Below are 72,089 nucleotides of genomic sequence, written 5' to 3' on the forward strand. Positions count from 1 at the left end.
TCACTTCGCAAGTATATCTGTCCAAATAAATCACTTAAGTGCAAGAATATCTGTAGGATAAATTTCCATATGTGGAATAGTGCTATCTTCTTAATGTACAGTTTTTCCTTCTATGAATGTTCTATACTTTACTGAACCAGTTTCTTATTGATAGATATTTGGATTGTTTTCAATATTGTGCTAATATGAAAAATTATGCAATTAATTTCCTTGTATATACACAAGTGAAATTTCATTTGGGTGCATACATATCCGCAAGGTAACTTCCCAGATGTATGATTGCTGGGTCAAAGTCACTGTATAACCTGATATGTATTGCCTAACTTCTCTCACTGCCCTTCATATAGACTTTACTGATCTTACTCTCACCAGTAATATTTAGGAGGTTTATTTTGTCTATCTCTCACCAAATCAATGTGCTATCAAAGCGTTCCAACTTTTTAATCTTATAGGTGAAAAGTGTTATCTAATTGTACTTTTAGTTTGCATTTTTCATAGTATGAATGAAGTTGGGTATATTTTCAAATATTTAAGAATCACTTATATCTTCTTGCCTTTGCCGATTTTTCTATTATATTGTTAGCTTTTTTATTGATTTATAAGAATCCTTCATATATTGAGGATATTGATCTTGTGTAACAAATATTTAATCTCCAAAATCTCTCATTATTTATTGTTGGTAGATGCAATACTTCCTTGGAACTTTCTACTATTAGGTGTACTTATTTTAAATTATTCTTCTGTTTGTTCTCTTACTCCAAGAATGTGGGCTAATCTTTAAAAATTCCTGTTTATCTGTTTTCTGTGTTTACTCTAAGCCAGACTCAGTGATTATGGAGGAAAGATAGAATGTACTGTCAGGTAATATTTTATGTCTTGGGTATAGAATCTCCACGTCCTTCCTGGGGGGAGAGAAGTAAATGTCTCGGGCAATACTCTGCCCCTCTGGCCCCAGAGCCCCCCCCCCCCATTAGCCTGTGGGCCAGTTCAGCTGCTGCCTACCTTAGCATACATAGATAAGAGAAGAGGCAGGGACTGCCCTGTCACAACAGTGGGGCTGCCAATTACACATTCTGATGTGTGTCTGGGGACCCTTCCTTCTCCTTGTAACCACTGACTCTGAGCTTGAGCTTCCCCAGAATTGTTTCTACCTAGGGATAAGTACAGACGTACTTCTTTTTAGTATGTTTTGCTTTATCGTGCTTCGCAAACACTGCATTTTTTATAAATTGAAAGTTTGTGGCAACCCTGCATCGAGCAAATATATTGGCACTGTTTTTCCAAGAGTCTGTACTCACTTCGTGTCTGTGTCACTTTTCATAATTCTTGCAATATTTCAGATGTTTTCATTATCATATCTAGTATGTGGATCTGTTATCAGTGATATCTGATGTTACTACTGTAGTTGTTTTGGAGTGCCACGAACCATGCTTGTATAAGACGGTGAACTTAATAGGTAAATATTGTATGCATTCTGACAGCTCCACCGACTAATGGTTCTCCCATCTCTCCCTTTTCTTGGCCCTCCCAATTCCCTGAGATACAACAAAATTGAAATTAGGCCAATGTCCTCTATGTCTTCATGTGAAGGAAGAGTTGCACATCTCTCACTTTAAATCAAAAACTGTGAGGTAGACATGTCAAAAGCTGAGAGAGGTTGAAAGCTAGGCCACCAGCAAAAGATGATGATTCACTGAAGGCTCAGATAATCATGAGCTTTTTTTTTTTTTTTAAGCAATAAGGTCTTTTTAAATTAAGGTATGTACTTTTTTTAGACTTAGTGCTATTGCACACTTAATAGACTATAATACAATGTAAACGTAAGTTTTAAATGCACTGAGAAGCCAAAAAAATGTGTGTAACTGACTTTTCTATGATATTTGTTTTATTGCAACAGTCTGGAACTAAACCCGCAATATCTCCAACGTATGGCTCTACTCTTTTGTGCATGTTTTGGGCCATATTTTCTACAGATTATTTCTCCCATAATTTCATCCTATATAGTCATTTTGTTTGGCGGGTTGGTTTTCTGTTGTTGTTGTTTGTTTTAATACTGAGGAATCCTCAAGATTTGTGTCTGCTATTATCACTTTCTTGATCATAAAAATAAGTAAGCATACTTACTGACGTTTCAGTTTGAAATACTGTTTCTCTCATTTTGTGGCTTCTTTTTTTTTTTTGGCAACAAGAGAAATGTGTGCTCAGGATACAACCTTAATAAAACCTCCCCAAATTGTCTTGAAAACCCAAAAGGTGGGAACACTACCTACCTTTCCAACTGGACGGCTTTGCTCGTTCTAGGCTTCTTGAGGTCAGAGTTGATAATATCTACAAACTTGGGACTTACTTAACATGGCGTCTGGCTCATAAGAGAAATTCAATAAATGTTTATTGCATGATGAAAGGAAGGAAAGAAGGAAGGAAGAAAAGAAGAAAGGAATTTTAAGAATTATTTCTATTAGAGTCAACTCAACATGTTTTTATTGAGTATATTACTACATGCCAGGCCCCTCTAGGCACAAGTGTTATAAATCTGAATAAAACACTTTTCTTGCCCTCCTAAAGCATGTGTGTATAAGCAGGGGAGATTAGAAGCATACTTCCTAAAGTCTAAGGTTAATATCCTCAGAAAAAAAAACTGATATAAATATATTGTAACTAAATCAGGCTCTAGAGGAGAACAGAGAAGGTAATTACTTGGTAATTTGGACAGATAGAGAAGCTTATTTCTAGGTGACTAAAACTAGAGGTGGAGGAGGGAGAGAACAGAGGTCTAAACCATATGTTTTATTATAGGCACAGGAAAGGTTTTGCAGATGTATCGCCAATCTTTCCATATACTCTCAGTCATAAAAAGGAGCAATAACTGCATATTTTTAAAAGAGCTTAAAAGTAAAGTTTCTTGGAAATACAGATGACAGATAAACTATAGCAGGCAAGAATTATTTCAAATATTAAAATAATCTTCTGAACTTTGTTAATTTTAAAGTAAATTTTACTGTGAAACACATTAGGCTCGTGCTTTTAGGAAAATGGTTTAAAATTAGCAAGCAAGAGGTTTGCTTTTCTGGTGGGTGCTCCATTCTGAAAAACTTAATAGCTCACTTCTGTTCTCCACCATGCATAAATTCTCTAGCGTGAGCAGTTCTCACTGGTGTAGCCTGACACAAGAGCAGGGGCAGGATGCCTGCAACCAGGATACTGGGAAGCGATGGGAGGGGTGGATGATAAAAGGAAAGCAGACAGCAGGGAGGCCAAGAGAAGAGAGATTCTTGTGCACCCATCTGAGGTTGATCTGATGATCCAAAAGGTGACAATGCACTGAACTCTAAAAGTATGTTTTCCAACATCCTCCAAATGTTGCCTTCTCATACTCTATGGCATGTGAGATTGGGTTCTTTCTGATAAATAAGCCTACCTGCATGCACAGACAGATCCTGTAAAGCACAGCAGTGGGGCGGCATACAGAGCCGTCCGGCACATGGCCATCTTTTTGCAGGATGGCGTGAGATGAGAACAGAGAGGAACTGTAGGCAGGGAGTGGTCTAGAAAACCAGCAGTGGGGACAAACACCCTGAAGAGTGTCATTAAGTTGCTTGGCTTCTTTCTGCTTCAGCTTCCTCATCTACAAAATGGGGGTAATAATGGTAATTAGCTCTTACGATTGTGGAGAGGATTAAACAAAATCACATACTTAAAACTCTCAGCATGGTTCTTGGCACACAATGAATATTTGATAGTGTACTCTTTTTGTTATGATTAATTTCTTCACACCACCTAGCTGCAATACCTTAAACAGGCCATTCTTAAAGCCGCAATCTGATGATCCCCAAAGGTTCTGAAACCCTCTCAGGGGGTCCATGAGGTCAAAACAATTTTTATATAGATATTATTTTCAAAATAATAATATTTTCATAATGATAAAAAATATGACTTGCCTTTTTATTCTCATTCTGGCATGAAGGCACAGTGAAGTTTTCCAGAGGCTGCATGGTATATAATGCCACAGGAGATTGAATACAGGGGCAGATATGAGAATCTAGCTTCTTTCTGTGAAGTCAGACATTAAAGAGATTTGCAAAAATGTAGAACAATGTAACCCTTCTGACTAAATGTTTTTGTTTTAGAAAAGTATAGTTACTTTTTTACAAAAATATGTTACACGCACTGCTAGGGAAGCTGAGGCAGGAAAACCGCTTGAACCCAGAAGGTGGAGGTTGCAGTGAGCTGAGATTGTGGCACTGCACTCCAGCCTGGGCGACAGAGCAAGATACTTTCTCAAAAAATATAAAATGAAATAAAATAAAAAATTTTACATGCAATTAGTTTATTATTTTTAATGAATTAGTAAACAAACATTTTATAAATTTCTTAGTTTAAATTTCTAATACAGTAAATATAAATATGTGGAACCTACATAAATAAAACCTCTTTGGAATCCTTAACAATTTTTACTGGTGTAAAAGGGTCCTGAGACCAAAAATTTTCAGAACTTCTACCTTAAATCACACAGGTAATCATTAGTATAATTCCTTTTTTCTCTATTTTTATTGATTTTGAAACTTTATTATTTACAAAGGCGATGGGAAGATTTAGAGTATAAAAATAAGTGAAAAGAAAGATTAAACATCCTATAATCAAACCACTCAGTGACAGTCATTATCAATATGTTGGCCTGTATACTTCTGGTGTTTAATTCATGAATATATCATGCACATATAATTAAAATGGAATAACATGGTACATAATGTTTTGGGACTTTTTTATTCAAAATATATCATAAAATCAACCTATGTCATTAGCTGTTCTCCTACAATATCCTTTATAATGACTGTATTATTTATTTAATTAAGCTCCTATTTTGGGCCATTTATGTTGCTCATTTTTTTTATGTTATACAGAATGTTACAGTGAACATCCTTTATATGCATACTTAAAAATTTCTTAGCATAAATTCCTAGAAATAGAATTTTTGCATCAAGGATACGCTTTTTTTTTTTTTTTTTTTTTTTTTTTTTTTTTTTGAGACGGAGTCTTGCTCTGTCGCCAGGCTGGAGTGCAGTGGCGCCATCTCCTCTCACTGCAAGCTCCGCCTCCCGGGTTCAAGCGATTTTCCTGCCTCAGCCTCCAGAGTAGCTGGACTACAGGTGCACGCCACCATGCCCTGCAAATTTTGGTATTTTTAGTAGAGACAGGGTTTCACTATGTTGGCCAGGATGGTCTCGATCTCTTGAACTCGTGATCTGCCCACCTCGGCCTCCCAAAGTGCTGGGATTACAAGCGTGAGCCACCAGAGTCTCACTCTGTTGCCCAGGCTGGAGTGCAATGGCGCAATCTCGGCTCACTGCAACCTCCGCCTCCTGGGTTCAAGGATTCTCGTGTCTCAGCCTCCTGAGTAACTGGGATTACAAGCACGCACCACCACGCCCTGCTAATTTTTTGTATTATTTTTAGTAGAGACGGGTTTTCACCATGTTGGCCAGGCTGGTCTCCAATACCCGACCTCAGGTGATTCGCCCTCCTCGGCCTCCCAGAGTGTCGGGATTACAGGCGTGAGCCACCGTGCCTGGCCAGGATATCCATATTTTAAGGTTCCTAATATCTGTTGCCAAATCACTCTTCAGAAATGTTGTACAAGCATATATATAGGCAGTTTATAATTGACATCCTTGCATTATTTCATACCTTTGCCAATCTGACAAATTTAAAATATCTCATTTTTATGATTTATATTTCTTTGATTACTAGCATGTTTGATTATTTTTTCATATTTATCCTGGCTTTTTATAGTTTACTTTCTGTAACATACTTATTAGAATAATGCATTTTTATCGAATTGATGTAAGTTCTAAAAGTTGCTCACTTCTCTCAAGTATTATATACTGGGTCACACACTGGCTTATAAAACACCAGTGATTACATAGCTATAAAATTTTTAATATCTTTATAAATATAAGTGAAATCCTGTTGGGTAAATTCAGTTGCTGCAAACCCTTCTCACTGTGTTTTATCTCTACGAAAATTTGAATTTCAAAGAAACAGGTAACCATCATTTATATGATCTAAAAATTAGGAGTATGTAATGGAACTGTATAAAATTACAAAATGCTTTTTAAAAGTAAGTAAAATTATTTTTTATTTTTAAAAATTATTTTTCAATATTTGAAAATACTCAACAGCAAATAAAAATAAATATTTTCAGTTAAATGTCTTTTGGTCACAAATAATTTCCCAAGCCTAGCATGATACTATCTAAATCAGGCAAAACTCCCAGGAATGTTAACTAATGAGAAAAGGAACCACGCCTGGGTGGCACATGAAAGAGAAAGACAACTAAGGATAGGATAGTGCAGGGATAGATAGGGTTAGATAGGGCCACCTGGGGCCCTGGCAAACAGTGGAATTTACAAGTGCTGGATGGGTGTGGGCTGAAACAAAAAAGTGTCAGGCAGTGGGTGAGTCTAAAGTTGGGCTGCCTACAGCCTTATAGTCCCAGCATGCATGCCCTCTTCTCTCTCTTCCACCCCTTCCTATCCACTATCTGAGGCCAAAGTAAGAGAGACAGGACTCATGGAGAAGAAGCTGGAAAGAGCTGAGCAGAGCAATAGCCCCCAGATTAGCAGGCTGGGGCTCAGTCCCGTGAAAGGTTCCAATGGGAAGAAAAATCCATGCTGATTGTATAGCTCAGTCCACGCAACAGAGGCAAAAGACTTCTATGGAGCTTGGCTCATGCCTCATACCAAGTCAACAACAGCAAGCTCCGAAGATCCTCCCTGTCCTTGTCAAGAAAAGCTAAACAAATAGGTTAGACCAAGGCTGTAGCTGCAAAGAGCTGAGGAAGGAACAGACCAACTGAATACCAGCTGCTTCTAACTGTAATACCATTAATCTTACTCTGTCCCTGAAACTTCAGGCAGAATCCTGCACACAGTGGGGCCTGCAAATATTTGGTCAGTATTCTTAAGAATTTTTGTTAACTTTTCAAAACAATGATTTTGTTTACTAAATATAGTGGGGAAAATAAAAGCTTTACTCCCACTTATGTCACTGATCATTTTATCTAAAGTGGGGCCTGCAAATATTTGATCAGTATTCATAAGAATTTTTGGTAACTCTTCAAAACAAGAATTTTTTTTTTAAACCAAAAATAGTGGGGAAAAGGAAAGCTTTACTCCCATTTATGTCAATGGTCATTTCATCTGCTTAAAGTTTCCTACTGGGAATCCTGGTAAATATTTAAGCCATTCCGATCTACCTTGCCAGTTGGTACTTAGGGAGAATTAAGCAGCGGATTACAAGAATGGTTTCTTCAGAAGCTTTGAAGTCTACTGTTTTAGGCTTTACAATCACAGGAATGTCTCATCCACTTCCCCTTCTCCTTTCTTTTTTAATCTTTTGTTTTTTTAAAAAAAAACTAGCTATAAACACACCAACCTATGTTGCTATAATGATTTTCTTAGTGAACACTGTAGTTAAGGTTACATGCAGACTTTTATTATAATCCCTCATCTTCACTAGTTCCCAAGTTTTTGAACACATTCCTTTAACCTAAAACTTTCCAGTCTTTGTTCCTCTTTCAGATAAGCTTTAAACTCAGTCTGTTCAGCTACTTCTGAGAAGGGAGCAAACAAGAGTGTAATGTTTTGCCCGTGGGTATTGGAAAGCCTAATTTACAAAACTTGATGTATTCAGCAGGGCGACTCATTACTTGGGAAAGATGTCAACATCCAGGGAATTATCAAAGAATCAAAAGAACAGGAGAGAACAGTCAAATGATGTGTAAAAGGCCAACCAATTTGACTCCTACTCAGATATCACAATTCAAAATACCTGAAAACCAGCCTATTGATAAGTGGATATTCCATATATCAGAATTTTCTACTCTAAGAATGAATATCATTAACTTGAGTTCTTTTAATGCGCTTGAGAGTAGTTTTTGTGCAGAGCTACTACTTATTCAGTGGTTTACTTTGGTTTAAAAATTAATCTTCAATTCACTATGCTTACAAAATCAAAACTTCCTTAACATTTTAAATTTACCACATAAAACTTATAAGCTTAATATATTTTAGCAAACATTTTAAGGGCCTTAAATTAATATTTTGTCCTATCTACAGAATTGATTAAATACCTTAAAATATTCTTAATTGTATTTACTAATTCAATATATCTAATTTTCCTTTAATTATAGCTTTTTGATTCAATAAACCTTTCCAAAATGTTTAAATAAATCATATAAATATGATAAATAAATTTAACTTAAAAATCTCAAATCTAAGCCAATTACTTAATTCCACATTTAAAAGTTGAATCATAAATCTGACATTTACTCTAAGAAGCCAAATTTTCTTAAACAAACTATAAATGCTTAAATTAATAACCAGCACAGATTTTTTTATGCAAAAATGTCAATACTATGGGTTTGGATTTTATAAACACTGTGTATTTAATTCTGTATTGAGGGGAGTTAAAAGCTGTTTACCCACAAATAAGTAATTATGTCATTCCAAGGAAATTTTAGGATTACTTCTCAGTTCTTCAAAACCCTTGTCTGCTTCCATCATGCTAATAATTCTTTTCTGAGTTATTTTCTTCATTTCTTCCTTTTTTTCTGAGTTATAGTACCTGCCTGCTGCTACCCAAAATCCACAATCACCATTAATATCTTAATGCAAAGCAATTTAGCCATTCTGGCTAAATTTCACCTAATTGGACATAAGAACATCTTCTTTTTCATCTCAAAACTTCTACCAACTTTTGTAATGTAATAAGCCTTAAAAAAAATCTGGTGGTCTTTGAGACATCCGGTGCCTTAACTAATGCTCCTGCTCTAGAATGTGGAAGCAGAGTAAGATATTTCATTCTAAATAGCATTTATCTTCCTTCCAGGTTAATTAAGTGTTAAGCCTCCTAAGAACAAAGATTATAATTTTTACTCTTTACAGACAGGGTCTCGCTGTGTTTTCCAGGCTGGAGTGCGGTAGCTACTCACAGGTACAATCATAGCATGCTGCAGCCCTGAACTCCGGGCCTCAAGTGATTCTCCCACCTCAGACTCCTGCGTAGCTGGGATTACAGGCACATGCTACCACACCTGACTTTACTCTCTTTTCAACTCCACACATACAATGTTCTTCTAACAGTGTTTCTGTTGATTCGTGGGGGCCCAGAAATCATGCTGGTGTCCTACATAGTGGTATCTTTTGAGAGGAAGTGCAGAAAATTAAAGACAAGTACAAAGTTTTTGCTACTCATTCCATTGAGAAGTGGAGTCTATTTACCCTCCCCTTGCACCTGGGCTGACCTTAGTCACTTATTTGACCAACAGAGTAGAGTAGAGGGAAAGTTAGGCCAGCTTCAAGGCTAGGCTTTAAGAGGATTGGTAGCTTCTGCCTTGCTCCCTTGGAGCCCTGTGACATTGTGATATAATAAGACATACATATTTGGTCTCTGACCCCAGTCACTCTGGCACAATCTTCTAAACCCTTGTACTTTCCTGAGTAATTGAGGGGCTAAGGGAAGCACTTGTTCTAATATTTGGTCTTTGACCCCAGTTCTTGACACAGAGCTTATAATCTCTTGGAATTTTGTGGGTGCTAGGAGCATTTTTTTTTGTGGTGCCTCTTGGTGGGCTCCTGAATGTGTGCTAACCCATGGTTAATGGGTACTAACCCATGATTAGAAGCTTGAACTTTCAGCGCCACACCTCATTATCTAGGATGGGGAGAGGGGCTGAAGATTGAGTTAACAGTCACTTATGCCTACATGATGTAGCTTCCATAAAAATCCCAGGACTTTAGCACTCAGAGAGCTTCCAGGAGGCTGAACATATGGAGGTCCTGGGAGGAAGGTGCACTCAGAGAGTGCATGGAAGTTCCTCATCCGTCTCTAATACCTTGCCTTGTGCATTTCTTTCATCTGCCTGTTCATCTGTATCTTTTGGTGTATTCTTTATAACAAATCAGTAAATGTAAGTAAACCACTTTCCTGAATTCTGTGAGTCACTCTAGCAAATGTTCAAACCCAAGAAGGGGGTTTGTGGAAAACTCCAGTTTGCAACCATGGCAGACAGAAGTTGTGGGTAACCTGTGAACCTACTACTTATGATTGGCATCTGAAGTAGGGGGCAGTCTTGTGAAACCTAATGTTATCTCCAGGTAGATAGTTTCAAAATTGAGTTGAGTCCTAGGACACTCAGTTGGTGTCCACTGGAAAATCGCTTGGTTTAGGAAAACTCCCACATTTTGGTGACCAGAAATATTCTGTGTAGATAGTATAACAGGAGAAAACAGTTGGGAGTTTTCCTATTCTATACCACCACAAACAAAAAGCCTGACTTCCCTGAGGCTGCTATAAACTGAGGAAGCTCAAGGCATGTGAAGAGGTGACACATGGGTGCTCTGCCCAACAGTCACCCTCACTACTAGACATTTGAATGAATCATCTTGTACGTACAGCTCAGTCAATACATCAGAGGACTCTAGTTGATCTCTGACTGTAACTACACAAAAGACCCCAAGCAAGAACCGTCCAGCTGAGCACAGTCAACCCACAGATATATGAGAGATAATAATTTAATGTTTTTGTGAGCCATTACACTGTGGAGTGGTTTTACTAGGAAGCAATACATAATCGGCATAATAGATAATCATGACTATGGTTTGGGGGTTTTAAAAATTTATTTTTAATTGATACATAATAATTGTACACATTTATGGAGTACATGTAATAATTCAATATATGTATACAATGTTTAGTGATCAAATCAGAATAATTAAGATATGCATTACTTCAAACATTTACCATTTCTTTGTGTTGAGAACGTTCAAATTTCTCTCTTCTAGCTATTTTGAAATATACAACAAAGTGTTGTTAACTATGGTCACCCCACTATGCTATATATAGAACACTAGAACTTATTTCTCCCATCTAACTGTAATTTTGTACCTCTTAACAAACTTCTCCTTATTCCCCCTCCCTTCCCAGCCTCTAGTAACTATTATTCCAGTCTCTACATCTATAAGATCAATTTTTTTTTAGCTCCCACATATAAGTGAGCACATGTGGTATTTTTCTTTCTGTATCTGGCTTTTTTCACTTAACATAATATCCTCCAGGTTCATCTAGGTTGCTACAACTGCAGATGACAGAATTTCATTCTTTTTTATGGCTAAATCATATTCCATTGCATATATATATGTATACCACCTTTTCTTTATCAGTTTATTTGTTGATAGACACATTGATTCCATATCTTAGCTGGGATATAGTACTGCAATAAACTTAGGAGTGTAGCTATCTCTTCTATCTCTTCAATATACTGATTTCCTATGATTTGGATATATATAGCCAGTAGTGGGATTACTGAATTATATGGTACTTCTATTTTTAGTTATTTTTGAGGAATTTCCTCACTGTTTTTGTAATGGCTGTACTAATTTACATTCCATCAATCAGTGTATAAGAGTTTCCCTTTCTTTTCATCCTCACCAGCATTTGTTATTTTCTGTCTTTTTGATAATAGCCATTTTAACTAGAATGAGATAATGGATTATTGTGGTTTTGATATGCATTTCTCTGATGATCGGTGATGTCAAGCATTTTTTCTTGTACCTGTTGGCCACTTGCATGTCTCCTTTTGATAAATGTCTATTCGGATTACATGCAAATTTTTAATAGGATTATTTGGATTTTTTGCTGTTGGGTTCTTTGCTGTTGGTTGTTAAGTTTCTTACATAGTTTAAATATTAATCCTTTGTCAGATGGATAGTTTGCAAATATTTTCTCCTATTCTGTATATTGGCTTTTCACCCTGTTGTTTCCTTTGCTGTGCAGAAGCTTTTTAGCTTGATGTAATCTTATTTGTCTATTTTTGCTTTTGTGGGCTTTATGGTCTTACTCAAAAAATATTTGCCCAGACCTATGTTCTGAAGCATTTCCCCAATGTTCTCTTCTAACAGTTCCATAGTTTCAGGCCTTACATGTAGGTCTTTAATCAATTCTAGTCTAATTTTGCATATGGTGAAAGACAGGGGTCTAGTTTTGTGCTACAGTAGCATATGGATATCCAGTTTTCCCAGCATTATTTATTGAAGAGACCATCCTTTCCACAGTGAGTGATTCTGGCACCTTTGTCAAAAATCAGTTGGCTGTCAATGCATAGATTTATTTCTGGATCCTCTATTCTGTTCCACTGGTGTATGTGTCTGTTTTTATTCTAGTACTATGCAATTTTGGTTACTATAATTTCATAACATATTTTGAAGTCAGGTAGTTTGCTATCTCCAGCTTTGTTCTTTTTGCTCAGAATAGCTTTGGCTATTCAGGGTCTTTTGTGGTTCCTTACAAATTTTAGAATTGTTTTCTGTAAAGAATGTCATTGGAATTTTGATAGGGATTGCATTGAATCTGTACAGTAAAGGCATTTTAACAATATTAATTGTTCTGACCCATAAACATGAAATATCTTTCCATTTTTTGTATGTCCTCTTTAATTTTTAATAAGTTTTATAGTTTTTATTGTAGAGATCTTTCATCTCTTCAGTTAAATTTATTCCTAGAAATTTTGTTTGTTTGGTAGCTATTGTAAATGGAATTGCTTTACTGATTTCTTTTTCAGATTGTTTGCCATTGCTGTATCGAAACGCTGTTGATTTTTGCATCCTGATTTTGTGTCTTGAAACTTTACTGAATTCGTTTATTAGTTGTAAGAGTTTTTGATGAATTTTTAGGCTTTTCTAAATATTAAATTATGGCATTTGCAAACAAGACAGTTTGACTTCCTCCTTTCCAATTTGGATGTCCTTTATTTCTTGCTCGTGCCTAACTGCTCTGGCTAGGACTTCTAGCACCATGTTGAATAAAAGTGGTAAAAGTGGGCATTCTTGTCTTGTTCCAGATCTTAGAGAAAAGGCTTTTTTCCCATTCAGTATGATGTTATCTGTGGATTTATTATATATGGTATGCATTGTCTTGAGATATGTTCCTTCCATAACTAATTTGAGAATTTTCATTGTGACACAATAATGAATTTTATCAAATTCTTTTTTTGCATCTGTTGAGATTATCGTATAGCTTTTGTCCTTCATTCTGTTGAAGTGATGTATCACATCTATTGATTTGCGTAGGTTAAACCAGCCTTGCATCCTTGGGGTAAAACCCCCTTGATCATCATGTGTAATCCTTTTCAAGTGCTGTTGGATTTGGTTTGCTAGTATTCTGTTAAGGATTTTTGCATCTGTGTTCACCAGAGACATTGGCCTATAGGTTTTTGTTGTTGTGGTTTGTTTTTTTGTGGTGGTTGTGTCCTTGCCTAGTTTTTAACATTGGCCTCCCATAATAAGTTTTGAAGAATTCCCTCTCCTTCAACGTTTTGGAATAACTTGAGAAGAATTGGAATTAGTTTTCTAAAAGTTTGGTAGAATTCAGCAGTGAAGCCGTTTAGTCCTGGACTTCTCTTTGTTAAGAGATGTTTTATTACTGATTCAATCTTGTTACTTGTTATTGATCTGTTCAATTTTTCTATTTCTTCATGATTCTAACTTGGTAGGTTGTATGTGTCCAGAAAGTGATTCATTTTTTCTAGGTTTTCCAACTTGTTGCCATATAGTTGTTTGTACTAGTCTCTAATTATCCTTAATATTTCTGTGGCATCAGTTGTAATGTCTCTTTTTTCATCTCTGATTTTATTCATATGACTCTTCTCTATTATTCTCACTTTCTAACTAAAGGTTTGTTGATTTTGCTTATCTTTTCAAAAAACAACTGTTTAGTTCACTGATCTTTTGTATTTTTATCTCAATTTCATTTACTTCTGCTCGATCTTTATGTTCCTTTTCTTCTAATAATTTTTCATTTGGTTTGTTTTTGCTTTTCCATTCTCAAGGAAATGGAAATCATTAGGTTGTTTATTTGAAATATTTCTATTTTTTATGTATTTGTTTATTGCTATAAACTTCCCTCTTAGTACTACTTTTGCTGTATCCCATAGGTTTTTGTATGTTGTTTCCATTTTCATTTGTTTCAAAAAATTTTTAAATTTCTTTATTAATTTTTTGATGGACCCATTGGTCATTTCCAAGCATGTTGTTTAATTTCCATGTATTTGTATAGTTTCCAAAATTCCTTTTGTTATTGATGTTTAGTTTTGCTCTATTGTGATCAGAAAATATAATTGTTATTATTTGCATTTTTTTTTAATTTTCTAAGCCTTATTTTGTGGCATAACAATGTTCCATGTGCTGATGAGAAAATGCATATTCTGCAGCTGTTGGATGAGACATTCTGTAAATGTCGGGGCCATTTGGTCTGGAGTGTAGTTTCACTCTAATGTTATATTTTTATTTTCTGTCTGAATGATATGTTGTTTGCTGTAAGTGAGGTGGCGAAACTCCCTACTATTATTGTATTGCCAGTCTATCTCTTCCTTTAGATCTATTAATATTTGCTCTAAATATTTAGGTGTTCAGTGTTGGATGCATAGATATTTACAATTGTTATATCACCTTGCTGAATTGATCCCTTTACCATTATATAATGACCATCTTTATCTCTTTTTACAATTTTTGACTTAAAATTCATTTTATGTAAGTATAGCTACTCTTGCTTTTTTGGAGGGGTTTTATTTGCATAGAATATATTTTTCTATCTCTGCACTTTCTTTTATTTTTTGCACAAAGCTAATGTTTATTCCACCTATGTGTCATATTCCTGGATCCTTCACCAATGTTACATGAGGAAAAGAACAAAAGCAAAACAAATGAAAAACTGAAATCAGAATCACTAATGTTATCAAGTAGAAAAACAAATAAATTATAATCTAGTAGCCATCAGCAAGAGTATAGCAAAGACAATGCTGTAAAAAGAAACAAAGAAAATTGCTAGAAAACTATATGCATCATAATCTTTCAAACCAGCAAAATATGTGCCTGCATACAATAGAACATCAACTGTATTTTTTGTGTGTGTAAAGTATAAAAATGCCAAGTTGTTTTCTGAATATTGTGGATAGGTAAAATGTATATGTAATTAATGGTAATTCTACTGAACTATTACAGAGTGGGCCAGGAACACATTTATGGATTCTGGGGATGAGTACTGTAATTCTTTGTTTGGGATAGTGGACACGCTAGCCAAAAAAAAGAACACCAAAGTACAAGACAAAGGCGAATGAGACTTCTCTTATATCTTAGCAACATTTAGATGGAAATCAAATTTAAATGCAGTCCACTCTGCTTTTGGAAGAGGCTTTGGTTCAGCTCCCAAATCTCGACTGCTTGATGCAGTCTCCTACGAGAATACTCAGAAGGTGTCTACTTAAACAACAAACCTATTTTTAGTGGTGGAGCCATTCTTAGTAGCTATGTCTGCGTGGGACTGATATCCAATCACTATCTTTGGAGGAAGTCCTAACCTTTTCTTGTATACCCTCCCCATATGTGTAACAGCTTCTCTGTTTTCACATTCAGTAGTCCATATTGCTATCTTATCAACTTTAGCTCTAACATTAATAACAGCACCACATACATCATTGCTGTAGTCATCAAAAGATTCTGCAATAAGGCGCAGCAGTGTCTCTAGCCAAAAGCAATCGAGGTCACTTCATCTCTGCTATTTGTTCAATGTAATTAGCCATCGTCCTCCCAGTTTGTTTTTCTCATCTTCCCACATAGGCTCAATACCACCCTTAAAAAGTCAGTAGTCACAGCCAGGCATTAAGTTACTAGACAACTGGATATGGTTGTACAGAGCCCAAAAGTCTTCAAACAGTATCAGACTTAGAGATCAGCCACAGGTTTGCTTGCCAAGTTTTGGCTTTTACCATTTTTAAAAAACCAGAGGGCCCATCTGTTCTGTAAAGGATGTTTAATATAGTGTTCTGGGTTAGCAACCTCCTGAATAGATTCTGTTTTCTCCTCTTCTGTAGTCACAGGATTAGAAGTAGGGGTGGTTTCCTGTTTGACAGTCGCCATTTTTGATGGATTTCTCTCTTCATTTTCAATCTATGTGTGTCCTTACAGGTAAGGTAGAGCCTCCTGTAGGCAGTATATATTTGGGTGTTTTTTTGTTGTTGTTGTTGTTTTTTAATCCATTCAATTACTCTACGCTTTTTTTTTTTTTTTTTTTTTTTTTGAGACGGAGCCACACTCTGTCGCCCAGGCTGGAATGCAGTGGCACCATCTCAGCTCACTGCAACCTCCACCTCCAGGGTTCAAGCAATTCTGCTGCCTCAGCCTCCCAAGTAGCTGAGACTACAGGCGTCCACCACCACACCCAGCTAATTTTTGTATTTTTAGTAGAGATGGGGTTTCACCATGTTGGCCAGGCTTGTCTCAAACTCCTGGCCTCAAGTGATATGCCTGCCTTGGCCTCCCAAAGGGCTGGGATTACAGGCGTTAGCCACCACACCCAGCCTCCATTCAATTACTCTACACTTTTAACTGGAGGATTTAATCCATTTACATTCAAGGTTATTATTGATAGGTATGAACTTATTCTTCTCAATTTGTTAATTGTTTCCTAGTTGTTTGTAAATCTTTTGTTCACTTCTCTCTCTCTTGCTTTCTTCCTTGTGGTTTGATGGCTTTCTATAGTGGTATCCTTTGGTTCTTTTCTTTTTATCTTTTGTGTATCTATTATACGCTTTTGCTTTGTGGTTTCCCTGAGGCTTACATAAAACCTCTTATAACAGATTTATTTATGCTTAGAACAGCTTGATTGTTATTGTATACACGAACTCGTCACTTCTACTTCCCTTCTTCTCACGTTTTATGTTTTTGATTTCACACTGTACATCTTTTTATAATATATTCCATAGGTAATTATCATAGCCTTTTAAAAATAATGTTGTTTTTTGACCTTTATAGTACAGATATAATCAATTTACCCACCACCATTATAGTATTAAACTGTTTTGTATTTGACAACATACTTACTTTTACCAGTGAGTTTTATGCTTTCATATGACTTTATGATACTAATTAGCATCCTTGTCCTTCAGCTTAAAGAACTTCCTTTAGCATTTTTTTGTAATGCAGATCTGGTGTAATAAATTCTCTCAGATTTTGTCTGAGAAAATTTTTATCACTCTTTTGTTTTTGAAAGACAAGATTGCCTGAATATAGTATTCTTAACTGGCAGTCTTTTTCTTTTAGGATTTTGAATATGTTATTCCATTCCATTCTGGTTTGCAAGGTTTGTGCTGAGAAGTCCACTGATAGATTTATAGGGGTTCCTCTATATGTCACAATTTGCTTTTATTCTTGCTGCTTTCAACACTCTCTCTTTGGCTTTAACTGTTGACAGTTTGACTGTGATATGTCATGGTGTAGATCTCTTTGTGTTTATCTTATTTAGTATCCTTACAGGGTTTTTAAAGCTATCTTTCTAATTTATTTTTTAGACTTAGGAAGTTTTCTGCCATTATTTCTTTGAATATGTTTTCCATTCCTTTCTCTCTTTCTTCTACTGCTGGCACACTGCTGCATAAGTTGTTCTTCTTGATGGTGTTTGATAAGTCTCTTTAAGCTGTCCTCACTCTTTTTCATGTTTTTCTTTTTGCTCCTCAGATTGGATGATGTCCAGTAATCTGTTTTCAAGTTCACCAATCCTTTCTTCTGCTTAACCTAGTCTACTACTACCATCGAACACCTCCATTGAATTTCTCAGTTCAGTTATAGCATTCTTCAGATCTTTAATTTCTGTTTAGCACTTTTTTATACTTTCTCTTTGTTGAAGATCTTTGTTTGTTCTTGCATTGCTGTCTTGATCTCTGTGAGCATCTTTATGATCATTATTTTGAATTTCCTGTCAGGTAAATCACAAAACTCCACTACATTTGGGTCAGTTTTTTGAAAATTTATCTTGTTCTATTGTTTGGAATATATTCCCCTATTTCTTCATTTTACTTAATTCTCTGTGTTGGTTTCTGTACATTAGATAAGACACCTACCTCTCCATCTTGTTAGACTAAGCTTGTATGGAGAAGGTTTTCACCAGTTAATCCAGCCAGAGATTTTAAGATGCCTCTCTAATCCTTGTGTTTGTCCAGATTGCTATCTCTGTTTTTGATGGTCCTTGATATGGTTTAGCTGTGTCCCCACCCAAATTTCATCTTGAATTCCCATGTGTTTGGGGAGGGAACTGGTGGGAGGTAATTGAATCACTGGGGCAGTCCTTTCCCATGCTGTTCTCATCATAGTGAATAAGTCTCACAAGATCTGATGGTTATATAAAAATGGGAGTTTCCCTACACAAGCTCTCTCTCTTGTCTGCTGCCATGTGAGATGTGCCTTTCACTTTCTGGCATGATTGTGAGGTCTCCCCAGCCACATGGAGCTGTAAGTCCAATAGATTTCTTTCTTTTGTAAATTGTCCAATTTCAGGTGTATCTTTATCAGCAGTATGAAAATGGACGAATACAGTAAAATGTTACCGGGATTGGGGCACAGCTGAAAAGATACCTGAAAATGTGGAAGCAATTTGGAACAGGCAGAGGTTGGAACAGTTTAGAGGGCTCAGAAGAAGATAGGACAATGTGGGAAAGTTTGGAACTCCCAAGAGACTTGTTGATTGGCTTTGACCAAAATGCTGATAATAATATGGACAATGAAATCCAGGCTGAGTTGGTCTCAGATGGAGATGAGGAACTTGTTGGGAACTGGAGCAAAGGTGACTCTTGTTATGTTTTAGCAAAGAGACTGGCAGCATTTTGCCCCTGCCCTAGAGATTTGTGGAACTTTGAACTTGAGAGAGATGATTTAGGGTATCTGGCAGAAGAAATTTCTAAGTAGCAAAGCATTCAAGATGTGACTTGATGCTGTTAAAAGTGTTCTGTTTTAAAAGGGAAACAGGGCATAAAAATTTGGAAAATTTGTAGCCTGACGATGCCATAGAAAAGAAAATCCCATTTTCTGAGGAGAAATTCAAGCTGGCTGCAGAAATTTGCATAAGTAATGAGGAACTGAATGTTAATCACGAAGACAATGGGGAAAATTTCTCCAAGGCATGTCAGAGGTCTTCATGGAAGCCCCTCCCATCACAGGCCCAGAGACCTAGGAGGAAAAAGTGGTTTCTTGAGCTAGGCCCAGGGTCCCCATGCTGTGTGCAGCCTAGGGACTTGGTGCCTTGCATCCCAGCTGCTCCACTCATGGCTGAAAGAGGCCAACATAGAGCTTGGGCCATGGCTTCAGAGGGTGCAAGCCCCAATCCCTGGAAGCTTCTACATGGTGTTGAGCCTGCAAGTGTACAGAAGTTAAGAATTGGGGCTTGGGAACCTCTGCTTTGGTTTCAGAATATGTATGGAAATGCCTGGATGCCCAGGCAGAAGTTTGCTGCAGGGGCAGAGCTCTCATGGAGAAACTCTGCTAGGGCAGTGCAGAAGGGAAGCCCTACACAGAGTCCCTCCTGAGGCACTGCCTAGAGGAGCTGTGAGATGAGGACCACGTTCTCCAGACCCCAGCTTGCACCATGTACCTGGAAAAGCCACAGACACTCAATGCCAGCCTATTAAGGCAATTGGGAGAGAGGTGCAAAGCCACAGGGGCAGAGTGCCCAAGACCATGGGAACCCATCTCTTGCATCAGCATGACCTGGATGTAAGACATGGAGTCAAAGGATATTATTTTGGAACTTTAAGATTTGACTGGCCTGCTGGATTTTGGACTTTCATGGGGCCTGTAGCCATTTTGCTTTGGCCAGTTTCTCCCATTTGGAATGGCTGTATTTGCCTGATGCCTGTACCTATACCCCCATTGTATCTAGGAAGTAACTAACTTGCTTTTGATTCTACAGGCTCATAGGTAGCAGGGACTTGCCTTGTCTCAGATGAGACTTTGGACTGTGGACTTTTGAGTTAATGCTGAAATGAGTTAAGACTTTGGAGAACTGTTAGGAAGGCATGATTGGTTTTGAAATGTGAGGACATGAGATTTGGGAGGGGTCAGGGGTGGAATGATATGGTTTGGCTGTGTCCCCACCCAAATCTCATCTTGAATTTCCACATGTTGTGGGAAGGATCCAGTGGGAGGTAATTGAATCATTGGGGCAGGTCTTTCCTGTGCTGTTCTCATGATAGTGAATAAGTCTCACAAGATCTGGTGGTTATATAAAAATGAGAATTTCCTGGAACAAGCCCTCTTCTCTTGTCTGCCACCATGCGAGATATGCCTTTTACCTTCCACCATGATTGTGAGACCTCCCCAGCCACATGAAACTGTAAGCCCAATAAACCTCTTTTTTTTTGTAAATTGCCCAGTTCAGGGTATGCCTTTATCAGCAATGTGAAAATGGACTAATACAGTCCCCTAAAACTTAGGATGTACCATGTCTTGTCAGTATCCCAAGACCAGTTTGAGGGATGCCAGACTCTTTAGATGTAGCTGGAAAGCTTGGGGGAGTGGGTGTGAGTTCCAAATCTTTCTGTCTCACAGTGAGGCTGGGTTCAGGTGTCTATATCCCAATCTCTCTGGACTAGTCCAGGAGAAGATCTGTGGCAAATGCCTGGATCCATGTTCAGGCTGCACCTTCTGATCCTGGAGAGATAGCTTCTGGGAGTAGGCCCGTTATACATCCACCTGTTTGTTTCCTATGGCCTTGGGTTACTCCAAATAGCAAAGTCCTCTGAACTTCCATAGGAAGGTTGTTAAGGAAACAGTCCCTTGGGTAGGAGCTATGGAAGTTGTGACACTTGGTGCATGGCCAAACTCCTCCCAGAAAGACTGGATAGGCCTGAATTTATCTCTGTGGCAAGCCAGGGAGATAAGTGCCAAGCTCTGGCTTCAGCTAATGGAGGGCTACTGTTTGCTTGCCTCACAGGCTCCCTGATGCAAGTTTATTAGAGGCCAAGCTGTCAAGTAGCCACTGAGTGTGGGTGTGGTAAGCCTCTTATGAAGAGAAGGGGAGAACTCCATGTGCCCGCTTCTTTCCTGCACTGCCCCAAGGAGTTATAACCCCTGGAAGTATTTGGATGCCCATTTAAAATCACCTCTTTGTTCTGGGATCAGGGAAGACTCACATATGTTTATTTCCTTCTGTTCCCAGAGCTACTAGGTTTAGGATGGAGCCCTTCAAGAGGAAGCTTTAACAATTTGGTGCTCTCAGTGTGTGTCCTAAACCCCTTCTGGTGGAGAAACAGGGAGTTGCATTTTTTTAGGCCCCTTCTCTGCACCACTCCAGAGGGTTGAAGTCCCTGATGGTGCTTGAATGCATGTTTAAAGACACTACTTCTTTCTTGCTATCCAGGGAGATGTGTGTATGCTAGTCCCCTCTGCTCCAAAAGCCATGAGATTAATGATACAGTCTTTTAGGTGGATGTGGTAAAAGTTGGGGTGCTTAGTATGGGTGCAAACTCCTTCCAGACTGGTGTCTGGAATTGGTTGTCTCTTTAATTCTACAATGCAAGTTAGCTTGAAGCCAGGCCACTTGCCTGCTTGGCAGCCACTGAAAGTGTTTTATGGTGAGAGTAGGCAATAGAGGGCTGTGGTTTTTTTAAAAGCCTCTTCTGTGCACTGATACTAGGGGATGAAATACCTGGAGGTGAATGAAAATCCGTATAAGACCACCACTTTATTTCCCATAGCCTGGGGGGACACGTGTGTGTCTAATCCCCGCTGTGTATAAAACAACAGGGAAGCATGAGGTCAAGGCCCTCTGTGTGAGGTCCAGACACTCTTCTCCATGGGGACAATCTGGGTGTTGGAGACTCCTTTTCCAATTTTATGGCATAGTGCCCAGGGTGAGGTCTATGCCCAAGTGCGCCTGGGCGTCTCCTACCTGTTTTATGTTGTTTTCTTAGTTGCTCAGTGGGTAGGAGTCTCTCAATTGGTCTCTGACTTTCTCTCAGAGGGAATGGATCCGTGGATAGATGTTTACTCAGTGCTTCTGTGGGTGGAGGGAGACTCAGAAGCTTCTACTTGCCATGCTGGTGGTGTCACTCTCTTGACTACAGTTTTAAACCTGAACTTTTGGCTTTACTTGAGCCAAAGCCAGTGCTCAGTTGTTGAAATATGCAACAGTCTTATAGTACATTCAGGAAAACATTTGTTTTCACATGGCCTCTGGCATGTTTCATACCTTTATTCATAGCACCCTGGTAGCTGAGGTCTCTTTCTCTCCTTTTCTTTCTTTTCTTTCTGTCATTTTAAAATCATTTTCTTTTGTTTTTATATCTTTCTTTCTTTCTTTCTTTTTTCTTTATACTTTTTTATGTTTTCCCCTCCTTTCTGTTCTCCCCTTTCTTCTGTGTCTCCTCCTTCTGTCATTTGTTAGTATTTTCTTTTATGGAGACAATTCTAAGAAACATATTTTTAAAGTCAGCAACATTAGCTCTAGTATTAACACTATAGCTAGCATGAATTGAGAACATGCTAAATGCCAGAATTATCTCATTTATCCTTATTGTAACCCAATGAAAGAGGTGTAATTAATATTTTCATGTTAAAGGAGAAAACTGAAGCTTGAATTATCATCTGGAATCCTTAAGTTAATCATTCCACAGAGCCATGATGGCATCTTGGATCCCCTGGTATAAGAAACGCCTTAGTCTCTTTACCCAACTGGATTTGAAAGTTCTCAGTATTCTCTTTCCCATAGTGTATATTTACTTTTTTTTCTTTTTTTCTTTTTTTTGAGATGAAATTTTGTTCCTGTTGCCCAGGCTGGAGTGCAATGGCTTGATCTCGGCTCACTGCAACCTCCACCTCCGGAGTTCAAGCGATTCTCCTGCCTCAGCCTCCTGAGTAGCTGGGATTACAGGCATGTGCCACCACGCCTGGCTAATTTGTATTTTTAGTAGAGACAGGGTTTCTCCATGTTGGTCAGGCTGGTCTCGAACTCTCATCCTCAGGTGATCCGCCCACCTCAGCCTCCCAAAATGCTGGGATTACAAGTGTGAGCCACCATGCCTGGTGTATATTTACTCTTTTAAAGGAATTGGCTTAAGACCATCTCATGCTGAGTCCAATGGGCTCAAGTATTTACCCTGTTACCACAGGGTAAATACTTTTAAAAGGCCTTTCATTGGTTCTCTGACCTATTAAGTAAGAGTTATTATGGTAAAAAGCACCAAGTGGAAGCTCCCATAATTTCACCCCATACCTTAGCTAAGATAGCAAACTAGATGCAACCATATGATCCAGCAATCACGTTTCTTGGTATTATCCAATGGAACTGAAAACTCATGCCCACACAGAAACCTGTATATGAATGTTTATAGCAGCCTTATTTATAATTGCCAAAACTTGGAAGCAATAAAGACATCCTTCAATAGGTAAATGGATAAATAAACTGTGGTACATCCAGACAATGCAATATTATTTAGTGCTAATTAGATACATGCATAGCACAGGTAGAAGAGAAGGCCTATAAAGATTCAGGTGTCTGACATATCAACAAACATTTTTTCCTTTTATTTTATTATAAACATTTCAAACGTACAGAAAAGTTGAGATAGCTTTACAGTGAACTTCTGAGTATTCACCATCTAGATTTTTATCGAGAATTTAAAAATTTTTTAATTTATTTCAATAGGTTTTTGGGGAACAGGTAGTGTTTGGTTACATGAATAAGTTCCCCAGTGTTGATTTCTGAGATTTTGGTGCACCCATCACCCGAGCAGTGTTCACTGTGCCCAATGTGTAGTCTTTTATCCCTAGCAACCCCCCACCCTTTCCCCTGAGTCCCCGAAGTCCAGTGTATTATTCTTATCCCTTTGCATCCTCATAGCTTAGCTCCCACATATGAATGAGAACATATGATGTTTGGTTTTTCATTCCTGAGTCCTAACTCAGGACTTAGAATAAGTCACCAATTGGTGACTTAGAATAATAGTCACCAATTCCATCCAGGTTGCTGCAAATGTCATTATTTCATTCCTTTTTATCGCTGAGTAGTATTCCATGGTATGTTTGTATAGATATATATACACACACATACATAGATATACCACATTTCCTTTATCCACTTGTTGATTGGTGGGCATTTGGGCCGGTTACATACTTTTGCAATCGCAAATTGTGCTGCTGTAAACGCGCATGTGCAAGTATCTTTTTCGCACAATGGCTTCTTTTCCTCTGGGTAGATACCCAATAGTGGGATTGCTGGATCATATGGTAGTTCTACTTTTAACTCTTTAAGGAATCTCCACAATGTTTTCCATAGTGGTTGTACTAGTTTACATTCCCACCAACAGTGCAAAAGTGTTCTCTTTCCACCGCATCCAGGCCAACATCTATTTTTTTTTTATTTTTGATTATGACCATTCTTGAAGGAGTGAGTTGGTATCACATTGCAGTTTTGATTTGCATTTCCCTGATAATTAGTCGTATTGAGCATTTTTCCATTTGCTTGTTGGCCATTTGTATATCTTCTTTTGAGAATTGTTTACTCATGTCCTTAGCCCTCTTTTTGATGGGATTGTTTGTTTGTTTGTTGCTAATTTGTTTGAGTTTGTTGTAGATTCTTGATATTAGTCCTTTGTCAGATGTATAGATTGTGAAGATTTTCTCCCACTCCGTGGGTTGCCAATTAACTCTGCTGATTATTTCTTTTGCTGTGCAGAAGCTTTTTAGTTTAATTAAGTCCCATCTATTTATCTTTGTTTTTGTTACTTTTGCTTTTGTGTTCTTGGTCATAAAATCTTTGCCTAAGCCAGTGTCTAGAAGGGTTTTTCCAATGTTATCTTCTAGAATCTTTATGGTTTCAGGTCTTAGATTTCAGTCTTTTATCCATCTTGGTTGATTTTTGTATAAGGTGAGAGATGAGAATCCAGTTTCATTCTTCTACATGTGTCTAGCCAATTCTCCCAGCACCATTGGTTAAATAGGGTGTCCTTTTCCTACTTTATGTTTTTGTCCGCTTTGTTGAAGATCAGTTGGCTGTAAGTATGTGGGTTTATTTCTGGGCTCTCTATTCTGTTCCATTGGTCTATGTGCCTATTTTTATACCAGGATCATGCTGTTTTGGAGACTATGACCGTAAAGTATAGTTCGAAGTCGGATAATGTGATGCCTCCAGATTTGTTCTTTTTGCTTAGTCTTGCTTTTGCCACCTAGATTTTATAATTAACATCTTACCACACTTGCTTTATCATATTTGATGAACTGTTTAGGAGTCCAAGAATCTGGGGCATGTCTAAGATAACATCTCTGAAATAAAAAATAAGTTGATTCATCTCACATTCCCCACCACTAAGAAAAAGACAGAGTGTTTAGTCATCTCTTTTGGATTTCAGAGACAGCATATACTGCTCTGAGGAGTACTACTGTTTATTTGTTGGGTAACTTGGAAGGCTCACAGTTTCAATGGCATTCAGAGCAAAAAGAAGGCTCAACATCAAATCCAGGCAGCACTGCAAACTGCCTTACTCTTCAAACTATATAATCAGCAGTACGGCACTACCCATATCCATGGTGAATATATTGATCCATAGTAAACACGGGTGTAGGGTCTCTGGAAAACGCCAATACAAAACCAGAGCAGAAAGGTCCTTTGTATTTTGGAGCAAGACCGCATCTTCTGTAGCATGAACTACATTCGTTTTTTGCAAAGCAGCCCCTGGCTGCTACTGAGCCTTTACAGAGACTGTCTGACTGAATGGCTATGTAAGTTTTGCTGCCCATAATGAACTGGCCTTTTAGATCTACCAAATCATAATGACAGACAAATACAGCAGCAATCCATCCCAGTATAGAAGCGATTAAAAATCAGGACCAAGCAGAGCCAGAGAATACAAAAATGCTACATGAGCAGGACTTCCGATACTCACACCACCTAACTCTATGTCATCAATATCTGAACATCAACTCACAACTAAAATCTTGTTGAGGGCATGGGAAGTATTTATACAGTCAGCTGATGGAAGAAAAAAAAAATCTCGGTCTCAGTTCACAGCTGGGTTGTATACACTATGTCAGTACAAACTGAAAATGGACTTCTGTTGCACCATAGCCCCACTTAGGGATGGATCTAAATGTCGGTTGTGAGGGACAGTCCTTCCAGTGGACAGAGCTGAGAGCAGTAAATTTGATTATTTACTTTTTATGTAAGAAGAAGTAGCTTAAGAAGGACATACATGGACTCCTGAGTATTGGCAAACAGCTTGGTTGGTTGGTCAGGGCCTGAAAGGAACCAATTTGGAAGATCAGAGAGGAAAAAATTGTCTAGAGAAGCAAGTGACAGACCCATTGAAGTGGGCACAGATCTCATGCTACTGCCCACCAGAGAATATCAAAGTCAGAGGAGACACCAAACAACCAGGATGACTCATGCTGTGGATGTCAGACAGCCACTGTCCTTGACCACCCAATGTGCTTATCCATTAGGTCCAATAATGAAATACCAACGGTAACAGGAATAGAGGCTGTGCATGGAAGAACCCAACAGTCTGGGCTCCCACTTATTAAGGCTGCTGTTGAATACACAATGTGCCAAACTGTTAACAACCTGGCATGAATCCTTTGATAAAGCAGCGAAACCTAAGATCAGCCAAACACTCGGTAGCAGGTTGATTACATCAAATCCCTTCCACTCTGGAGGGAGCAATGATTCATCCTTACTGGAGTCGATACTTACTCCCATATGGCTTTGATATTCCTGTCTGTCATGTCTGACAGCACCACCATTCAAAGGCATATAATGTGCCTTGTTGATTATATGGATTCCCATATATTATCACTAAAAATCAAGGGTTCCATTTTACAGAGAAAAGTTTGCAACAATCAATTCATGACCAAATGATTAATTATTTCTACTATATAGTGCATCACCTGAAAAAAATTCACCTACTTATAATGATGGAATTGCTTGTTAAAGGTTCACCTAAGGTGCTAACTCAGGGCAAAGACCTCTGTGAAGTTGGGACGTTGTCCACCAAGAACAAATATATTAATTAAACAAATAGTGATGTTATGCCCCCAGTAACTAAAATAAACAGGTCTATGTAGTTGTTTGACCCTCTCACCATCATTCCCAGTGGATTCTCAGTGGTCTACTTACAGAATGTGTGCTTCTTGTCCCTGTACCTTTAGGTTTTATAGGATTCAGAGGTCCTGATACCCAGAGGAGTACTGCTTTCACTGAAAGGAAATGATAAGAATCTCAATGAGGCGGAAACTATGATTACCGCCTGCCTCTACTTTGGGTTCCTCATGCCAGTGACCTAACAAGCAAAGAAAGGAGTTACTATAGTTTCGGGAGGTAAGCAAATGTGATTATCTTGAGGAGTAGGGTTTCTTACCATACAATGAGAACAGACAGAATCTGGAATACGGGGATTCACTGGGGGTCTCTGGGTACTTCTATGCAAAGTGATACTGGTCAATAGCCAATTTTAGCAATCACAGCCCAGTAAGGACAAGGAAGCTAAGAGCTCAGATCCCTCAAGGATGGAGATGGCATGCCACCAAGCAGGCAGTCTAGAGGAACTGAAGTGCTGGGCAAGGGTGAGGGAAATCTAGAATGGGTGTTGGAGAAGCTAGATGATGAATACCAATTATAACCTCAGATTCAGTTGCAGCAGTGGAGATTGCAGCTTATTACACTAATACTTTGTATTAAGCTCCTTTTTGGAGTGATTGCAGCTGCCAACACTTTGAAGACTCAGTGACAAATTGGTCTTAACATATGCAGAGAATGGATTGAATCAGATGCCTCTCACGTTCTGCCTCACTTCCTCTCAGTCTTATTTCAGTTGCCATTTGCAGTTGTAGCTGTGGTGAACAATTACTTGGTAAAAGGGGTAAAGAGTTCCAATACTGACCACATATTTCCTCAGGCATATCATTGGCCTGCTGTGGCATTTTTCAGGTACTGAAGAAGTGGGATACCCACAGGAGTTTACTGGGCATGGATGCATGCATAGCTCAAGTGCAGGGGAGATCACCACCCAAGGCAACCCTCAATGGGTGATGTGAGCCAATGACAATTGCTTCTACCTATTGATTCCTTGGGTCACTTCCTGAAAAAACTACCTGAATGCAAGCTCTTTTCTCAATCTCTGCTTTCCAGGGTAAACCAGGGTAAGAAAGAAGCCAATGAAAGTCCACACAGCTCTTGCAAATAAGATATAAAATGCTGCAGAGCTGAGCACCATGGCTCACGCCTGTAATCCCAACACTTTGGGAGGCTGAGGTAGGAGGATCACCTGAGCCCAGGAGTCAAGTTCAACATAGTGGAACCCCATCTCTACACAAAACAAAATTTAAAAATTATCCAGGCATGGTGGTGCATGCTTATAGTCCCAGCTATGCGGGAGGCTGAGGCAGGAAGATGGCTTGAACCCAGGAGGTTGAAGTTGCAGTGAGCTGTGATTGTGCCACTACTGCACTCCAGCCTGGGTGACACAGTGAGACCCTGCCTCAAAAATAAATAAATAAATAAATAAATAAAATAATAAAATGCTGCAGAAAACAATAAAAACTTTCACTCTGCAAACGTGCTGGTTTCAAGGGTAACAGAAAATATAATTTTTGACTCATTCTAGCCAATTCCTCTATTATCATAAGCCAAAAGTTAGGATAAATACATTCCCTTACAAATTCCTCCTCACCAAAAGTTATTAAAGAGAAATTACTATAGGAAAGAGAGTATATTTTGTATTTGTTTTCTATTGCTGCTGCAACAAATTATCAGAAACTTGGTGGCTTAAAACATAAATTTATTATCTTACAGTTCTATAGGTTAGAAGTTCAGCACAGGTCTCACTGGGCCAAAATCAAGGTGTCAGCAGAGGTGAATTCCCTTCTGTAGACTCTGGGGGACAATCTGTCTTCTTGACTTTTCCAGTTTCTGATGGCTTCCTGCTTTTCTTGGCTTATGATGCCTTCCTCCATCCTCAAAACCAGCAATGGGAGATCAACTTCTTTTCACATCATATCACTCTGACCCCTCTTCAGTCTTCTTCTTCTACTTTTAAAGACTTTTGCAAGTATACCAGGTCTGCCCAGATAATCCAGTATAATCTCTCTATCATAAAATCACCAAATTAGCAACCTTAATTTTAGCTACAATCTTAGCTTCCCTTTGCCATGTAATGTAACATACTCATAGGCTCCAAGGATTAAGACACGGACATATTTGGAGTAGGGTGGAGAGCATTATTCTGCCTATCACAATATTAAAGAAAGAGAAAGTTTATAAATTTCCTTTTAGGTCTACTGTCATATTTACTTTAGACCCAAACTCTCATTCAATTTAATCCAACTTCAATTTCTTGGCTGTACTTTTATTGACTTACAACATTTGATTACATCAAGTCCGTGAGTCTATTTTCATTTTGTAGGTGAACAGAATGGGATATGAAAAGCAAAAGCCAGAAATTACCCCCCCAAAAAATGGGGGAGGGAAGGAAGGAGGGAAGGGGGGGGAGGGAGGAAGGAAGGAAGGAAGGGAGGAAGGAAGGAAGGAAGGAAGGAAGGAAGGAAGGAAGGAAGGAAGGAAAAAACTTAGATTTTATTTTTAGGTAAGAAAAATATGCTTAGCTACTCAAGCTTAAGGTCATCGGGTTGGAGAAGGCTGTCCCAGGAGGAAGTACTCATCTGCTTGAAATTAATCTCTTTTAAACTCAAAGTTCTGATGAGAGATCCTGTTTGTCACAACTAGTCAAAACTCTAGTCAAGTAGTAACTTTTACTAGCATTATTTGTTAAAAATAATAATAATGAGAGAACTCATTATTTAAAAATCATAATGTAAATTACTTGCATCTTGTCTTTCCAGCTCAAATTTTCTTGATCATGATATTATGGACAATATTAAAGAGTAGATGGTAGACTATAACATCTCCTAGAAAAACAAAAGGGCATGAACTGATAAAATGTATCTTATAGGCATCTTCAGTAATTACCATTCATTGTTCTCATGTGAATTGTTCATATTTTGTAGCCTCCCAAATCTGATCTGTTAGATTAAATGTGATGAAACGCTTCAGTTGACAACATGTAATATTTTATTTTACTATTGATCTCAATCCATGTGATTAAGAGTAATTTTGTAAGACATATTTCTTTTGTACTAGTAAATCCAACAAAAGTGATAAAGAAATGGCAGGGAGGCGACATCCTGAATATGCATTTGGCACTTCAAAACAAATGGATTGTTAAAAAGTTATTTGAGATTAGTTGAGCATGAGTAGGTATTTATTGCTTTCTTTTTGGCCAGAAACTTGTTAGTGAAATAAGGCTAATGGTAGAAATATTTCCTCTTGTAAAGCATAATCATCTCTTCTTGAGAAGACTGGTTTTAAAATATCCTAGTGCTTTTAGATATTGTACCTTTTTGGTTATGCCAAATATTAGTTCCCTTTGGAAAGCCGGTAATATGAAAAATGATGTCACTCATCATTAGTACAGAGGATTAAGGAGAAAACTGGAACAAGAAAGATGTTTCAGAAAGGGAAATCAGTGTCTGAGTCTGTGTTGTACTATGCCATTCCCCACCTAATTAAGTGATTTACTTCCTTTTGAAACTATGAATTTCCACTCCAGAAAGCATCTATTTATAAAGAACCCTTTTCTCTGCCTCACTCTCAAATTATTTCTTTTTTTTCTTTTTAGTTGTCCTTATTTCTATCAGCAAAAAAAAATCTATTGATAATCAAATATTAAGACCAAAAAAGAAGTTGGCCATATTTACAACTAATCATACTTGTAAAGGGAAACTGATGGAGACTACCTGAAATGAAAAGTATTTAAAATCAGAAAATTTGGGTTTTTTTGTGATTTGGAGGATCAGGAAGGAAACTATTGGGGAACTATATGCATGCATTATACAAATGATCTTTGGAACCTATATTTACTATTCCATTCTTAAAGAACATTTATCCTTATAAACATTATTAAATAAATTTAAAAAGCAAGCAGATCCATTTCTTATTTACTTAAGGGTCAAGTTCTTGAAAAGTAAAAGGAAATTAAATTATAATTAATTTTGTCCAGATGAAATAAATGTAAAACAGGTAACATATTTCAGTTGAGGACAATGTGAATTGTCCCATTTTCCATATTTCCTTAATATAAGCAGTAACGGAAAGGTTTTAGAGAAAATAAAACATGAAAAAAATTTGTCATAAATTGCATTTTAAAAGTCACCGGTAATCTCTAGTCAATCTGCAGACAACGGTAGCATCTTTAGCTCTTTTACTTTTCATCATATCCATTAAAGAAATTCTCAAACATGAAGTCTTTGACATATATTTGTTCACCAAATTCTAATGAATATCCCTAGGCACAATAAGTAGTACACTACAAGGAGGAGATTTATTTTACCCAGGAAGAAGGCAAGGTTAGTGAATTTCTTACATTGTATAGTGGTCTGTCCACAGAACCCTCTAATTTCTACAATCTTACTTGACAAACTCTCTACAAACTTGATATCACCAGGAAGACACCCCCATCCATAATTACAGAAGAAGCAACCTAAGTTGCTTCTAAGTGAACCTAAGAAGTCTTAGTTACTTACCAAATAAGTGCACATTTAAATATGAACCCTGTGTTTTATCCAACTCGCTAGGTAATTGCTCAGAGAACTCATTATCTAAAGACATAGTAGCCATTAAAAACACAAATACACCTAAAAAAGGCATAGATAAAATTCATATGTAACAAACCTCTGATGGGTGTTATTTTGTGTGTAGCTATTTAGTTCCTCCTTTAACATCAAAATAATTTCCTTTACTAGATATTTTTCATGTTCCATAGTAAAAAACCATTTACCATGTTCTGGTAAAAACCATTATATTTGCCACGTGATATCTTCCATCAATTTTAGCAGGAGAGTTCTTTAAACATAAGACACATATAATTCTTTTGGTGAGGAAGTAGAAAATTACACTACTATATATTCTTGCTATATTTATTTGAATTAATCATAGTGTATTAGTAATGCGAACATGAAGCATACCTTAATACCAGTACTGACATCTATCATAACATCTGCATTGTATATAGGGGCTTGTCTGTATGTAAAGATTTAATATAACAATCTTCATGGATTCCCATTTCTATTAGAATTATCAGATTAGGAGGTTGGCTGATTTCCATTTCCAAACATCTCCATGTTAAAAAAAAATATTTGTACGTTATGATTACTGCCCTTTGTGGTTGTGAGAGTTTTAAATTCAGAATAATATCACCAAATCCCAGCTAGTCAAAACACTGAAAAATGCACACTGCTCTCTAGGATTAATAATAATAAATTCCATGTAATGAATGTCTTTTACTGAGTGCAAACACTAGTCAATTTATTTCATTTAACCCTCATCTCCCTGAGTAAACTCCTGAAGTAGGTGTCAATATCCCATTTTACAGATGATAAATATAAGACTTAGCAAACTCGTGTAACTTGCCCAAGAATACACAACTAATAAATGTTGAAGTTGGCATTCGACCAGAGTTAGGTAACTCAAAATTCTTGGACCACTAGTTTAAATTATTTTTTAAAATTATGTCAGCAATTATCATAGAAGTTTTTATAAGAAAGAGTTTTATTTACCATACTAAAATATCAGTGTAGCAAACCCAATTACTTCGAATTTCTCTGCAAGTGTCTTTTACACACTTTGAAACTATCCTCTCTTCTTAGAAGATAACCTAGTCTGTCTATATTTTAATTAAATGACAAATCACAAAAGAACTTCCAAACATTGGGTTCAAAACTGTATATAACAAGAGGCAAGAGATGTCCTGGAGCACATATATCATTCGCAATTTTGGCAGATAGCATTAAACCGCATCTTGTTGTAGTGAATCACACAGATATTAAGGAAGATGATCAGTTGAGAGGGACATGACTTTGCTTTCAAATCACGGTAAACCCATCAAAAGACTGCATGAAGTTCTGTAGCAAGTTACTCTAAGCAGGATAAAGCATGACCAACTTAAAGAACCATCAAACTAAATTTCAAAATTATAATAATCCCAAAGCACACATTTGTTGAAGACAGGGACACAATGTACAGTTTAGCAGAATGAGCAACCAGAGTCTTGCCATTTAATGATTTATTTTTTCAGATTTAGAAAGCATAAAGAAATTAGCAATGGGCTTTTGACTCACTTTGAACTGTAGGGCCAATATTATGGCTGGCAGGTATCCCCATGATAGGGACATGTTAGTGCCACAGCCCCACCCACAGACAGACATACTGTACCTGTTCTTTTCCTCCCAGTAGGTATGAGTGGCATCTCCCCTGAACATCCCTGAAGATAAGCTCTAGTTAACTGGTCTGGCCTTAAGCTCCCAGTTGGGGGATGCTGAGGTCTCCCACAGATTGAACTCTGGCCTAGTTTCAAGTAGAAATCCTGGAGTCAACGCTGAACAACAAAGCCACCTGAAAGGGGCAAAGGGAAAGACTGGGACAAATAATCTAGGTTCAATTCCTGTTCCTGTCCTTGCTAGTGTGCATTTTTGGAGAAATTACCCGACTCTTTGGAGTACGCGTTTGCTACTCTGTAAAATTACAATTGAATAATAAAAGCGTAAATGGTATTGTGAAGCTGATAGAATGCCAAAAGACTTAACATAGTGGGTTCTCAGTAATTTTTCTTTCCTTCTTTCTTCCTCCCTTCCTTCTTTCCTTCCTACATACCTGTCACTATATCTGAGGCTCTCCTCCTATCTGCTGGGTGGTAGGACCCAGGAGCTTTAAAGAAAGCACTTTTCTGTCATTTAAAGCTTGCACTCCTTAACCTCCTCATTTGGCTCCATGTCCACGTTTGCAGTTTACCTTTACTACTTCTAACCGAGGAAGTGAAAACTGGTAACCCTCCTTCTCAGTCTTTTTCTATGGAGCCCTAGGGTCATTGTGAGCAGGCCTGGGGAGGATTTTTTCACTAATGCTGAACTAAATGATGTATTAAATTGGGTGAGGGCTGCCTTCAGGTGAAGATGAAAAGTACCTTGGCTGCCCTAGGAGAGAATGCTTCCCCCAGGATGTTTTCAGCTGCACTTTTCCATTCCACTTTAAATAGCACAGGTGATAAGGACTTTATGTGCATAACCCTCTGAACCAGCCCAGCAGCCCAGTGTCACCTTCTGCTACAGAGAAAGAGAGAAGGGAAGGTTGTGCAAGAAGAGATGCTTTAGCTTTCCTTTCAATTTTTTTTTTCTTCCTCACTCCCCTATTGGAAGGAAAGAAAATACAAGCACAAAGAAGGTACCACTTATTTTACCAAAACTTCAAAAGACACCAAATCCAGGTCTCCAGGTAAGTTTCTGGAGTATTCCAGTTATCTTTGATTATAGTTCCAATTAGGATAAGTTTTGCTAAAATGAGTTAGGTATTTCTCTGTGCCTGCCATGGTCATATAATGGAGACAATCAGTCATTTACTGTACACATCAGTGCAGGACTGAGGGAAGGCTTTTAGAAGATGTGGGACTCCATCTTTTCAAAGGGTCAAAGGGCAGATAATTTCACAATAAAGGGCAGAGAGACTTGGACCTCAAGGTTATGGGAGAAAACCTGCTATCTGATCAGAGTGCAAATTGCTCCAAGGATTGGCTGTCAATCACAGAAGAATAAGTAGACCATTATATTTTACTGTCTGCTCCTTGCATAGACTAAATTAGAGCAGTTTGTGTACTTTTTGTCACTTTCTTTGTACTTTATGTTGTTAAAAAAATGAATATGGCATATATCCAGTTTTGCCATCAGAGCTTCAAATACAAAGAATATTGACAGAATATTTTTAATAATTTTTTTTAAAAATCTTCCCTGGCTATATAAGAGATAAAGCTGTTTTGTTGAACCATACAAATAGAAATTACAGGAATTAGCCATAAAAATATGGATACTGCCTACTTAAAGCTTACATATTTTTACAAATAAATGATAGAGCAGGGTTTAAATGCAGGTCTGTCCAAACTCATACCTCATAGAAAATTGTGAAAATTAAATACAACGAACTCTAAAAACTAACCTAGGGCAGTGCCTGGCATGCAATAAGCACCCAATAAAGAACACGCACACACACATTTCATTTCTGCATTTGTCCACAGGGCCCTACTCACTGTATACTCCGCACTCCATGGACTTTAAATACAGCTACCTAAGTGACACAGTAGCCCAGCAGCTGGTTAAACATCAGCAAGTAGAAATGACAGAATGGACAAAGAGGCTATAGAGAAAGGAAGGAATAGTTTTTAAGGTGTGCTACCTGGAGAAAAAGAAGGCTCTGTGAGGTAGCCTAGATGAGGATGGGGGAAAAGTTCTTTAAAAAAGACAACAGGTAAGGGAAATGGTACTGGCTTAGTGGCAAGTAGGAAGATTATAGGATGCAGTGTGCGACTGAGTTCTGCCAGCCACTAGACCTTACTAACAGCCTGTCTCTGAGTCTCTTTTTCTGCAGATGGAGGTCATAGGTGAAAAGAGGATATGTCGAAACCCTGAGTAGATGTACGACAGAAGTAGAAACAAAGTCTCCTCTTTGTTTGCCCTGGGATGTAGCCATATTTCCTTATGACCATATCCCCTGTCTGGCTTGCAGACTACTGTACAGTTTTTGCATTTTTTCTTCAGAAATGACTCACAAATGCTATATTATTTTACCTTCCCAAATTGCTTTCCATAAACCAAAAAAGGGGGGCTTGGAGCGATATTATAAACATGGCACATCTGTTTTTAATAAATCAAGAAGTATTATAAAATTTTTACTTTGGGGAAATATCCAGAATTTTTTCCTGAAGAAAAATTGTATCCATCTGGTCCCATGAGAGCTGGTTTTTACATTAAGGAATATTTGTTGGTTGGGTGATTGGAGAGTGGGAGTGGGGAAAAGGGGGAAGTTGTTAGATCCAACACTTATCGTTAAGTGGAGTTAGTTTCTAAAAATGTAGCATCCAGAAACTGGTGAGTAATCCTTCTTCGTAGTGCAATATTATGTCACCAGATCTGCTGAGCTAATGCACAATAAAATTAATCCTCCATTTCTGCAAATGCTGGTGATATGGCAATCACAGATGTGCTGAAATAGAAGTGTTCGTGCCAGGCAGAGTTCACGAGCCACAGATCTAGCCAATTGTCAAATTTCCGGCCCACACTTCACTCCAAGCCCACGCTATCTGAAGGGAGGAGGAAGTGGCTGAAGATTCACTTATCAGCTTTCCAGCCCTATCTCATCTCTTTCTCCAGAGTTGTTATTGCACATTTTTGCCATTATTTTACAATTTCCAGCCAACTTGGCAACATACTATTTATGAAGACAGTATGTGGTAGGGCTCGGGCAGAAGTGAAAGTAGGTAAGGGCAAAGAACTGACATTCATGGGCATGGGCATTAAATGGGGCCTTCTAGATTTAAATTTCCCAAAAACCTTGTGGAGCTGGTGTTACACTTCCAATTTTAGACTGGAAGAAACTGCCCAGTAAGCATACCAAAATCAGTACAACCCCAAGCTCTTTCCATTATACCATGTTGATCCAGTCAGCATGTCTATGCTTACATTCTTCTTCTGAATGATCCCTACTGATTTCCAAAAAGGAAGCACTAGGTGAAAGGAATTTAGGGTCAATCTAGTTTAATAACCCAGCCCAACAAATGGCAAAGTAAAGCAAAAGTTACCCTTAACTCACTGGTCCAGTCCATTGTGGCCGTTCATGACTATACTGCGATATCAATGGGGATCTTCTTTTCAGAATCTGGCCACATGCTCATGGAATCAACACCAAGCCCCTCAAAACTCCAGGAAAGGATTCTGATTGATTAAGCTTGGATCACAAGCCCACTTCCTGGCTAGAGAAAGACAGAATCCCTTGACCAATATAAGACCATATGCCAAGGAGAATTGGGTTGCTGTTACCAAAAAGCCAAAATAAAAGATAGCCACTAGAATGGTACTTATAGAAACCTGCAGTCACCCCGTCTGTTGTTTGAAATTTGTATTACCTCCCCCTCTCCAACAGGAAAATGGGAAACTAAACTCCATGAGGGCAGAGCCATTGTCTGTTTTGTTCCTCTCTCAAAACCAAACATTAGCACGGAGCCTGGTACGTGTAGGGCATGTAATAGACACATGTCTGCTATATGAATGGACCAGTCAAGATCTACATGTTGCCTGAAAGTCTCATCATGAGAAACTAAATGAATTAACTTTGGTGCCTACTTCAAACCAAGTGACTTGGAGGTCTCCCGTGAAACTTGTTCTTCTTTCAGTTGAATCTCAAAATTTATCATGACTCCTAGCAGGCCCTAGCAACAGTGAGGAAAAAGCTGCCCAGCAGTAGCTTTAGCCCTTCTGCAGAAGCAACACTCACCAATTCCGAGTGCTTGGATGGCCAAAATCACCCCAGTCAGATGAGCTTTAGCAGTTCTCCTTTCACTGAAAAATCATTAAACATCCTTTATTTTTAAATAAGAAGCTTAGCTACCATCTACAGTGCAATATCTCTGTTTCATGTATTTATGATGATTTTAGCTTGCGTCTGAATGTCATCGAGGAAAACCTCTTTTAATTGGGAGGTTGATACACTTTTTAAAAAGAAATTCAGAAAGCAAGGATTTCCCCCACCTCATTTTTATCAACCCACTACCTCCTGAAAATGTCATTTTTGTGTTTCTTCTTACTGCCTTTCTCTGAAGCTCTTTGAATTCAAGGAGAATGTCTTATTTCCTGTTATATCCGTAGCACCTAGTACAGTGCCTGGCACACAACTGATGCTCAATAAATAGTTGTACTTAATGAATAAGTACATCAGTATGGTTTTTCTTTAAATCAATGTCCAATATATATAACCAATTGTTGAATGCCAGCTCTATGCCAGTCAGGGCACTGTTAGAAACCTAGAGGGAATGTGTGTTTGATGCTTTTGTTAACCAACATAGATTTTGTGTTTTTTCTCAAAGACTCACTGTAAGTAGAATCTACAGTGAGAAAACACTAGTAAGGGAAAAAAACAGGTTGTCTACTAAAGTCATTTAACTTGCTTAAATGGCCTCTTTGGGGCAGGACCACGTGATGACTTTCATGGGCTCCAGGCGTTTTGCCGTCATCCCTTCTTCCAAAAAATAATTAAAAGTTATACTTTACAATTCTACTGGTATAAAGATGAAAATAAAGCAAACTGAATTCATCATCATCATATATTCATTATCATTCCGTTCATTTTTCTTCTTTGTTTTAAATGTAATTAAAACATTAAAAGTACCACGGGCCCCATAAACACTGCCTGCTGCACCTAATGGATAAGTCAGCCCTGCCTTGGGGGCCACTTGAACAGTACTATTTCCTAACCAGAGCAAGTTCTCCTCCTCCCTCCTTTTCTGATGGAATAAAGCTTCACCCCAAGGGGCTGATCTAGGCTTTCTAGTTAGAATCCTAACTCAGAAGACCTCTCCTTTTCTTGTCTAATATAAGAATACTATGCTGAGACCTAAGGGGGAAAAGCCTGCCTGCATTAACCTTCTACCAGTTCCGAATCATGCTGACTCTTATCTTTTCTGTTGCTAAGCTGTGGGACTATTATGCCTCCCCAACACTGCAGAGCCCTCCTCTTGTTTATGTAAAGACTCCAATTAAGCCAGAAATAGAATTTCGCACTGCAGACGTCGTTTAAAAAATGTTAAGACATTCAGGCCTGTGTTCCTGTTCATTATTCTCTGCTGAAACCTAATATTAGTAACAGCATGTACAGAGGACCTGGACCATGAATTAAAAATGAAGTACTTGTACTGGAAAATACGTGAGTACCTAGTTACTTTATTTGGCAGGCACCTGTGAGGACAGGAGTTTGCTCTGTCTTACACAGCACTCTCAGTGACAGTTTTGCAGAATAAAACTAGAAATCAGTTATTTCCAAAGGATTACCTGCAGGGGAAAAGATAATCAAACATTAATCTACCACCTACACTCTTCCCTGCTCCAATGCCATAGACACAGGGTTCCTCAGAAAAGTTCTGGTCCAAACCACTTCTTTTCTGAAACTTTGACTTTCCTAAAGCACTTAGTCCTGTTGATATTTTAACATGAGTAATGTCAATTATTTCTTCATCTAGTTTACCCCACCACGGGGAGTAAAAACCTCCTAAGGACAAAGAAAGACTTGTATCTCTATTCGATCTCTAGAAAATGTGGGAGAACAGTTATGAACAGAGTTCCTAGATTAAATCCAATGTAGACTGAAATTCTATCTCTATGGCTCACCATATAACCGAAGCATGATCGTGAGCAAATCATTTATCTTCTTGATCCTCAGTTTCTCCTTCTGTAAAATGCAATAATTACCTTCTCGAATTAATGTGAGGATTAGGATAAATGTAGAGTGCTCAGTACAGTGTGGTATGCCGTGAGCACTACATAAATGGTAGCTGCTATTATCATTATCGTTGTTATCATATCTCATTACTTTCTTTGTATCCCTATCCTGTAGCATGGTAATTAGTACATACTAATGTTTGTTGTGTAAGTCACAGAATAGAGTTCATGCAATTATTTGATCCAAGAAGAAGGACAATTTGTTTTGTGTATTTGCCTTGGTTCTTCTTTGTTGTTGTTGTTGTTTGTTTGTTTGTTTGCCTTGGATTTTAACAAGATTGGTTTTCACCTGAGTTTTCTCCTTCTTTAGTGCATCATCCCTGCTTCCTGAAAGCATTGTTAAATACCTGATAACAATTTATCAAGGATATTTTTCATTTCTGATGGATTTTACTATATTGAAACAAATTCCCAGCCAGAAACTATCATAGCTCCTCTTGTAGCAATCAAGAGAAATGTAAATCTGAACATGAAAATAGGTTTGTGTACAGAGGTGTCAAGCTTTTGGTTCTGTATATGTTACTGCAACTTTAAGGATTATTTGGTTTATTTCTTGCAAGGCAACTCACTCACCTGTCCCCAAAGACCAGGTTTTTTGTTGCTTCCTGCACATGTAAAAAAAAAAAAAATGCCTTTCTACATCTGCAGAAAACAAGTCGTTGTTGTCATCACTATACTTGCCCTGTGAAACCTTAGCAAGGGGATAGAGTTACACATTCCGCTCCTTTTAAGAGGAGCAGAGTATTTCAGCTCCATCGATGGGGAGTTGCATCCAGTGGCTCTAATAACCTTGGCTTTTAAGTTTTGTGGATTTAGACATTAAATTATGTTTTAAAATATAACAAAATCCAAAATAGTTTTCAAAACCAAAAAAAAAGGATGAAACAAAAATCAAGGAGTTAGAATGATCTCTGATGAAAACCAATTCATAGAGAAAGGTCTAGTTTCTGTTTTTGTTTTCTTTTAAGCTATTACATAACTGATTGTAGTATGTGGTACAGGAAATAATTTTGCCCATGCACCTGCACAGAAAAACCCAAATCAACGAGTTTGCTTCAGCCATCAATCTGCGGGACCAAAAGCTAAGCCTGAAAGCAAAGGTGAAATAAAATACGAAAATTGCACAGCAGCCGCAGAGGAGTCAGCTATCCAGAGGCCCTGCTGAAACCCCATCTTTAGGGTAGAGTTTCAGACACATTTTGATGTTTTGGTCACCTGACCCAAGCTCTGGAGCCCAATTGGCCTCCAAATTTACAGGCTAAGTAATGATGTAACTAGAGTGTGTGGGAACCAGGAGGATGAGACAGATACAATTTTTCCCAGTCGTTTATTAGACTTGGCTACTAATTCTGCTTGTTCTTCAGTTTGACTACTGGTTATCAGGAAATTTGAACTACTTAAAGAACATAATCAGTTTATCTATAACCAGGGCAGAATTTAGTCACATTCATGTAAAATTAAACTACAGTAACAGAAAATAGTAATTTGTGAAATTCAACTATTTATATTTGAATTTGATAGCAGATATATTTTAATGTATCTATATTTTATTTTTCTGTACTCTTTTTTCACTAAACATTATTTACAATATCACTTATAATATCATTCTTATGTTGCCTAAGAAAGAAATCCATCAAAATAAATATGTTGGTTTATCCACGATTTTTCTAACCCTTTTCTTAATCTTACAGCATTTTTGTCTAAACAGAATAAATGTTTATACTCAAGTAATTTGTCACTATGGTAACTTTTGGCCTTTAAAATGCTGACACTATATCAGAGACAACCAAGAGAAGAAATTATCCTTGTTCGACAAGTAAGCAGAACCAGTTTGGCAAACTTCAGGATGCCTAGGGATGAAAAGCGTTTGTTGTTCTAGAAATACTACTTCACGTCAGGAAAATGAGACCATATCTTGGTTTCATGACAAAAACAGGAGCTGTAATGCTGATAGCAAAACTTAAAGATTGAAGACATTTTTCCTCTAAATTTCCTATAACACTTCCCTCCCCACTCCCAAGAAATCATGTAAGTAATTTCTAATACTCACACAATATTATTTTTCTAATGTGTAGGCATGAGTTTGTAATAACTTTTCTGACTTGTAATCCTAAATCCCTTGAAGATAGTCTTACAGTTGTACCTCACAAGACTTTATCCAACAGAAAATGTAATATGTCTCCAAATGGAATGGTATGGCTATTTATAATGAACTCCCTGTATATTTTTTAAATTAAAGGATGTTATATTTTGCTGTCATTCATACGCATAGGAAGTATTTCCCATTCTCAAAATATTTAATCTAGTTAGCAAATATCTTTAGGAAAGAAATCTCTAAAAATCCTTCTTTATCACTCCCCTTGTTTAAGTGTGTATCATGCCAAACACACACACAGTAGATATGGTGTCTGATATCTTCTGAAACCTGTTGGGGACTATATGAAACATTAATGGGGATTAGTGTTAGAACTGGTGTAAACATAGCAAACAATCTGCTGAAAGTGCATACTCACATTTCCATATGTTATGCAGTAAGCGGAGTCATTTAAGAAGCGAGGTACTCAGGGAGATGGTGTTCAGGTAGTGAGTATTTGGCTGGTGAAAAGTAAACACACCCTGGATGTATTTACTCCATAGCACCAGCATATACATATCTACCCGACTCCAGTCCTTAAGCTTCTCCTCAAGAGACAAGTCAAGATTGAGATACGCAATTTCACTACACAAAGCTTCTAAAACATAGATAAAAATGATTTAGTACTTCCAGGTGCACTGTAATTCTTGGCAGAAAAAGTTAATTCCAGGTGTGTAATCTCCTAAAGAAATCTGTTGTCAAAGCTGGATAAAACCATCACATTCGAAAAATAAAAGTTCACCTATGAACAAAGTATAAGGTATGGCTAGGAAAACTCTCTGCTCTATGTAGAAATTAAAGCATAAAAGTGAAACTCCCTTTTACTTATGTAAACATTGCTGGGCTTTGGGCATCATTTCAAAAGAGGTAGAGCCGAACATGCGTGAGCATATAGAAATATGACATACTCTCGGTGGGAGGTTTGGGGTGGGGTTCTAGTGCCAAGCCAGACTCTAACACACAGACAAAGGAAGAAACAAGCTGCATTTTATAGCTTACAGATTTTTTTTCTTTATTTTTTCAAGCCTCTGAGCCAACCAAATAACTCAATCAACAACAACAAAACCGAGATGGGCCACAAAGTGGAAAATGTTATAACAGCTTAAGTAACAAGGAGGTGGGCTGGGGGGGCCCTGGCAGGGATAGGAATGCTGGTGGAGGGTGCGGGGAGGAGAAACCCCATATTATAGAATATTTAAGCCTTGCAATTCAATGCACATTTATTAATTGGTTTCTTTTTAAGAGACACTTATTTATGACAGGTTTATGAACAATATAGCATGTGCAGCACTGAAGTTCTCCCATGGCTTATTTTTATTTCCATATGTTTAGACAGAATGAACATCACATTTAATACTAGTACTAGCAGCTCTTGAAGTGTTTGCCAGTGCTACATCCCTTGGGAGTTGTTACCACTAGATTAATATCCTGTGGGTCACTTAATTTAAAAAACCACATTATAGAGGCTTTATGTGATTAGATGTACTGCTTTTACAAGCCAGTTGGGGTGTGTCCTTGGCATCTGGTTCAGAAAGGCTGGTGAGTGTAACTTATATAGACCTCCAACCTGGAGTGTCTGAGCAGCCAATGATTGTACTGACATATGGACGAGCAGAGAAAAATGTGTCCTCTGTCTACCATCAGAAACTGCCTTGAAGACAGGATCTAAAAGGAACAACTTGCTTAGTCAGAAACCGGCCTAAACAGCTGGTAGAAATTGGCTGCTTCAGAGAGTGAAGGGTGGTGCTATCATACCCTGAATCAGGCCTGTTTGTCACAAAATGCTCATAGTAAATAAACAGCCATGCTATTTCCACACACTATGCTATCAAAACCAAGTTCTACCAATCAGAGAGTATTTTACTTGAGAATTTAAAATATGCTCTTTATTTTCTCTGTTAAACATTCTCAGGTCTCGGTATTGGGAAGACCACCCAAAAACAACAGGAAGCATGCTTTTTGAGTGAACAAGAGGAATTTGCCACTGGCTTCAAGGACACTTGGAATAAGATGACCAGTATTTCCTGCGGGAGTTTCAAATGGCATCAGGTGCAGTGGCTCCAGGCAACCTGGAAGCATTCATCATCATTTATGGTCTACTCTTGATTCTGTGAGGAGATGATTCACTTAGGCTTCCTACAGGCCAGGCCCAAAGAGGTAGCAGGCTACCATGAGGATAACAAAGCCTAAAAGTCATCCAGGTGGGACATTGTGAACTACAGAACCCATGTATGAGGTAGATTGCAAGTTATCTCCAGTCACATTCACAAGCCAATAAAAACAATGCTGTCCTCCATGAGAACAAATCTAACTAGAACAAATCCCAGTCCTTCACAAATACTGTAGACTGAAATGCTTGTTTTAAAGATAAAGACATTTGGCCAGGAGCGGTGGCTAATGCCTGTAATCCCAGCACTTTGGAAGGCTGAGGCAGGCAGATTACCTGAGGCCAGGAGTTCGAGACCAGCCTGGCCAACATGGAGGAACCCTGTCTCTACTAAAAGCACAAAAATTAGCCAGTCGTGGTGGCACGCGCCTGTAATCCCAGCTACTCAAGAGGCTGACGCAGGAGAATAGCTTGAACCCAGGAGGCAGAGGTTGCAGGGAGCTGAGATCTCGCCATTGCACTCCAGCCTGGGTGACAGAGTGAGACTCTGCCTCAAAATAAATAAATAAAAATACAAAAATTAGCCAGGCATGCTGGCATGCACCTGTAGTCCCAGCTACTCCAGAAGTTGAGGCATGAGAATCGCTTGAACCCGGGAGGCGGAGGTTGGAGTGAGCTGAGATTACGCCATTGCACTCCAGCCTGGGCTACAGAGTAAGACTCCATCTCAAAAATAAATAAATAAATAAATAAATAAATAAATAAATAAATAAAAATAAAGACATTTGTTCAGCCCTTCAAACTGTCAATGAGTATGTTCTTGGAAAGGTTCCTTGTCATCAAATATAAATTGCAATGATCAAAGGCGAACTACGTATCAATATGTAATGAAAAATAATTTACTAGGAGTCTACATTGGAGGAGATGAACTCTGCAGCAGAAATGGTGCACCTCTGGGTTTGCCAAAGCAGAAAAATTCTTGACAGCCTTTCCAAAAGTACAACCAAGTTCTTGTGCCCCAGAGTGGGGTGAGATCTTAGAGAAGAGAGGCATCTATAGGGATTATTTTTGAAGTCTTGTTCACAGGTTTAAGCAGTTACAATCACAAGTCTTTCTGCTCAACCACGACCATCTAGGTTTGCCCATTACTTTATTTTTTAATCTGACACAAAAGGAAAGACGCAGAGGTGAGAAAGGGAGGGGTAGAAAGGTGAATTATATCTGTATCCTGTTCTACCACTTGCCACATTTCTAAATTACCAAGATTCCCAGGCACAAGAGTATGTGTGAATATTTTGTTCTGTTTTTTTACTCAGTACTAATAATACACAAGAGCTGAATAGTTACTGAAACTATTTCCAGTTTCTTGCATTTGATAATAGATGGAGACCCGATTCGAACTGACCTAGACACTTAAATACTATCCCAAACAGAGCCATCCCCAAGTAGGTCACAGAGCTTCTCTGTGTCTGTTTCTTTATTTGCAAAATCATACTGTATCACCTGTCAAATTCACAGATTGTTAAGGATTAAGTAAGTTCATGGCTATGAAACACCTTTAAAACTATGAAGCACTAAAACAAATTCAGTGGATAGTGGCAATTATGAAGAGGATGATGATGGAAATGAGACTACAAATGAAAATTCTGTATATTTATGAAATTATGGCTTAGTATTTGTCATTTGAGAATTTCAATGTTTTTGGACATATAGGACTGGGATCATAAAAATTCATGAGCATATTGGTGATCCTCAAATAAAATCTGTTTTAAATACATAATGTACACTTTCCAAAAGAAAATTCGTGATGTGCATATTTATATATTTACTAGCACTATCAAAAGGTACCAAAGATGTTAACACTAAGTGCTAAGCATTTTGCATACTTCTGGAAGCTGTTCTTCCCTGCTTTGCCCACATAAGTCACCTCCCTTGAATGATACTTGGGAAGGCCTGGTCACGATCATCTTTAGACATTTGATCTGACTGGGATAATGTCCTATGAAGGTGCTGTGATTTCGGTCAAAGGTGAAATAAACATTTTTCTCAGTATTATTGTCCAAGAGATTTTACTTTTGACACTCTGGGTCTGCCTCAAGTGGCTGCTAGGTGATAGAGGATGAAAAAGAGAAGGAATGGGTAAAACCTGAAGTGAGAACCAGAAGTTTTCCCTAAAAGAAGCTAAGTTTTTTAGGGTGAAGATAAAGATTTAATTTTGCAATATTAATTTCTACTGCCAGTGTAAAACTTTATCTTTCTAGGTATCTGTACGCGTCTCTGCCCAAAGTACCCTCCTGCTACTAAGGCAAAGGAAAAACATATTGATTTTTCTGCAAACTCCCATACCTTTCTTTCAAGTTGACTGCTTGGAAATCTATTCAAATTGGAGACTGTATCCTGTTTAGGTAGCTGAAGTTGACAGCAGAGCTTTAATTAATAAGGTGTGCAAGGACAAAGGCACTAGGCCCAAATCAGATGCAAGCGACATCTTCTTGTGGCTGCTCTGAGAAGCACAGCAATTATTTATACTCCCACCTTGGTGCTCAGGCAGAAGAAATAAGGCTAGAGCATGAAGAGCAATGCTATCTGCCAATATATGAGAATTATAGCATTCTGGATGAACAGAGTTATACTATCCCTGCTTTCAGATAAGTAAACCAAGAATCAGAGTGCGTGGATTACTCTGCAAATGGAGGTAGAAAGCCTCTGCCCTATTTTCTTGTCCATCTTCAATATCCTGTGCTGGGATTTCAAGAACACTTGAAATCCTCTTGCTTTCCTCCTTTTGCCCATTATAATCCTTATCTACAGTGGGCATTTTCAGTGCTGCCAACAGTGCCTATGAATCTATGTTCTAAATGTCAGGACCTGCCAAGATTTGTTAATTATCCTAACTCCCCCTGCTGGCGGATTTAACTACAACCCAGATTCAAAACTCAATGGAACACAGTAACTGTTTAAAATGTTTTTCAAGTTAATTCACATCATAAAAGAGTAGGTCCGAAGAAGGAAGAAAACTACAAGGTGAATTTTAGTTGAGAACGTAACTCACTATAATATAAATAAACTGGAGGTTTAATAGTATTTTTTAAACCAGCCTCTGGGACAAGATTTGTGAAATATGAAGTAGATAACGTTGGTATAATTTTTCCCCATTCTCTTTTTGTTCCCACACTCCTTTTCATTTTTGTGGCTTGTGATATTTCCCTTTGTCTCTAAGCTCTAGACTTCTACTTAATAAGTACCAATAAAGATTGTATGTTATCCTTAAACAGTGGTAGCATTCCCCACCTGCTAATTGCTTTATTTGTACTTACTGTTTCCGCCCTCTCATCAACAGGGGCTTTAGTATAAAGGGCAATGAAGTAGAACGTGATGAGGCGAACAGGAGCCAGCCGAGTGAATGCTTCTATAATTACACAGTAGCCTGGAGTAGCTCTTCTCAAATCAAATTATGAGCCTGGATTACCTAAAACTCTCAGGACACAGCCCGGGTTTTCATTTGTCTGTAGGTTACTGTCGACAAGCAGCCTTCTTTCCCCTTGCCATTATTCTTCACAGAGATTATCAAAGCTCCCATTCCACTGCAATATTCCCAGAGCAATGAGATGCCATGGAGAAGGCCATTTTCTTAAATGGCTTGCCTGACCCCGTGTGCTTTACCACTTATTTTTTTTTAATTTAAAAAAAAAAACTTTTTTTTCATGTTTATAACCACCTCTGTCATTTGCATATCAAAGTTGATTCCCAGCTGAGCTTATTCATGATTCTTTGGCAAATATTTATGCTTTGTCAATGTCCCAACCACCCATAAGGCAACAGGAACAAAAGTCAATAGGCCTCAGCAATGTTTGGATCCTTGTTTGAACACCTGACTATACCCTCGGAACTGTACACTGCACTGGAAATAGCATAGTAATAGGAGGACCAGACTCGAGGTCAGGCCATCTGGAATAGGGGCACAGATCTGATGCTGGCTAGCTGTGTGGCCCTGTGACACCCGTTCACTTCTCATTTTCTCCATCTGAAAGCCAAGGCAATTGAACTAGATAATCTCAAAGGTCCCTTCCAGTTCTGTGGTTTCATAGACTCGGCACAGTGCTGCGTGGATCATGTGCACAGGAGACTTAGTACATATTTGATTGCAGCAGCTAAGCAAAGCAAAACAGCAATCCATTTCTCAAGTGGTTTAAATGTTTATTAAATCAAGATTTGATGTGTCCAAGATCTGATCAAAAAGTGAACAAAAAATGGTGAGCTTTGGTTGGTTAATGACTCCTAGAGAGAAAATCCAGGCTCAAGTCTTAGCTGTGTGCAGAGTTGGGGTCGGTCTACTAAAGCTTCTAAGAGGGAAGGGTTAGATGATCTCTAAAGTTGTTTCCAACATTGAAATTACAGCTCAAAAAGATAAAATTCAAGTCACCAATTCCTGTACGTAATAGTCAGTGCACTTTATCTTCTTGAGAAAAAAATGGATAATTTTATGAATAATTCTTTTAAAAATCCTCCATTCTGTAACACTCTATAATAAAGATTTTTCATTTGGTTTAAAATAAGTATTTTAAATGGGTATAGTGATAGGGAAGACAGGTAAGATTATAACCATTACAAAGTTAAGAGAATTTTTCATATATGGTCATAGTAACATAGTCTGATATCACATGCCAATTTGTTAAGGTGACTCTTAGATGTCACCAGAAAGGTAATGAGACTTTTGTTTTCATGGGTAGTATCTTAATTTAGAAAGTTATACTAAACAGAACTTAAAATACTAGTTGTATTTCTATTTTTAAAAAAAAGCCATGTTTCCCATACTTAAAAAAAAAACTACTCATCAGCAAAAATGTTACAAAATAAACTGAGTTTTAAATTGTTTCCACCTGAGAACTAAAGGACTTTGTTAATGATGAAAATTTAATTTAGTTTTACATATTATTGTTCCTAATTGAAAAATTACAAGCATAAGTGCTAGCACTTTCTAAGTACTTCTGTATTTACTTAAAATAAAAGCTATATCCACAGGACTAACCCACCCAACAAGTATGATATCAATAAAACCACACTCTTTTTTTTTTTTTTTTTTTTTAGTGAGCCAGAGTTTTGCTCTGTCACCCAGGCTGACAGCAGTGGTGCAATCTCTGCTCACTGCAATCTCTACCTCCCAGGTTCAAGCGATTCTTATGCCTCAACCTCCCCAGTAGCCGGGATTACAAGTGTGTGCCACCACTCCTGGCTAATTTATTTTATTTTATTTTTTTTTAGTAGAAATGGGGTTTCAACACATTGGCCAGGCTGGTCTCAAACGTCTGACCTCAAATGATCCACCTGCCTCGGCCTCCCAAAGTTCTGGGGTTACAGGTGTGAGCCGCCACACCGAGCCTAGAACCACTCTTAACACTTGAAATGGCAATGGCCCCAACACACACGTGGTACTTGTTGTGAAAAATTATCATCCTTTGTAAAGATAACGGTGAGGATAAAACTAAGATGGATGGGCAAATGAACATCATTTGGGAATGCTAAATTAGCTAAGTAGATACAAAAGAATTCTTAACTTCCAAGTGCACACCTTACACACAGATAACAGGAATTTAAATTCTGATCGTTCAAGTCAAACCTGAAGTCCTTCTTCCAAAATTTTCCTGAAACATTTGCAAAACTTTTAAACCTACTTTGCAAACTGGAAAATTTACAAAAACAATGAGATTAGTTCATTTGGGTTTCATCTTAACCAATATTTTTCTCCTTTACTTATGGTTGAAGCAGGCAGAGAAAATAAATTTTACCAATAATTATATAATAGTTGTTGCTTTCCAATTACAATATCCTCTCCTTTTATCTTATTTACTTCCCATTAACAACACTGTATCTGACTTGGTCTCATAAGCTGCTATGCATACACACACACAAACACAAATTTTGTATGTATGTGTATATATGTACTTAAAATATGTATTTTATATATATAAAATTATATGTAATATGTACTTAACATACTGTGCACACATGCACACAGACAGCATGCAAGAGGAAGTATTGCTTGGTTTTCAGGTTATTCCGTTTTTAAAAAACAATGCATTGCTTTTTATACCTCCATTTCTAACCAACAACTTACTCTCAAAACTTTCCCCTATGTACGCCTGTAAAACATTCTTGTATGACATAATGTTTATGCATCCGGTATCTGAAGCCAGACTATCTGGGTTGCAATCCTGGTTTACTTTCCTTTATCTGGATAACCTTAGGAAGTTGCTTGACTTCACTGTGCCTCAGTTTCCTCATCTATAAAATGGAGATCATATGGCATCTACTTTGTAGGATTGCTGTGAGGATTAAATAAGTTCATATGCACAAAGTTAAGAATAGTACCTACCATATAAGAAGCAGTGAACAATTAGATATTACTATTATCGTTGCCATTGGCTTAGTTAATACTATGTGTCTACAACTAAACTACTTTGTTAAAGATTTTCCAAGTACATCAGTCTTTCCCTTTACCTCCACCATTCTTCACTAACATAGCAGAAGAGTTTCACTACTGTTATTTTCCACAAATACTTCTGCCAAAGAAAGTTCTCAGCATGGTTATAGAGAGGCACTGTCCAACAGAGCTTTCTTTGATGGAGGAAATATTCTATATCTACATTGTTCAATACTAGTCACCAGCCACATGCAGTTAATGAGCACCTGAAGTTTGACTAAGGAATTGAATATTTTATTAAATTTAATTTTAATTTTAATAAAAAGGGCTATAATGGCTAATAATTATCACATTGAACAGCACTGTTACGGAGGATTTCGCAGTCACACCAAGACTTGAATACGTGGCTCTACCCCTTACCAACTCTGTGACATCTCATTTTCCAGAGCCTCAGTTTCTTAATATGTAAAATAGAAAGAATAATACCTCTCACCTAGGAAAAATGCAATCATTATAAAGATCCTAGTTTAGCGCAGTTTCTATTAGTTTTCCCATCTCCCTACCCTCCGTTAAATTGGTATTATTTGGGCAGAATGGCTCTTAGAATGGCCAGACACACAGCAGAAAGAACCTTTTAGCTCTTTTTAGATTTCAAAATTAAAAGCACTACCCCCTCAAGGTTTTCACTTGCTCCACTGTAACTTTCAGTCTTGAGTGGAAATATGATGTTGCTTTTTGTCAGAGACCCCTGAAAATGTCTGAGTGTCTCTCAAACAGCAAGAAACTAAGAGAATCCTCAGGACACTCTCACACTCCTAGAGCTGCATGTGGGGTCCCCAGCAGCCATGGTCATGGAGAGCTCATATGTACAAGCTCCCCCAGATGGTGCGCTACGATCCAGCAGCTTCTTGTTGCTTGCTCATCAAAAAGCAATCATTGAGAGCTTCTGTTCCAATCACCTTGTGATCTGGCATCAATATCTTCATTATATGGAACCAATCTCAAATAGTTGGGGACTTCCAGGAGATCCTCTTTACACTGAAAACCCCTCGCAATTACGTTTTTTAAAGATGGTAGAAGAAATGTTCATGTATCATGGAAAGAGAAGTGCAGTCTCTTCCAAAGTCTTCAAGAACATGGTCATAGGGGTCTGCGAGACACAACCTCAGGACAAATGTGAGCAGTAAATCATAATCCCAGGTCTACGGTGAAAAACGTTAGGAGTACAGATTGACACATTAGCACCCCTAAAATTGGAACTTGATTACAGAAGGGCAGGATGGGGGTCTAAGATGCTTTATCAGCAGCCTCAGTACTTTTCTGGAGTTTTATCCTCTCTGGTAAGAAAAACTTCTTTTTGATGCTTCAAAAATTTTAGCCAACTTGGCTTCTTACCAGATCCTGAGCATAAAGACTTTCTGGATATCCACAACTATATCCAAATGATATGTCATGATTGTACCAAAAACAGGAAGAACCACACATCCACCCAACCATTATAACCTGTATGCCCAGTGAATTGGGGGTTGGGGGACTGCATGGGTGAGAAATATTGATTTCACCCAACTCTGAGATAATCTATCCCTAAAAGAAAAAACATGTCCAAATTATGTGAGACAGCATGGTGCTGTGGCAAAGCAGTGGCTTGTTGTCACCCACTCCTTATCACTCAGTGACTTTGTGTGGGATTTGGGTCCAGTTACTTGACTTTTTAAGCCTCCGAGTCTGTAATCTGTGGATAATACTACTTTATTTTGAGGATGATAAGGATTAATTAGGCAACGTTGGAGCGCTTAGCACAGTGACTACTATGGGTTGATAGTCAACAAAGATTTGATTTCTTCACTCCTTAGATATTTTGAAATGATATTATGATCATTCGGTTTAGTTTCCACAGCTAGCCCAGTCTGTCCAAAAGTATTCACTTTACCTTTTATCCAGATTTCAAAAATGGGTTAATTATATATTAAGCTGGGATATCAACGTCAGCAAACTTTGATTAAGATTTGGAATTTAGTAGTCCTAAGCAGGTAATAAGGATTTTGTTTTCTCCTGATGCATAAATTAGAGGAGTGAAACATCCAAAATACAGGCTTTGGGCACCATTTGCCTGGATTAATACAATTTCTTCACTGAATTCCAGTCTCTTATTGTTGTTACTGAAGAGATCATCTCACTATGGGTTTTGATTACATCAACCCTATTCTCCTCTAGGGCCTTCTTAAATGGGCTACAAATAAGGAACAAGACCCTTTGGAGCAGCTTTGGAGGCCTCTTCGGGGTCAGGATGACATCCAAGGAAGGCCTCACTTCCTGTGTCTCCTTCTGTGTCCCTTAGCAGGCTCCTCTCATGCCTACTTGACCAACATCTTATTCACAAAACAAACCTCTGAATTTGCCTCAATTTTTAGGTACCGTGGGAAGCATTGAAAAAATGATTTTTCAGGCCCATTCCAACTCTGCACTTTTGTGATTTTAAGGTTATCCAAGTGTCTCAACCATCACTTGTTCACTCTCCCATCATAGCTATTTTATTCTTTTCAACAAGTACCAAAGTGGGAACACACAACCTCCTTTCATTCCCATCCTATTGCCTCCACAAGGCTTTATGCAGAGTGGAAAGTAAACTTCTTTAGTTTCTCAACTTAAAACTGTAATTAATAAAAAAAAAAATTCTTCCGATTTTTAGCTATTTAACTTGGAGAACACCCAAACCCAGTGCTGAGCATGTAATTACCACAGCATAACTACCTGTTAATTGATTGACAATGTTAATATTATCATTCTTTTCATTTCACATACTTGTTCAGTGTTTTACCTGTTGTCTATTTATCCTCCGTGCCTACCTCCATTGTTGTTTTCTCTTAAACTACAAACTGCAAAGCATAGAAGCCATGTTTCTTTGACTCAGTGTGGATAATAGGCTGTAGAGAGATGCTTAAACAGGCTTTTCAATTGATTGATTAATACAATGATTGATGGATGGATAGAGGAAAGGGTGAATGCATTACAGCATTCTCCATTTGCTATTCCAACAGGATAAATTTACCAAAAGGGTCTCGCTCTGCCTCTGCCCCCTGAACAAAGCGCCAGAGGTAGGTGAGTGAGAGGGGTCAAGGAACAGCCATCCCTACTGCACACAACAGAGTAGGATGTCTTGCAGAGGATACGGCTTCTTCTTTGGCTAATTGCTGCAAAACATCTTTTGAAGCAAAGTGGTTATTTTCTACTATTTCTTGGTCATTTTTCCCAGGGTAACTTGAAGTTTTTAAATTTAAAAAGGAAAGAAAAAATCCAATGAACCCTACATTTTTTTAACCCCACACTTCCTAACTTTGAGTCACGTTAAGTTCAACTGATTCCCCTGCTATTGATAACGTATTTATTCATTTCCTAGAGTAGTACACATTCCATCCACAGACGGTGTAGGTTTCACAGGTTTTTATATAGGTTTCATAAACCTATAAAAAAGGAAAAAAGAGATAAGTAAAATATTTAATTATTTAAATTGCCAGATTTAATTTATAATGCACGTTAATTGCAAGATCAAATTAAGGACCTTGGGACTCAAAATTTTGTTTGTTTGTTTGTTTGTTTGTTTTTGTTTTTGTTTTTCTCTTTTGACCAAATTGAGGAGCAGGCAGGACTAGCCACACAGGAGCAGAAGACAGATCGATCTCAGGGTTTTCATGCATTCTGGCTAGAAGTATAAAACCATGTATCTGCTCATGTGTGCTACTTCCAATGCAACATGCAAGAGAATGAGTTCCTTCTGGAGATACGTCCCTGCGGGCATTCCAAGGGCACTAACTAAAAGTCCATTACTCTCTCTGCCACTCAAGAAAATGCAAACTAGAAAACAGTCAAATGTATTTTTTAATTGTTCATTCATTCATTTATTCCACAAATATATATTATCTACAATGTGCCAGGTATGGTGCTAGGTACTGCCGATACACAGGTGAAAAGATATACAAACTCCCTGCTGTCATGAAGCTTACAGTCACATTGTTTGGTCCTTTGTTTGCTAATAGTTAATTAATTAGACACAGCATACCTTGGTTATTCTCATTTCTTCTCTTTGGCTCCTTGGCACTGGTCTGGAGACTGTAGAAAGAAGAGAAAGAAGCAGGATCTAAGCTAATGGAGGGATATGACTCAATCCTCTACAAACTCTCAAAGTTCACTGGGTAGGGAGGAACTGGCCAGGATGGAGCCTGTGTCCTTCCCTTTAGCACTGGGGCCATCACAGTAATGTGGCTCTGTAGTCACTCTAGAAATCGTCATTAACGATTCATGGTCAATGGAGACTCATGGCTCTTAGTAGAGGCTGCCATAATATGCTATTGTAGAAGAATATTTCATGAGAAGTTATGGTCGGATTGTTAACTTTATAAAGCAATTTATAAAGTATTATCTGCAGTATGATACAATTTCGGTTAAAAGCAAAAACATATGTATGCACAAAAAAAGGTAGCTAGAATATATGACAACATGTTGGCGATGGATATAGTTCTGTTTAGGATTGTGGGTGCTGTGTGTGCATGTGTGAATACATGTGAACATGTATGCATATGCTTTTCAATGTTTTCTAAATTTCCTACAAAGAAAATGTACTAAATCATTTAATGATGGGGAGAAAAATTGTATCCCTCTCCCCAGAAATCTACATCAAATATTACTGCAACAGAAGGTGGGCTCCAATGAAAGAGGAGCCAGACGCCTATCTAGGCAGCCTCTTCCTCCTCTGTGGTCTAGGAGATGATATTGCTTGACCTGTCCACACTTGGAAGTAAAGCTCTGAAGCTTTTCTTGTCAAATTTTACTCGGACCTATTAGCCCAGAGCAAAGTAGTAACCACAATTTTTCAAACTCTGCTATTAAGTGCAGTTATGGGTGGTATTTCATCACCTACGAATAGTTGGTAATTTTTACAATAACACATTCTACCAAAATAAATTACACATGTATCAAAAAGTCATTAACAGAAACTTATCACAATGATATCAAACATACGACCTTTCAGCAAGTAAGATATATATGTGTGTGCATATATATATATATATAGTGTATATATATAGTATTTCTAAATCCGCCAAGGTATTATCCCAACCTGAGACATATACATTAAAAAGAAAGAATGTGCTAAAACAAAAACAATGGTATAGCATACTTTCTTCCATTTCAGTTTGTTTCTTCCAAACTGAATCCCCACTCCCTTTGCTTGGAGGAAGTACAAGGCCATTCTCCAGTGAGGGGAAAGTAAATGATTGTGTAAACTCAGACAGAATCAGCCTGTCACAAATTGGCAAATACAATTAATGGTTAGTTATCTACAAAGACTTCAGTCCTGTCACTTTTCAATTTTCTGGTCAGCATTCCAAAAAGGAACCAACTCTAATTAGTAAAATAATTCTTCAGGTCTTTATAGAGCTGATTCTCTATAAAGCTCTGTGAAAAGCTTGTTTTTGTTTTGTTGTTTTGTTTTAAAAGTTATTATAATTCCCTTACTCCAATATGAGAGATAAGAGCACTTACATACTTAACCTACCTTCTAACTAGAAAAATTATTTTCAAAGATTACTATTATTTTTTTAAGCACGCCTCTAGGCGCACCGAGTTTCTGCTGTCATTAGGTAATCTGTGCTGAATGGTAAAAAATAAGCACGTAAACCTCACAGATAAAAAGTTGTATTTGAAAGTTAATATGAGATTTGCTTCACCCATGTGAATCATCTCGGGATAATAAAAGAATCTGATTGAGAAGATGATATGTATAGCTAGCACGTAGTCAAAATTACAGATGTACATGTAAACCGTTAAAATTAATTACTGGCTCTATTTAGAAAAAGAATCTCCTCTGGACAAAAGAGGGTTTGAGTACATCTCCCTGTTCTTCACTCCTCTACCTTTGAGCTTTTGGGGGGCCAGAAATGCTAACCTTAATTAATGGAAGACCGACTAGACCCCAGGCAAGGGTTTGGGTCCCAGGCCCAGGTCTCCTCCTGCGCCTCTCCCGGGAGTAACGAGCAAGCGGGCTTCATTACTGGCAGCTGAGGGGAAGGGTCACTGGGAATGGATTTGCAGGGCCCTCATTGAGCGATCACTCCATGCTGAGAGGAGCTGGCCGTACTCTCGGACACCTGGTCATTAACATTGCTAATTAGCAGCCATTAATCAGGGCGCTCGCTTTTTTTTGTTGTTGTTGCATGTCACCGGCTCAGAGGAACCAAGTGAATAAGAAGATTGTTTCATTACCTCCACAAGAGGTAGAATGAAAGCAGTTCCCATCAGCTCAAGATGAGATGGATTAAGGGAAAGGTTAGACAACAGTTTGAGATGAGCTGGGGAGGGGGTGGACGGAGGGGGCCGGGAGACCTGAGCTGTCTGCCCAGGGAAAATCAGTCACCTATAATTAATGAAATCTTCTGCAACCTAATTCTAATCACCGTGTGAGCGGCTCTTCGACGACCAAATTTTTGTATTTTAAGAGCTTTTTTTTTTTCTGTTAGTACAGGGAATTATCTTTAAGTTATTTTAATTCTGTTTGATACTCAGTAGGTTTTAAGTTTGGTCTTTTCAGCCCTTCTCATTCTAAATTCATCTTCTCCTTCCCAAAGATTATGAAGTCATTTAAAATTTTAAGTAGTTATAATTAAAACACTTTTAGAATATCTTCGCTATTTTATGGTTACTTTCCAACCAATGGTCAAAAAGTAATTTTTTAAATAATTTATTCTACAGAGTTTAGAATGAGAATAAGAAGAAATGGTTTGTTCTTACTACTGACTGCACCCAAAAGTCAAAAGGGAATAAAAAGACTCTATCGATTTGTATATAATAATACTGAGAAGAATAACATCGTTAAAAAGGGCTATGGAGTGTGTGTGTGTTTGTGTGTGTGTGTGTAAATAAGTTGGGTTCTTCTTGTTAATTCAAATGTAATGTGATAAACATTCTTTAATGGAATGTTTTCTCTTCTGGAATGTAGTGTTTTGTGTATATGCCATATTACATTTATCTTAATTTCTAGAAAACGGAAATCTTGGTAACAGATTGCATATCTCACAGTTGTTTTAGTTGTCATTTTCTATCTAGAAAAAAAATGCGTCAGAATGCTTATTTAATTAGCAGCTAGTTAGCTATGAATTCATTCTTTTATTAAAATGGGTTCACCCAAGAACTGCAAAACAGATCTTGACTTACGTGGGAAGCTCTCCTTATTAAAGAAACAGTGAGCATTTCATCCACCTTTTTGCTATGTTTTGCTCTGAGTTCCATGGTGGGTTACAAAATGTGGTTTGCAAGTGGCACTAAGTGACTAGAAAGCAGAAATTGCCTAAGTATTTAGTAGTGTTGTGACCTCATTTGGACAAGTGTAATAAATATATATTTGCACATATAATATGAACCCCTGCCTTTTCAAAGCAAAATTATTCATTTAATGTGCCCTACACTTCAAACAATAAAAGGCTAAACCTGTTTTTTATGTACTAATTTGCTCTGTTTATGAAGAACTATGAAGTTTTGGGGGGAAGGAAGCAAGTATGTAAAACTAATCTGTAAAGCATTTCAATTGGGTTGGAAATCTGTAATATGATTTCTAGGACTTCATGGGAAAGTTGAACGCTCAAGGGGAAATTACACAAAGAACAGCTGAGAAAAAGTTGCATTCTGGCACAGAATCATGCAAATGGGGCACATTCTTCAGTTTTCTCATGACGGATTGCCTCTGAAACCACTGAGCCAAGCTGCAGCAATGCTAATGAGGGAGATGCATCAATGAACAGTGTCATCCCAGGGGCTTCTAAAGGGGACAAGGGGGGAGTGGGGAGGACAAGAGGGACTTGGAGAAGGAGGAAGGAAGAAAGGAAGAAGAGAGGGACAGACAGAGAGAGAGAGAGAGGGAAAGGAAGGAGAGCAACTGAGTTTTTAATAATTAGGCCTAGGTTATTAAAAAACAAAACCAATTTAGCAGGTAGGATGGAAGGTACAAAATGAACAGCACTATAATTTTATCCTTTTAAGATGTGAAGGATTTTAAGAAACAAAGTAAGATGGGAGAGAAAACTTTTTAAACTATCTGCCTGTTGAACAAAAAGATTAAAGTTGGAAGCTAAAATGCTTCTGCCCAGAGAATAACTTGTGTGTGGTTTCTTTACAAGGACTCCAGACTATGGCGAAAAAGACTAGGGGATCATCTATGCCAGAAAAAAAAAAGTAGCACTGTTTCAGTCTAAACTTCTTTGTGGTTGCAGATTTCTCATTTAAATATTTTTCTAATTGTAAAATCATACATTTGTAGCTCATTTACAGAAATGAAAGATAGTTTGCTTGTCATTTCAATGAAGTTTTGAAAGATTTTTTAATCTTCATAAGCATACACAAAAGGATTTGTTTTTTAAAGAATATTTCTCTTGAGATTAGCAAATGATTACTTGTGTAGAGTTCTGTGGGCAGATATATCTTTCTTGAATTGCCAAAACCATACATATCACTTGCTTCCATACCCACCTAGTAAATATCAAGTTGATAATTTGCTTTGCATTTTACTTCTATTCTGACTTCCAATGCAGTATGCTTCTGGTGGAAATTAAATCAATAGCTACTTACTGAGTGTTTATTACATCTAAGGCACTTAAAGGTATTTTTATAAAGAAATTTAAAAAAATATATAACACTGAAGTTTCAGACCTTTAAAGTGACATCGAGTTTCCAAACATTATGAGTTAACTCCCTTTATAATAACTCCACAGTGAGCACAGCCAATTTGGTATTGATGTGAATTGCATGGTTTACTTCCAAAATGTCCCAGTGACATGTACTCAGTGCTGGTTCAATCAAAAGCATAGTTAAAATGCATTATTGTTTTCTCTTCAATATCTTATTTTATGAGCATTTAGCTTTTTAAAAATGTGAACAGTCAACTGTGCACCCTGTTTGCTAGCACTGCTATTTCAGGTCCTTTAGCTAGGTAAATAAACAATTTAAATTGAAAAAAATAAATAAATAACTGTGGCAAATTTAAATTCTTTAAGTAGCAAAGAGGATATAAGGAACTCTGCTCTAACACATCAGTATAGTTGATGCTAGAGTAAGATCCTTTTTATTATTTTGCTCAATTTCAACCAATAGGAGCTTCATGATTCAGAATTAAAGCTAAAAAAAATCCCCAACTCACTCTATTGTGTATTATAGTTCATATGGTATAGTTTCCAGGACCACCCACAGTTCTGAGACTGTCTAATGGAAGATTGTATCAGCTGCTGTACCTAATGACAACTAGATGAGTTAAGAATGAAGTGTTAGCATTCATAGTACTTGTGGGCATGAAACAGATTACTCACATCATTTTAAAGATAACCTTGAATGAATGCAAAATGCATTCATTCGTGTGACACACTACTAATCGAGTACATTATCTATTAATATTAGCTCAAAAAATAAATTTCTAAGATAAAAAGTTAAAATCTATTGTATTAAAGGATCTGTTAACATGTATTTAGACAATTTTAAATTATACATTAATGGAAACTGCAAGGCATGTTTCTGACATCTCTCAAAGTTATTTAACAGCATAATCATGAACAATGTTATTAATTGATAGTTCACTATTGTCCGTCACACTTCTAACAGATCCCAGAGTGTCTCAAAAAAAAACAAAAACAAAAACAAAAAAAACTTGCCCTCTGGAAAATCTCTAAAGGAGAGAGAATACATTTAAACCACGAGACGCACATGATAAAGGCTGAGGCAGTCGCTTTTCTTGCTCCCCTGCCTTCTTTCCAAGAAAAAGCATTTCTTTGAAGTTTCCTGTTTTGTTTATTAAATCCCGATGGTTTGCTCTACAATATGGCCATGTTAGGCTTAATATAAATATGATTTAAATGACTATTTAATTTGCTTGCTTGCTTTTAAATCTTAAAGTAAAAATGATGCTCCAGGAAGATGCATCGTGTTAATTCCACTGGGGAATACTGTTATCCAGGATGAGCGGGTGTGGCCATCAATGAGCTTGCCTCTTGTCAGAAGAAACTCTGGTCCGAAGCCGGGCTGCAGACTCACTGTGTGGTTTTGGGCAGGTCAGTCCTGTAGCTGCTTTGGTCCTCAGCTTCCTCGTGTGTAAAATAAAGGAGTTAGATTAGGCGTTTGATCTGTAAACTCTTTTCACTATTTGGATGTTGTAACAATTCTGGTGACACATTTTGTTTTTCAGTAAGGGGAATGGCTACTAAATGATTCGGGTAGATTAACTCTGTGAATCTTTTCCAGTTTAAGGATTGTGAAAGTGCATGGCCTCCATATGTGAAATGTAAAAATAAAAGCCTACTTACTGTTTTCACAAATTTAATCCTCCAAAAGTTTAAGTATCAAAACCTGGAAAAAAAAATCCTACTTGTATTTCCTGTTGCTTTTGCATGTTCAGTAAAACCAAGTTTAATTTGAAACAAGTAGTCATAACCCTTATTAATCAAACCTTTTTCCTGCAGCAAAATTCCAAGAGGAAGATGCAGAAAGAAACCAAAAGACTTTTAATTGTCTGTGTTTGTGCATTTTAAAAATGTCTAATTTGTACACAGTTAATCCTTAGACTCAGTGTCCAATACATCCTTAACTGTAGCAGTTTGGTTTCTAGCTCAGGCTCTGGAATCAACCCTCGGTTGAAATCCTATCTCTGTCACGTAGTTATGGTGTTATTTACCTTCTCTAAGCCTCAGTACTCTCATCTGTAAAATACAGATAATAATAACAAGACCTCATTGAGTTTGGGGAAGGAAAAATGAGGTAATACATGTCAAGTGCTCAGCACAGCGATTGCTCCAAAGGAGATACCATACCTCATTAATGTTATCTTTTATTAATACCATTACCAGATGGTGAGAACTGATGCTCCCCTTAACATTACAGGCTCATTGTCAAAGTAAAACAGATTCATGAAGCATACTGGACATTTATAATAGGAAAGAACTCAGCTCACTTAGCCAAATGTTGCCCAAAAAAATACTGTCTTTGATCAAAAAATACTCTCTTTGATCAAAACCCAAAGGGCTTCCATACTTCCTACCCCACTCCCCTGCATGATCTCACCCCCAAGCCAATATCATGGTGCTCAGCCTATAGGACAGTCCTCTCTGCTAAGACGGTGATGACCTGCACTTTTGCCATTGGTCCCTGGAGATCACTGCGAGGTTACTGCCTGTCCAGCTGGCCCAGAGTGACCCACCCTGCAAGCACCCTCAGGTTCAATTGGTCAGATTCCTCATCATGCTTCACCCTCCCCTCTGTGCCATCACCTACATTTCCACCTCCTCTCTCGCCTCTCCAGGGCAGCCTTTCTTCCCAGATTTCAGTCCGGCTCTCTTAACTCCTTCATTAGCTCTCTGTTTCACTCAGCATCAACTCTAAACTACTTCACGTGGCCTTCAAGTCCTGTCCTTCTTCAGCTTCAGTTTCTGCCTCTGCTCTCCACCTACCTCCCAACCTGCAGCCATGGTGAGCTACTTAAAGTTCCCGAAACTCCCCCCACACACCTTCACCTCCAGGCCTTCAGGGGTCCTCTCCTTCCCTGAACTTCTCCCTTTAGACTCCCCCTCACTGATTCCTGTTTTGGCCTTAAGTTCTCAGCCTATGTGGAAGCGTGTCCTGACTTTAGAAGATTTGGTTAGGGGCCTGCTCATGTGTTCTATGAAGTTCCAGTCCTTACCCTTATCAGAGTTTTCATTAAATATCATTGCAATAGACTACGTGCTTGTACCCCCACCACAGAGCCTTTCACATAGTAAGTCCTCAGTTAAGTATTTGTTAAGTAGGTTTCTTTTGTTTGTTTGTTTGCTTTTTGAGACAGAGTTTTGCTCTTGTTGCCAGGCTGGAGTGCAATGGCTCAATCTCAGCTCATTGCAAACTCCACCTCTCAGGTCGAAGCGATTCTCCTGCCTCAGCCTCCCGAGTAGCTGGGATTACAGGCATGCACCACCACACCCGGCTGATTTTTTGTATTTAGTAGAGTCGGGGTTTCACCATGTTGGTCAGGCTGGTCTCGAACTCCTGACCTCAGGCTATCCACCCACCTCGGCCTCCCAAAGTGCTGGGATTACAGGCTTGAGCCACCATGCCTAGCCTAAGTAGGTTTCTTTTCTATCTGTCAGAGTACTTAGAACAATGCTAGGATCATCTTCACTTACCAATATAAACAGACACATTGATCATAAAAGTTATCTTTAATAAGCTTCATCAGGCCGGGCGTGGTGGCTCCTCCCTATAATCCCAGCACTTTGGGAGGCCAAGGAGGGCGGATCACCTGAGGTCAGGAGTTCAAGACCAGCCTGGCCAACATGGTGAAACCCTGTCTCTATTTAAAAATACACAAATTAGCCAGGCATGGTGGTGCGTGCCTGTAATCCCAGCTACTCGGAAGGCTGAGGCAGGAGAATCGCTTGAACCCAGGAGGCGGAGGTTGCAGTGAGCTGAGATCATGCCACTGCACTCCAGCCTGGATGACAGAGCAAGACTCCGTCTCAAAATAATAATAATAATAATAATAATAATAATAATAATAATAATAAGCTTCATCAACTTTAGAAACTGCCATTAACCAGCCAACCACAGAACAGATACAGGCCTAAAGAAACACATCAGCACTCACCATCCTGCCATATTGTCCTGGAGAATAAAATCATGGAAGTTGTAAAGAGATCATTTTACCAAGTTTCTACTGAAATTTCTACTGAAGAAACATTTTCTAGCTTATTTATGCATCTTCAAGGCTGTCCCTTCCATCTGAAGGCTGAATAACATGGTGGGAGGAGTGTCATGGGGAGATAAAGACCATATAACCATTAAGAATGACTGGAAAGATTTACATAGTGAAGTCACAATGGGCTTGTGGAAGGTTTGGGGACATAAATATTTAGAAAATGTTTTATTTATGATTAAGAAAAACTGTGAGGTTTACCAACCCTTTTACCTCTATATTGCGTGTGGGTGTGGGTGTATGGAGGTGAGCTGAGGAGTTCTCAGCCATTGTGTTTTATGACTCACAATAATTAGCTAAGAATTGCTCTTCTTTCTCTACTCTGATTTTACCCAGTGTTTTACCCAGCCATTCTCTCTCGCACATCACCTGCTACTACATGAAAATCTCAGATATCTCAGCTCTGATCACAAATGCTTTTTTTTCTGGAATATCCATCTCACTCCATTTCTGACTATATTTCACTTTCTCCAGATTTTTGATCCCATTTTGACTCCCAGTTTTAGTTCCCATTGTTGCCATTTGGATCCTAGAACTTGTTTCTCCTCGGTTTCCCCTTGATATTCTTTTAGAACTTTGGTATGCTCGGTATTTGACTAATCTATGACTAGACCCCAATTCTCCTGTATGAGCAATTGTTTTTGTCTCTCTCTTACTGGAAATACATAGTTCATACACATCATGAGTCAACTTTAAAAAATAAATAGCCATTCTAGAGCCAAATGTTCATGGTGGACTTTTGGCCACCTGAGCCACAAACAACACAGTAGACTATGTTTCCCAAAGTGCAGGACCTGCACTGCGTGGGGACATGCCCCAGGAGGAGAGCAGTATGCAGTGGTACACTGGCATGGCATTAAATGCCACTGGTCCACAAAGTGAAAGCGTCGTTCTCTTTTCAGTTCTCTTTCAGTCCTTCTGATCACGGTAAGAACAGAGTCTCAGTGCTCATCTTGAACACCTTTCCTACAATTTACAACACCTGTAACACGAAATACCTTTCCTACAGTTTACAACACCTGTAACACGAAATAATGTAACAGCAATTGCTTGCATTTATTTAATTTTTGTAGTTACTTTGTCTTTATGGTAAATTGCATTTGTGTACCATTTATAGATGTGATATTTTTGTAGCAATTAATTTCTTTTGCAAGTAGATTATATTTAAAAGGAAAGTCCGTATAAAGAAAATACTATTTAAACAACAGTTTAGGTATTTGTAGCATGTAGCTGTGATAAAAATCATGACAGTGGTTACAAATAGCTGGATTTTGATAAATAATGAAAAAGGCCAAAGTTGTAGATGAAAATTACAAATTAGCACAGGCGGCAGTAATAGTTTAGATATTTTCTGGCTCTCAAAATATCAGATTTTTAAAAATCAGCAATAAAAGTATTTTTTACTAGTTGTCTAAGCATTTTTAATGTCATGAAAAAAATAGAATCTCCCCATAATTTTATGGCTCTCCCTTTCTTCCTCAAAACCATGAAATGATTGTTCCATAGTCTAAAGCACTCATGGATAAAACAAAAAAAAAGAAAAAAGACCTTTTAGTCTCATAATTACCAAAGGAATAAGCAGAACCTTGAGAAAACAAGCTGGTGTTCAAGAAAATAATTTTCATTGCCAGCACCTAACCACCGGCCTCTTTCTTAAGAAGAGGATGAGGCCCACAGGGTAATAAAAGGCCCTATAGAACCACATAAAAGTTCCACATGTGCTACTCCCTGAGTGGCCTTCAAGGGGGTTAGAGCTGGAGGGGGCCGGGGGACAGGGCTCAGAGCAAAAAAAAAAAAAAAAAATCTTGCTTCCAGAGAAGCAACTCATCTTACACAAAAACTAATTAACATGACAGTTTCCTGTTTGCAGAAGATGTTGTTATCAGTGAAAAACAACAACAATAATAATTGTAATAATAATAATAATATGAGCCCTAGCAGTTGGGGTTTCTGCAATTACAGTGTGAATTGCATGAGAGGATTATATGAAGTGCTCTTGGCTTGGAGGGGGAAGTAAGACGCTTGAGCTTGCAAGTCACAAGCAGCTGCTTCGGGGCCGTGCACCTGCCGGTTCCAAGGCTGTTTTCACCTCGAAAGGAAAACAGGCCCCTTCTCTTTCCCATTCACAGCCCCCAATCCAAAAACCACCGCAAAGAAGGAGGGAGAAATGGAGAGGGAAATGGAAAGGAGAGAAAGACAGAAAAAATATAAAACTAAAGATGTTCTTCCATAGCAAGCAAGCAAGTTTCCCCACTTAGGAAGAAAATTGTGGGGCTGGAGAGCAAAGGGAAGGGCAGCAGGGAAGGGGGCAAGTGGGAGGGAATGACTTCATTTTAATGCAGCAACAGACAGAGTGCGATCTGATATTGGCAAAGTTTCAACGAAAATGGGGGGCGAGGGGGTGGGAGGAGAAGAAAGGACTCTTTTACTGTTTCATGCTTCAAGTCTTCCCGAGAAGCATAAGCTCCGCTCGACATTCTGGGAATAGCAATGAGGCACACACAACAATCAAAACACACTAAATCTGTTTGATGATTCAAACACATCATGCATCTGCACCCACAAAATAGGACTTCAATTAAATAACCTTGCAGATTTGAACAGAAAAAGAAGGGAGAGCATGAGGGTTTGTAATTAGTAACTCCGAATACAAGCAGTTTTGTAAAAATTAGGTGTTTGCACACTACACTTCATTCTAAAGTGAGTTGTAAGCGTGTGCTGTTAGAGAGCTCAAGCAGTTCCTCCCTAACGTTTGCTTGAAGTTGTGTTTTCTGTCCTCACCAAGAAAACTATAGGAAGTTGTTTCAACGAAGCCTTTACCAAAGAAGTGAGAAAAAGTCTAAATGAGGCTTTTTTATACCCACATTCACACAAATAAATGCACATACACAGACTATTCTCAGTATTACAGTAAAACCCTTTGTGGTTTACTAAAACGAAACAAAACACACACCCACACACACACAATAAACAGAAAAAGAATAAAAGCCCCACATCCCAGATCAGATCATGTATAAACCACAATTTCTGTTCCCAAGAATTTTTGCTTCCAGGGATTTCTATTTCCACAGTAAGGGATAAGTTATTTCACTACATAAACATGATTTGGTCTTTGCACATGTGACCTATCATATATGTTTGTATCCACACTGAACAATAACACACACAGTCTGCTGTGAACAATGTGCTTGAGTGCCCCAGAAAAGGCCTTTTTTGTTGTTGTTAGAGAGATCCAGATTCACCTATTTTCAGACTGACCTCCAAATAAGCTTGGCCTGGTCTCTGCTTGCTTTGAAAAAATCAAAAGGAAATAATTCATATTGAAAAGTGGGAAAGTGTTTGTAGGGCTCTCTCTTTGGACTCTTAAAAACACTTCTCTCTTTTTTATTGAAAATTTATTCTACCCAGCAACCTAAACAGAAATCTGAAGGAATGGGAAGAAGATTGTGAAACTCACTAGGACTATGCTCCCTCCCCCAAAATGGCTCCAAATGCCACCATTCTCTGATTAAATAAAACCTATTTCAAATATAACCATTTTTCTCAGTCTGGATCCCTGGGATTAATAAACAGACTGTTTGGCACAACAAGAAAGCCAAATTTGGGAATTAATAAGACATGAAAATTAACTAAATCATTGTTTGGGGTCTGAAAATATAAATGAATCACAAGAAGAGAGGCAAGAGTTCAAGAGAGGGAGCATATAGCTAAAATAACTCAGCACATTCCTGTTTACAAGGAATTATTTGAGTAACTGGGGAATTTGAGCTATGGTAGACTTGATTCTTTTTTAGAAAGTATACAACTTTTGGTCAAAAACAGAGTTTAAAAGGGACCCAAGCCAGGGACATTGGACATGCTCATCAGTCCCAGTGAAAATATGCCCATTTTGAAAGCCTGCAAGCCTCGCAGGCTCTTAAAATTGACAATTTGGTTAATCATGGAAGTGAAATTACCTGCACTCATGGTAACTTGTGGAAGTTAAGGAGAAAAGCTAGACAGCATATTCTTTTCCCTCTGCCATGATTAAAATCCTCAAAGTGGTGAATCTCCAATAACGCACAGCTGCAATGGAAGCTCTTCAGAAAGTGAAGAGCATTTTTAGTCTACTCACAACTTCTTCCCCCAACTCAAAACCCTCACCCCATAGTAAGGCACTACTGTTCATTGGAGTGTGTCCTATCAGGTGGTAGAAGGAGAAAAAGATGAAAAACCATAGTGCTTCCTTACCTCCCACCCAGCCAGATTCAATCTATCTTTCAAGCTTCCATTTTCCTTCAAAAAGATTTTGCAGCTCATTCCATATTAATCTTTCTCCTTTTCAAATTGGTGCCATATAGAGTCTAGCACTCATCTGGTATTAATTGTACTTTGTGACACATTTTATTTTATTTTATTTTATTTCATATTTTTATTTAACTTTTAAAGCAGCATTTGCTCAAGTATATTACTAGGTGTTTCTTAACATGACTTTGTGGTCAGAATCTAGTATAGCTCGATTAAACAAAGTTGGACAAATTTTACAGTAAAAATATTTCAAAGTAATTAATAAACTGATGTACATCATGACACTCCAAGTGGCATAGGTAGCAGTCAGTCTTCCCAGGCTTATTTAAATTAAAATTTTAAAAAAGCCTTTAGCAGAAAAGATTTTCCAATCTCTATAACAGAGTTCCACTTAAGAATTAAGATCCAAAAGTTCACTTATTTGTTTGATTGTTAAGGCCACAAATACTTACCAAGTATCTGCTTTGCATCAGGCACAGCTATGCTAGGCATGAAGACATCACATGGGTAATTCCCAGGCCTACAGTCCAGTGAGGAAGACATAATAACAGCTTATCATAATGCAATGTGATGAGCTTAGTGACAGTGCTATGCATAGGATAATGTGAATGTCAACGGAGAAGTGCCTACCTAGTAGGAGAAGAATGATCAGGAAGTTAGAGAAAGGTTTCTTCATGGGGTGACCTCAAAAGGGAGAATGGCAGGGAGCTACCAAATTCCTGACATATGTATAACAATTCACAATTTATAACATTTTTCTCATATATTATTACAATACTGCCTTTTTCGTATCCCCTTGAGTACTTGTATTGTATTTGATATCATGAATTTATCTGTGCTTTAGTTTACCTTTCCAAGAAGGTGAATTTCCTTTAGAGTTTTCTCATATATTTTTTTCTATCTGTGAAATGCATCTCACTAAACTCAGCCTTCAACCTGAGGTCATAGTAAAAGAGAAATTAAGTTTGGGTCTCCCATATATGTCTTTTTTTCCCATATATTCCTTAGAGCAAAAATTTTTGAGTGTTATTAAATTTTCAAGAAACGAATAAGATAACATTTTTTCAAAAGAGTGAGATTTAAACATTCAAAGTCTGTGAACAGTTTAAATCACATGAAGAAAGTTTTTGTTTGTTCCTAATGAAGGTTTATTTGGAATTCTTTGCTGAAGTACAAAAGGGGAGACCTTGAACCCTGGAGGAGTCTGGCTTGACAAGGAGAAAGTAGTTTTGTCTATGGAAACCCTTAAAGATATTGCCACTGAAGGTAGGACCAAGGCTCACCTCATTGACTAATGGGTGTGGTTAATCTTTCAGCCTACATGGTAATATCATTTACAGCCCATGTTTTAACCATCCAAATCTATTTGATAATAACCTGTGGTTTATTGACATTCAGTGATACACTGTTATCAGTTCTCATGATGTGTCATCTGCAGAGATGGCACCTCTTATTGCTCCTTTAAAATAAAAATTGAAGAACATCTAATTTTCTTCAGTGACATGTTAGACTCATGACAGCCTACATTCCTCCTTCTTTAGAATAATTTTTGAGAAAGAATATAAGTGAGGTCTTTCCCATCCCTACCAGGTGCAGGAAAGAAGACATCTTTCCTGCTCTCTCATCCCTGCATGTCTGCATGTCTGTGTAGAGAAATCTTCTAAGGATTTTTTTTTTTTTTTTTGAGATGGAGTTTCGCTCTCGTTGCCCAGGCTGGAGTGCAATGGCTCAATCTCGGCTCACTGCAACCTCCTCCTCTCAGGTTCAAGCAATTCTCCTGCCTCAGCCTCCCGAGTAGCTGGGATTACAGGCATGTGCCACCACGCCTGGCTAATTTTGTATTTTTAGTAGATATGGGGTTTCACCATGTTGGTCAGGCTGGCCTCGAACTCCTGACTTCAGGTGATCTGCACACCTTGGCCTCCCAAAGTGCTGGGATTACAGGTGTGAGCCACTGCACCCAGCCTCTTCTATGGATTTTTTAAATCAATTACAGAAACTTGGTGGTGGGATCATGGGGTGGTGGAAGGCAGGGCAGCATGTGGGGAGCATAGCAATCGCTTCTATGCATGTGGCCGACTCTCCATTCATTCTGCAGTGAAGGGAGCAGCACTACACTAGAAGTCAAACAGCCTGAGTCCTAGCCCAGCTCTCCCTCTTACTAACTGTGTGACTGTGTGACCTTCCTGCTCTAAAGCTTCATTTTTCCTTGTCTTCAAATGGAATGATAATGCCCTGCCAGTGTCATCCCCGGGATGCTTAAGAGAGGTTCAAATGAGTCAAAACAGGTGAAAGCACTGTGAAAAGTCTAAAGTGCCAAGTGCTGTACCCGAGGCCTCTCTTGATTATGTACACTATTTGGGCAAGAGCTTGGGCCCAGGGTCGAACCCATCTGAGTTAGAATCCTGGCACTGCCTCCTGTCAACCGTATGACCCTGCACAAGCTTCACTCTCTAAGCTTCATGTTCTTCATCTATAAAATGGAGAGCACTCACCCTCAAAGAGTTGTAAGGATTTAATGAGATCATAAATGTGGCACCCTGACAGTGTCTGGAATAGAGGTTTCTCAATGGATGCTGGCTCATATCATTAGTGAAGAGCTATAGCTGTATGGATCAGATCACCCTTTGCTGCAGTGTGGGAGAATGAGACTCATCAAGTGTGCTTGGAAATCCCATCAGATGTAAAATTCATATGTCACTTCCTCGTTGGAAGATTTTTCTCACTCCCCAACCCCTGTGCAGTTTACTAGTCTCTCTCCCATACCACTTCTGTGTGAATATTCTATTGCGCTTAGTAGGCACCATTTTGTAATTTCTTTACTTACATGTGTCCTCTAGTAGACTGTAAAAAACTTGATGCTGGAACTCTGTACTACTCATCTCAGAATCGTTCATGCCTAAGACAGTGCTCACCTCACAGTAGGCACTTAATAAATGCTTTGGAATGGGATATGTGAATATATGCTATTCTGCTGTAAGTCAGCCTTCAGATAAGTGATGGAGACATAAATATGAAGTGCTGTGACACAGGGGAAAAAGCAACATCCTCAGGGATTAGTAGAGGCTTCACTCCAGCATTCTCTCCCACTCTCTCTGCAGTGTCAAGTCAGACAGATCTGATGCCTCTGCTATGCAGTTCAAGCAAATATTCATAACTCAATTATTTTACTGGCCCTATAAAACCAATAAAAATGAAGCAAAATGATGCTGGAAATCAATATTTAAAATTCAGTTAACTCCATAGTTTGCCAGATTTTGTATCCCTGATAAAATGTCACAAAATCCTGAACTCCAAAGAGAACAAACAGTGTCAGAATCAGGAAGGCTAAAGCTATTACTAGATGAAGTGGCTGTCTTCCCACACAGCATGATTTCCAGATATAACCACAAGACCCTGGCCTCTTGATAATTTATTCCCATTAATCTTTCCCTCTCTTCCTATCTAGCCTGACGTTCACGCCATCGTAAGTTTATATGCGTTTGTGTGTATCCGAGGTGGGGCAGGCATGGGCTAAATGCAGCATCTTCAGAAAACACTTGAAAAAACGCCTGTTCTCTTTTCACATGCCTTTTCCCATTAGCATATTAACATCATCCTTGGCAATGTGCCTTATAATCATAAATATTATTACTATTGACATAGAATAACTCATCAGGTCAGCTTTTTGGTCCCACAGAAGACAGCTTGGCCTTTAGGGAAAGAGATAGAGAGGTAGATTTTAATCACAGGCCTCAGGTTGCTGTGAGCTTGGAACCAGGTGCAGCCTGGAGAAGGTAGACCAAGGAGAGGTGACTTAATTAGAGCCTGGGCCCTGGGGACCTGGGGAGAAAGCCAAATAATGGAAATCAATGTCAGTATTCAATCTTGTTGTACCTTGCGTCTACTCACGATTCTGGTTTGCTGTTGTTGTTTTCAAGTAAGGCTTACTGAGCACTGTGTGCTAACAGGAGGATGGGCTTGGTGTACAGTAGTATGAATGCTTCTCTTCTTTTAGGAAACTGACCCTACCGCTACTTCAACCATATGACTTTAATAGAAAGTGACAATCACAGTTCTTTCTCCCAATTCCCAACCTCAATTGATAGGCTTGGGAATGGGTTCATGACCCATTTGGACCAATCCAAATCCTAACCCCAGAGTTTTCTAACTGGAGCTCAGAGGGGATTGGCCCCCTCTCTAGTGGTAAAGCTAAGAGATGTGGGCATGAGAGCATAGAAGGTCATCTTTCAAGCCAAGTAGAAGTGGGGCTGAGAAAATACAGTCAGGAATCTAGGAGAAGAGTGGAGAAGAAAGATGAAGAGTGTCCTGGTGACGGTCCTCCAGAGAGCCCCTGTTTCCAGGTATCTCTGAGACAAGCTGCTGATTGGAAAGGGGAAACAGTAAATTCCCCTCTTGCCTAAGTTAGTTCAAGTGGTAGGTTTGCTACTTGGAGCCAAATAATCTCCAATATGCTAAATTTGAATGCCTCCTGTGAATCTTTAATCAAGTATAAGCCACCAAGCTGGATTCAGGGTTGCTAATAAAGAAGAAAGAAACAAGAGCTGACACATACTGAATGCCCGCTACATTCTGGATAATATATATAAGTTACTGTATTCTTCTTCACAGCAACTCTAAGAAACAGGTATTGCTTTTAGGAAATTGAATCTTGTTGTGGTTGGGAACTTCTATGCTAAGTTACCAACCACAATAAGTTCTCATAGAAAGTAAATAGAGACAAAATCTTAAATTAGACATCCGACTCTGTATCCATATCCTGTTCTTATTCCTCTGCTACACATTGCCCTTTATGGGGTCTTATAAAATAATTCAGAAAAAAGGAATTTATACCAAAAAATGTAATAAGAGATGAGATGATGCAAATGAGAAGAGAGGAAACATTGAGTATGCATTGACCCACTGTCTAAAGGACCACCCAAATTCTAGGTACCAAATTAGAATCTTGAAGCCCTATTACTGCTTTTAAGCCCTGTCCTTGCCATGAACCTAAAAATGTCATTGTTACAAGATGAGAGACTTAGTCAAGGCTTTTCACCTAAATATGTTCGGATCTGTAAGTTGGAGGTAGAAAATAAAATCTTCAAAGACTTCAGCAATTTTATTGGGAGAGGAGTAATGTTTAACCAAGTCAATAATAAAATGTGGAAAGA

General features: G+C 38.2%; 2 long non-coding RNA genes and 1 pseudogene across 3 annotated transcripts; all 3 read right to left on the reverse strand.

The window, feature by feature from the left end:
• Positions 1-2,180: 2,180 nt before the first annotated feature.
• LOC134809533 (uncharacterized) lies at positions 2,181-41,918 on the reverse strand. Its single transcript, XR_010155466.1, has 4 exons — positions 41,750-41,918; positions 26,992-27,071; positions 3,939-4,050; positions 2,181-3,625 (listed from the first exon to the last, which is right to left on the reverse strand). It is a non-coding gene; the product is annotated as an uncharacterized LOC134809533 (long non-coding RNA).
• On the reverse strand, positions 14,972-15,971 carry LOC100608746 (eukaryotic translation initiation factor 4E-like; annotated as a pseudogene).
• An 11,406-nt stretch (positions 41,919-53,324) lies between the features above and the next one.
• On the reverse strand, positions 53,325-62,717 carry LOC107970855 (uncharacterized). Of its 2 annotated transcripts, XR_001713819.2 has the most exons (5): positions 62,542-62,717; positions 60,233-60,275; positions 59,918-60,013; positions 53,956-54,005; positions 53,325-53,359 (listed from the first exon to the last, which is right to left on the reverse strand). It is a non-coding gene; the product is annotated as an uncharacterized LOC107970855 (long non-coding RNA). The 2 variants fall into 2 exon arrangements; XR_010155467.1 differs by lacking the exon at positions 60,233-60,275.
• Positions 62,718-72,089: the final 9,372 nt, after the last annotated feature.

The sequence above is a fragment of the Pan troglodytes genome, chromosome 2, assembly GCF_028858775.2.
Source record: "Pan troglodytes isolate AG18354 chromosome 2, NHGRI_mPanTro3-v2.0_pri, whole genome shotgun sequence".
NCBI lineage: Eukaryota > Metazoa > Chordata > Mammalia > Primates > Hominidae > Pan > Pan troglodytes.